This window comes from Peromyscus californicus, unplaced genomic scaffold (genome assembly GCF_007827085.1).
Source record: "Peromyscus californicus insignis strain IS unplaced genomic scaffold, ASM782708v3 Scaffold_4__1_contigs__length_199733344, whole genome shotgun sequence".
Classification (NCBI taxonomy): Eukaryota; Metazoa; Chordata; class Mammalia; order Rodentia; family Cricetidae; genus Peromyscus; species Peromyscus californicus.
The window spans coordinates 28,056,332-28,128,420 of NW_026294562.1; the positions used below are offsets into that span (position 1 = coordinate 28,056,332).

At 40.0% G+C, this 72,089-nt stretch overlaps 1 pseudogene; it reads left to right on the top strand.

Moving 5' to 3' along the window:
• The first annotated feature begins 19,224 nt into the window (after positions 1-19,224).
• On the top strand, positions 19,225-33,888 carry LOC128095317 (60S ribosomal protein L7-like; annotated as a pseudogene).
• Positions 33,889-72,089: the final 38,201 nt, after the last annotated feature.

A 72,089-nucleotide genomic window follows, 5' to 3' on the forward strand; every position in this document is an offset into this window, starting at 1 on the left:
GACTGCTGCCCTAGAGCATGGGGATTCAGTTAAAGAATTTTCCCAAAGCCCAAGAATCTATTTAGAAGTTTACATTTTCACCAACAGAGATCAAAATGGGGATTTAGAGGAAGAAAATCAAGGAATATTGTGATTACAGATCTCATCCTTTCCTAAATTCTCCTCATTTTGTGTTTACGATTCTTGAGGGAAACAGAATAGAATTGAGCAACCATCAAGGAGCCCAGTTGAATTCATAGTTACCTACAAAAATCCACAAAGCCTTGGGATGAGGGGTTGAAGTATCAGGATTAAAAAGATTGCTTATGTAAGGAAGAATAGAAAAGACACCCCATGTCAAGAGGGGGTTCTGGAAACACAGTCAGTGAAGTAAGTGATTTCAAAGGACTCCAGGAAGTATTGACTTGAAACCTATTTTGCAAAGACCCTTTGAAAATGATAACACTTACAAGGAAATAGCTTCAAACAGAGGAGGAAGTCTTGAGAAATGTGTCTAGTGATCCTCAGCCCAGGTCACATGTGGTAGGGACTTGCAATTTACAGGTTGGGAACTCAGTCCTCAGGCCCTGGCATGGACAGAGTGTGGACTCATGGTTGTGGAAAATTTGTGCTCCTACATTTCCTGAAGGTTAGAATTAAACTTATTAGAAGTTAAAATTAGAAGCCAGAGATTCCAAGTCTGAGCACTAAATATCAAGTGATTTTTTTTGCATATGTTTATTCCTATTCCAAGCAAGTCAGTTTCAAAGCCATGTCTATGAAAACTCATCCATCTCCCTCTTTGTCCTGCTGTTCTGAGCTCTTAATGTTGTACTAAGTTGGCTCTGAGGACAGTCACTGGAATGGGTAAAGCTTGTGTGCCAAGAGAGCAGAACCTGTAGTCGGTACTGAACGCTGACAGTCAAGCTGTGGAAGAAGACACAGAAACAACCCGATCTTCTAGGAGACAAAACAGAACAGGCTGACTCTGGGAGTCTGGAGAAAGAGTGCTTTATCATATTAAGAAAGGCTTCTGAGGAGCAGCTTGTACATGACTTTAAAAGGTAAATATAAGCTGGGTGTGGTGGCATATGCTTTTAATCTCAGCTCTCAGGAGGCAGAAGCAGGCAGATCTCTCTGAGTTCAAGGCCAGCCTAGTCTACAAAATAAGTTACAGGATAACCAGGGTTGTAACACAGAGAAAATCCTGTCTTGAAAAACCAAAATAAATAAATAAGTAAGTAGGTAAATAAATAAATAAATAAATGAAAAGAAAAGAAAAAAAAGAAGAAAACGGGGTGGCAGGGGGAGAGATAAGCATAAAATTTTAAACCATTTATCTGAGGCTGGATAACTTAAACATTTTTAAGCTTCTGGAACCTTGGAAGCTCAAGAGTATAGTGCTAGCAGATGTTTGGCATCTGGAGAAACGTGGTGGAGAGCATCACACAGTGAGTGAACAACGTGCTTGCTTTGTCCACTCTTCAAGTCCCGACAGTCCTTAACAGTGTAACCTCATGACTTCATGTAAAGCAAATTAGCTCCCAAAGGCCCCACCTTCATGCATCACTAACCATGAATTTTCAGGTTATATGTTCAACACTTGGACTTTTAGGGAATATATCCCAGTCACAGTAAATAAAGGCTTACTATATATTTTGAAGCAATAAAAAAGAAAATTAAACAAGTTGATAATTCCTACATTAAAAGACCATCAGTATTTATATTTATGCATGTTTTCAGAAACTTTAATGAACATATACATGTAAGTACAGCTTTTATGGGATTAGAATTAAAATATCTGCCTAGTTTTTTTAACCTACCATTGTCCCCTTTTTCTATTGTGAGAACATTTAAATTTTTTCTTTATTCTTGAAAATTTCATTCATGTATACAATGAAATATCATCATGTTTACCTATATCTTCCTCCTCCAGCTCTCATTATATTCTTCTCAACACATCCTTCCAAATTCATGCTTTCTTCTCTTTCCCACTCAGTTCAACTAGTGCTGCCAATGTGAGCACAGGTGTGGAGCCATCCACTGGAGTGGGAGGAACCTACCAGTGACCACACTTCAAAAAGAGTCATCTGTGAGAACATTTTTATGCTGTTAAATATTTTAAAAAATCCTGCCACTTTACAAACAAGTCACTTCACACACACACACACACACACACACACACACACACACACACACACACAAAATCTATATGTTTTTCATAATTTTTAAAAGATGTTCACTTGGGCTATATATTTAGATTGTTAATAACTGTGGACAATTGTACACAACTGCATTATTCATACTGTGTTCATCCCTGAAGGGACCTTTATGAGAAATTCTTAAAATTGGAGCATCAAGATAAAGATGTAAATATTCATATACTTGTACGTATTTTGCTATCCTTGTTAAGTTTTTTCTATAACAATTGTCTCCGTCATCCTCCTGTATACACAGCAGGAGTGAGTATGAGCTCCTCATCTGCACAGCACTTCAGTTCCCAATGAGAGACAGACAAGCCTGGCTGAGTCTGACATATGGGAGGAATAATGAGGAACCCACTCAGACAAAAGCGAAGATGACATGGTAGATGTGGAACATAATGAATTTGGAAAAATGGCAGAACATTGTAATGGAAAGTTTAATATTCACTCTGCTGTAGCTAGAGTTTTCCTGCCTGGCCCACAGTCAGGATAAATCTCTGTCACCTGCCAGTCCCACAGCCACTTAGACCCAACCAAGTAAACACAGAGACTTATATTGCTTACAAACTGTATGGCCATGGCAGGCTTCTTGCTAACTGTTCTTATATCTTAAATGAATCCATTTCTATAAATCTATACCTTGCCACGTGGCTCGTGGCTTACCGGCATCTTCACATGCTGCTTGTCATGGCGGTGGCTGGCAGTGTCTCCCCCAGCCTTCCGCTTCCCAGAATTCTCCTCTCTCCTTGTCCCGCCTATACTTCCTGCCTGGCCACTGACCAATCAGTGTTTTATTTATACAGAACGATATCCACAGCACTCTGCAACTAGAGGTTTTAGGGCAGAGGAAGAGAAAGTTCGCTTCTGTTATTAGAGCCATAGTTGGAAGCCAATGAGGATAAGCCATGAAGCTGGGAAGCTGGAGCCTCAAAGGTCAATGAGGAAGATGTGATGGTTCAGAGAGAAGTATTGGCCATGGGGATGGGCAGTGGCATCATGAATAGAGTGAACAAGGTCAGTATGAGAAGCCTCAGGAGACAAAACTGACAGGATTGGCCATTTCCTGTCTGAATGCTGGCTGGGCCTTTTGGCTTGATGACACATTTCCCAGACTGGATGATTTGATTAGAGGCAAATTTCGTGTGGTAGGAGGTGGGAAAAGTAGAGAAGTGAGGACTGTAGATTGTGACCGTAGAACGTTAGAAGTGAGGGAATGTATAGTGGGTTCTGTGGAATTAGACTTGAGCCCGAATCTGTGTAGAGTCACTTACTAAATGACCAGGGGTTTACCTTCTCAGAGCCTGAGTTTTCTCATCTCTGAAATGGAATCAATTTCACTCAATTTACAGAATTCATTGTAAAGACTGGAGCTAGTGTGTGCTAAGTGCTGCTACAACATGGGGCACACTAAGAGTCTGCCGAGTCCATTCCTTGTTTTTCCCCAGACAGCCAACCCCTGTGCTGAAAGTCAACCCTTGTGCTTTACTGCTGAGAACAGAGAGCAACAAATCTTATCTACAAAATCTGGGTTTGATTGTAGTCACACATGATTAGAGTTTCATGCTAACATATAAATCTTTCTGGAAGTTCTTTGTATGTCCCATTTTTGAAGCCAGCAGCTACCCCCAAATTAATGCTCTTTATGACTATTTTTGATAGAATGAAAATGAAACTCAAAAGGACTTCAGACAGCATCGCTAGAAAATGTAAGAGCCATGAATAAGGCTTTTGCAGAAGCTACAGCAACATTCCATTAAGTCTCTTTGTTGAGGCTGCAAAGACATTCTCTTGGAGTCATAGAAAAAAAAAGCAAATGCATTTCCCGATGAGCTATACAAGATCTTATTTTTAGAGGAATCATGTCATGTCACAAACCTCTGTTTCCTATGTTCCTTCTGTGGAAAGAATCTTTCAGAACTATTTGTAATGTTAGAAGGAAGAGAGGGTGACAGGAAGGGACAAAGTGGAAGCGTTACACATTTCCCTTTCTCTCTGACTCAGATTCTCTGAAACATTATCTGGAAACACAATGCTTGGGGCAAGGCATCATCTAGACACTTTCTTATCTCTCGACTGTGTTTTAAACATGTCCTGGTAGAGAATGACACCCATCTCCAGAGGATAATACCGATTTTCCTCAAAACACCATTTGTTTTTTTTTTTTTCGAGACAGGGTTTCTCTGTGTAGCTTTGCGCCTTTCCTGGAACTCGAAACACCATTTGTAATGATAAAGCTTCAGAGTAAAAGTGACCATGCAAAACCCTTCAAACAGAGGCAGGATACGACACTGAGTGTGACTAAGAGATTTGGTGTCACTCTGCCAACATAAGATAGATGCACAAATAAATAAATTAAATACCCTGGTTATTACTCCCATCTTACAAATGAGGCTTGGAGTCCTGCTATCATTCTGGCTTCAATTCATAGCCTTAAAGTCAAATAGCTCCATGGCCCTTGTGAGGACAATGCTGAATCTGAGACCCTTCCCTATAAAACAGGATCTTACATCCATTTAGTTACCTTTGAACAACAACGACATGCCATGCACTGTTCTAGACACACCGGATACATACTACGATGAAGTCAACTCAGGAGAGGCTTCTTTTGTTGTTCAAGTAGGAAAAAATATCGTAAACACTTGTGGGCAAGTAAAAGAAAAATTGAGTAGAGCAAGAAAAAGAGCTGAGTTTTCTAAATAATTTAATAATATTTACAGATAATTGGGATAATGATACAATTGTACTTGACTATATCAATCAAATAGCTACTAGGCTCTTTGCATTTATTACCCTCTAAAGTTACCAATTTGCTGAGTGTGGTGGCACATGTCTATAATCCTAGGATTTCAGTGGCTGAGACAGGACAGTTGCTGCAGGTTCAAGACTAGCCAGGGTAACATAGTGAGACCCTGTCTCAGAAAACCCAAGTACAATAATATAAAAGCATAAATAAACATGCAAATAAATTATATACCCTGCTTATTATTCACATTTTACATATGAGTAGCCTTGGGCTTCCAGTGTTGCCACAACATTCTACCAGGTGTGCCCAGTCTGTGTCCTGTGAGCAACAGGTAGCAGGTGGTATCTATGAATGCAGCCCAACACAGTTTACTTAAACAATTAGAGTTTGGGAGATATTTTTGGAACTGGATTATGTAGTTCTCAGCTATGAGCACTGAAGACCGTAACAGTATTTCTCATGGTCAAAAGCTTAGATTCTTAACTTTGAGTGCATATAAAGGATCACTGAAGGTGTTTATTAAAATGCAGATTTTGATTCTCTAGGTCTGGGTCAGGACTTAAGCATCTGCATTTTAAATGTGCTCCTAGGTGATTCTGGAGCCACACAGGAAATGTCAGAGTCTCAAGTAAACCACATGGATGGTGCTGGCCACTTTGATGAAAAATTCCACTTCCTTCCACCACACATGTGTCCTCCCATGCTTTTAGTTAGGTCACAGACTAAACCAAGGTGAAGAGAAAGCCCAAAGACCAGCAGAGGAAGCAAAACAGCCAATTCTTCTGTTCTCTTACAAGAAAAATCTAGGAGAGGCTGGAAAAATGGCTCGGCGGTTAAGAGTACTGGCTGCTCTGAAGAGTATTCAGATTCAGTTCCCAGCCCTCAAACATGGCAGCTCACCCCACCTGTAATTCCAGTTCCAGGGAGTCTGATGCCCTCCTCTTGCCCCTATGATGCATCAGACATGCATGAGGTGGTGCACATACTCAGATACGAGGCAAGGTGTTAATGCACATCAAGGTAAATAAGTATTTTTTAAAAAAGAATCCAGAAGTAAGTGGACAAAGTCAAATTTGTAGCACAAACCATATGCTTATCATCTGTTCATCTGAACCTGCAAGACTCCTCATTGACCATTGACTGGTCCTCAACGTGTCTGCATCAGACAGGTTTTTCTACTTCCGATATCACCTCTTCATGGCCTCTGCCTCTCTAGTACAACATTTCAGTCAGTTCCACATCAAAAACCTGACAGGAAAAAGACTGTTAACGGTATTATATTCCAATCTGAGAACTTGTTCTTTGCACAATCTAGGCATCAATTGTTTGCACAGGCAAGGCAGAGCATGCCAATTTGAGAATAGACACAGTTGAATTTAATCCCTGGCTCTCCTACAGTACATTCTGAATCTCTACCTTTGTCAGAGTCAGGGTTTCTATTGCTGTGTTAAAACACCATAACCAAAGGCAACTTGAGAAAGAAAGGGTTTATTTACCCCTACAAAGGCTCAGGTCCTACCTCATTACCAGAGGAAGTCACAGCAGGAACTCAAGGCAGGAATTGAAGCAGAGGTGTAGCTAGAGTTTTCCTGCCTGGCCCACAGTCAGGATAAATCTCTCTCACCCGCCAGTCCCACAGCCACTCAGACCTGACCAAGTAAACACAGAGACTTATATTGTTTACAAACTGTATGGCCGTGGCATACTTCTTGCTAACCGTTCTTACAGCTTAAATTAATCCATTTCTATAAATCTATACCTTGCCACATGGCTCGTGGCTTACTGGCATCTTCACATGCTGTTTGTCATCATGGCGGCTGACAGTGTCTCTCTGACTCAGCCTTCCACTTCCCAGCTCTATTCTCCTCCTTGTCCCGCCTATACTTCCTGCCTGGCCACAGGCCAATCAGTGATTTATTTATTGACCAATCAGCAACACATTTGACATATAGACCATCCCACAGCACTTCCCCTTTTCTTTTCTTAAAAAGGAAGGTTTTAGCCTTTACACATCTCCAAAGTCAGCTTGGTATATTTGGGAATTTGGGTGTAGCTTCTCTTACTACTTCCTGCTGGAGGGGGGCGCTGTATCTTATGGGGATACAAAGAAAATTTTAGGATTATGGAGTAGTCCATGAGGGTGTATCGTCTGAGCCAGTTGCCTTGAAACGGTTCTGGATGTTGGATCATCTGGGCCATGGTGTCATTGGAGACCTTTCAGGGGGTCTTGGCTGGTCAAACCTGATGTATCTTAATCTGGAACAAATCCATAGCCTCTGGCTTTCTGTGGAAACAAAAGCAGAGCCTCCTTTCCAAAGCAGCATATCCTTACATCCAAATTTTGAAATCAAGGTACCTTTAAAATATACATTTTGGCATAACTCAACAGTTTTTGTAATCAAATGTTTTTCTTCAGTTACGAATATCAAAGAGAACATAATCCAGATTCTCTGTGTGGTAGCCATCTTTACGTGGCTTATTTTTTTATATTAGCTTGAGCCTATTGCTTTAAACTGCAGCATTCTAAGCCTGAAACGGCACTGTGGCTGCTGGCTCCGCCCACTTCAGCTTCCCAACATGGCGGTGATACGTTTTCCGCCAGCTCTGGGAGCCATCAACTCTCAGAAATAGTGGGTCTATGCTTCTATCAAAGCAGCGTGTAGCCCAGAAACCTCTTTTTTTTTTTTTTTTTTTTTTTTTTTTTTTTTTTTTTTTTTACTAGCAAAGGCTAAATCCACCACACAGCTTAATGTGCCACTTGCAGAGGCCTCATTCCCGCCATACTGCAGGTCGAGCATGCACACACACTAGGAACCCGCCAGTAGCTCAAACCGGCAGGCTGCCGCTAACTTGAAAGAGACAACTAGGAACTGTTTTTAGCTCCATTTTAGAATCTTTTTTCTCAGGTTTTAGGTGGAAACTCCTGCCACCACGTTGGACGCCACAGAGGCCAAGGGGAATATGACTTACTGGCATGCCCCTTATAGCTTGCACAGCCTGCTTTCATACACAACTCAGTGTCACTTGCCCAGGGATGACACTCCTGACCCCATGGTCTGGGCTTTCCCACATCAATTATTAATTAAGACAATGTCCCATAAACTTGCCTAAGGCAATCTGGATGGAGGCATTTTCTCGGTTGAGGTTTCTCTTCCCGAGTAACTCTAGGTTAAGTTGACAATAAAAAAAAAATCATAATAACAAGCAGTACTGTATTGTGGTACAACAAAAACTTGGCCATTGGGAAGATTAAAACCAGCAGTGTTCTTAATTCCTCAGTGTTTCTCTTGTAAAGTGGAGAGAATGATGTGGAAATAAAGCGAAGTATTCCCTGGAGATACAACAAGTGCTAGTCTCATTGTTATCAGTCATGCTCCCATTGCAGGCTTTGTTGGGATTTGTGGAGATGTACGTGTAAAAGCACAGAACAGTACCCGGACGTAGGTAGGCATCCTTGTTTTCTTCCCTGGGAATCAACTCTGAGGTTCCCCAGTAATGGTTTTCAGTGGAAAATCAAGGGAAAGAGAAGGATAAGGAAGAGATGAGGAGGAGGCGGGGGGACAGACAGAGTAGGAACATGGAGAAGAAAAGAGGCAGAGGAAGAATTTAAGGATCTAGATTGATCCATAAAAATGAATCCAGCCTACGACATAATTGAGGAATAAAAGGAATTAAAAAGTCACAGAGGAAAAAAATCTTTTCTGGGCAGCAGGAAATACCAGAAAGACCAGAAGAATGTTCTCTTAGAAGTCTGGGAGCATTTGCAGGAAGTCCTCTGTTTCCCGGCCAGCGTCACACCTGCACTGATGGGACTGGCAGAAAGCAGGCAGTTTTGAGATCCACATCCCATCTTGGCGGAAATACCTACCAGTGGACTTGGTTTATGCTATTTTGAAATGTCAGGAACTTAACTCTTAGGTCTTCAAGTAGCATAGTATCAGATGTATTTTACAATTTTCTTTTGCTTTTGTCTTGGGAAATTTTGAAAACAACGAAAGTGAAACCTACTTTTTCACTAAGGACTCCAAGCAAACTGTCACTTTAAAATGATCTTTAAGATAGTAATTGGGCGAAAGTTCAGCAACTGTTTTTCTGATATTAATTCAAAGCTTTGTTTTGTCATATTAAATCCAATTCCCGGTTTATAATGTGCCACGGAATATAACTAAATAAGTGAACATGGGCTCTAAATTCTTAATGTGCTGAAGTCCTAAGACATGAATAAGAAGAATAAGATAAGAAATCACGCGTTTCTTAAGGCAAAGGAAGTAGAGTCACAGCACAAGGGAAAAAGGTTTCCAGAGAAATTCACAGAGCATGTTCAGTCTTAAGAATTAGGTAGGGCTGGTTGGTGGTGGCGCACACCTTTAATCCCAGCACTCAGGGAGGCAGAGGCAGGTGGGTCTCTGTGAGGTCAGGGCAAACCTGGTCTACAGAGTGAATCCCAGGACAGCCAGGGCTACACAGAGAAACCCTATCCCGGAAAAAAAAAAATCAAGTAGGATGTAGAAGTGAAGCATCACTGTCAAAATCGACTGGATAAGCAGCTTGAGAATTAGGAGCTGGTGGACACTAGCTGAACCAGCTTCTTGACACGAAATGATTTTGAAGATAAAGAAGCCCCATTAGCAATGGCTGGTAGATTGATTCCACTGAGTCAGGCACTTCCTTCAAAACTGTCTTCTGGGATGTTGCACTCTTGAGACGGAGAATGAGTGAATCTTTGTCTGTAGATGAGATTTGCTCAAAACTCGTGTCCTGGCTGATAACACTGTAGTGATGTAAAGTTACTCATGTCTCCAAAGGAGCCAGCTGATCATTTCTCTGTGGTTTATATCAGACTATTCCTTGTAACTCAAGTCAGTGACTATTCATCAAGACATGTGACTTCCCAGTGGCTTGTATCTCTCTGGCTCGTGTCCTGTAACACCCTGCTATGACCTTTTCCCTCAGATATAACTCCCTGTACTAAAGGTTGAGTCGCTACATGCCTGATTTCTCATTTTTCCTTGCTTCTACTCCAGCCTATGCACAATCCTTGGCAAACAGTAGACATCCCAGCTGGGCCCCATCTTTCCTTTTCTGGACAAAAGCAGTTCATATATTTTGTGATTTAATGACACATTTGAATTTATTTCTAAAGACATACTTAATGCGATTTAAATAGATTTTTTCATGAATTCTTTTGGATGCATTACTATTTTATTTTATTTTTTTTTACTTTCCATTGTAACTTAAAGCCATGTTTTATTTCTACTATATTCTATTCTGGTGGCTAAATGTAACATTTTCAAAGCATATACTTCATCTTAGAAAGGCAAGTAAACAAACAACTGTTCTGTCTTAAATAACCTTGGTACATAGTCCAAGAATGTGTTAACTTTTTTTAACTCCGGTTTTTAGTATCAATGCCCAATATTTTAGTTCATTTTTGTGAGTATACTCAGTTATGAAGAAAGTTTCCTCTTGCTACAAAGGAAGACACTATGTAAGACTGTGTCCATTTCTGATCTATTTTGTTCCATTTACCCTGTAGTTTATGTGCAACAGAATTCCCCGAATTGAAAAAAGTATTACATTTCAAAATTCTTATACATATAAAAAGTGTGTGTGTGTGTGTGTGTGTGTGTGTGTGTGTGTGTGTGTGTGTGTATGCGCACGCGATGGTTCTTGTGGTGGTCAAAGGAAACTTGTGGGAGTCAGCTCTCTGCTTCCATCATGTGGGTCCTAAGGATCAAACTCAGATCATCAAGCTCAGCAGCAAGTGCCTTTATCCACTAAACTATCTTACCTGCCAAGAATTTACCAATTTTTAGTATACTTTTACAGGTGTATTCAATCGTTTAATCACAAGGACAGATATAACAGAAAATATTTACCACTCTACACAGCTCCTTCCCCTCCTTTACAGTCAATGTCCACCCCATTGTGTTCCCAGAAAAATGAATCAATTTCTTGTCACTGATGATAAAGCTTCTCATTGTTTGAGGTTCATAAACATGCTTTGTTTGTTATGTCTAAGACTTTTCATATTTTATAGTATTGTTGAGATACATCCATTTTTTTGCTTTCTATATTTTCAAAAGTCTCATCTTAAGTTGAAGATGGTCTGTGTTTCTTATGTAAGATTTTGTTTATGATTTTTGTATTTGTATTTCTAAGTACGGCTGATCTTTACCTTCTCTGCTTGTTATATGAACAAGCAGCCACTCAACCCAGATAAAATATCAATGACTGACCAAAGGAGCAATTCCATCAAAGTCCATCCAAGTGATTCATGAGTCTATTGGATTTACTTACAGGTGCATGATAAAGGACTACTTAGAGTCACACAAGTGACCCTGAAACAGCTGTATCACAGAAAAGTCCCACACGAGGGTGTGTAATAGTGATGTTTCCAAAGCCATACAGGTGGAGTCTCCCCTTCAGTTAGCCTTCTCCCTCCTTACACTCCAGCATCATTCAAAACCACATGTACTTAGGACAGAGTCTTCACAGCTGGGAGTGGGATGGGCCACAAAAGGGACTGAGTGGTTAGAATTCCAGGTGAAGATTTGATGGCTCTCTGTAGCTCCTCCTTCTATGAAGTAATGTCAGAAGATCCGATCTTGTGCAAGTTTCTCATTAGTCACTGTTCCCACTGAGACAGAAGACAGCCAAGTTGTGCCTGGTAGACAGTGTTCTTCAACAGTGCTGTCTTTTTCATAGGTCAAAAGCTGTTTCTGGAAAAATTTCTCAATGACTTGCAAGTTCTAAGGAACACTTTTCCTTCTCCCAGAATTCCCCCTACACCCGACCCCCAATCAGTAGAAGAAGACTGAAGCTAGTCCATCAGAATATTTAATCATTAACTACATTTCTGTAAGGTCAGATCCCATCCATATAGACTTAGCTTAACTAAAGTGTTTGACTTGTGTTCAATAAATGTAGGATGAATTGTTGTAATACATAAAACCAGTAGTTAAATGACTGGAATTAGAACTTGGAGTGATTTGAGTTTATCCTAAATTTCTAGTTATTCAAAAATAGTGTAGGAGCTAGCAGAAAGTGGGGATCTGAGATAATACCTGGAAAGGCTAATGGAATGTTTTTTGAGCTTTCAAATGGTCATTTTGTTTTCATGTTATTGGTAGATAGAAACAGGGTTAGGAATGTAGAGTAGGTAAGTCGTCCATACAGACTAGGTTAAGTAAAGCCAGCATATATATGAAGAATGAAAGAAAAATATTGTAAGTTTTTTGTTTGTTTCCTAGAATGATAATCCATTTTTGCAAAGGCTCCATTAAGTGGCCTTTTAGTGGGGTAAACGTGGTCAGGATAACCAAAATTGTTTGTGGTAATTTTTTCATCTATGGGATTATGTCTAAGAAGTTGTATTAAATTAGCTTATAAAGTTAGGTATCTGATAGTAGTTAAAATGTAAATTTGGAGAATCAGTGATTTTACTGATGGGTGAATGATGACAACCATTGTCCATCCTGAATGCGCAAGAGATGAGTGTACTAGGTTGTTTCATAGTTGTGATCTTAGTTAGTATAGTTCACTTACTAAGGATTTCTTGATTATGTCCAGATTTTGATATTGTAAACAAAGCTGCTATAAAGGTTGGCTTACAGTTTTTATGAAGTTTTCTTAAATGAGTTTTCAACTCATTTGAGTAAATACCAGGGAATAAATTTTTTTCTATCCTAGGTTAAGAGTCTGTTTAGTTTTGTAAAAAATTGTCAAACTTCACAAAGGAAGCATATGGTTTTGCGTTCTCCCCAGTTTCTGTCTATTAGTGTTTATAATTTCAGTCATTCTCATCAGTGAGCATGGTGTCTCAGTCAGTGCTCAGTGGGATCTGCACTGGCTATTAAGATAAGACGCTGATCATTTTTCCATGTGCTTTTAATCTGTCTGTCTTCTTGGGTGGGCACTGATTCAGCTCTCTCCTGAGTTTTAGAGTTGTTTGTTTTCTTTTTGTTGAGTTCCAAGGACTCTTTGTATGTTTAAAGAAAACAACAGTTCTCAATTAGACGTGCTTTTTGTAATATTTCCCTTAGTCTGTGCTTGGTCTTCACAGCTTCTAAAGAGTCCTTTGCAAAGTTGTTTCTAATTTAAAGACTATCTCAGCAGTTCTCAACCTGTGGGTCTCGACCCCTTTGAGGGTCGCATATCAGATATTTACATAACAATTCACAAGGTAGTAAAATTGCAGTTATGAAGCAGCAATGAAATAATTTTATGCTTGGAGAGGGTTAGCACAACATGAGGAGCTGTATTAAAGGGTGGCAGCATTAAGAAGGTTGAGAACCACTGTCCTAGATTATTGGATATTTCTTTCATTAATCATATCTCTGGTCTTGTTTCTCAAATGCTATCACTACCCCCAGGCCATTCAAATTTTCTTCTTTGTTGTCTTTGAAGGATTTTATGATCTTACCTTTTACTTTTAAGTCTATGTTTCATTTTAGGTGAACTTTTAGATAGAATGTTTGTGTTTAGATTTCTGATTTGCATGTAAGTGTCTAGCTCTTCTGACACCTTGTGTCCCATTTTGTTTTAAGTTTAGCTGTGTTGTTTAAAAGATATTTGTTCCTTTTCTTTCCTGTCATCCCTCTTATTTCACAGAGGGAGGTTTTAGTGTGTGTGTTCCATTATGGTGTTAGAAGTAGAAACCCCCTATTAAGTATTTGTTGAAATGAGCAAGTCACATGATCGGAAAAGTACACAGAAAGGTGGGTCTGTGAGGAGGAAGGAGGTGAGCTAGTCAATTCATTGTTAGTTTTCTTCTAGTCTGACTACTAAGATGTCATTAGTGAATGTTCTGTTTTGCACAAAACCGCAAACATGCCATGGTATTACTTAACTTTAGCCAGAGGCATGGTTTTCTTGAATCGTGTTCAGTTCCAACATCTGTGGTGAATTCAGATCCTGTCTGTGGCTGGACTATGGTAGGGTGCAAGGGCAGTTTGGGGTCAGGAAGTGGCAAAAATTTGCTCAAAAGAAAGAAGAGACCACCCCCACCCAAAAAAAGCAGACATGTTCTCGACAGAGAATTATCACAGTTAAAAGTTAATTTTCAAACAGTAAGGCTTCTTGTGTCTACTAAGTGTAGTGTCATTATTACAGTTCAACTTTAAATCAAGTTTGGAAGCTTATTCTTGGTTTTTCTATATGCCATCTTTGTGACTAAACACAACCTCTCTGTGTTTCCAGGTTTTTGTTTGTTTTCTCATCAAGCAAGATCATTTTACTAATTTCTTTCTCTTGCATTTCACAGTGTTAGATAGAATATTCAATTAACAGCATAGTCTCAAGTTGGCAACAGGACACTCAAACCTAGTTTATTTTTATACATCCAGGCAGTAACATTTTTATGGAACATTGACTAGGTGCCAGTCCCTATTGTAGGAACTGGCTTACAAAGGCAAATAGGACATTATTCTTACTGCTAAGTTGTTCACAGAAAGAACAATAGACAGGAAAAGAAAGGCAATATGATATGGTAGCTGCCTAACTAGAATCCTGTTCCTGGTACTCTGGAGGGAAGGGACTATGGGGTGAAATTCTTTGGAGCTTCTGTAGCCTTCTCAATGGTTAGAGGTGGGGAATTCTAAACTGAGGACACTGTTCATGTGCTTTAATTTGGAGACATGTTCGAGTGCTGATGTGATCTACAGTCACCGTAGCTTTTTGCTCCTACCATCTGTGTTTGGTGAGAGCTTCCAACCTCAGCGGTTTCTGCATCAAAACCACCTTTGAATTCCAAGCTATTGTCTAATCTTTTAATCTTAACTAATTTGAACAAACTAGAAAAGTGTTTCCTGGCAAGGCGAATGACTTCTTCAAACAGAAGAATGGAGTACATGACTGAACACCTCCTCTCCTTTAAAAAGACATCCTATTCCGGACTGCACCCTTTGTTTTGATAAGAGAGTAGAGCTTAATCGAATTGATTATGCTTCTGTTGAATGAAAGATAACTGGATTAACTGTGACAGGTGAAATAAGAATAAAAACTTGTCTAGATGGGATCTGAGCCATTTATTAATTTTTATTTCTCAAAGTTTATTTTAATTCTTCATAGAGTACCTACATTAGACATTAGTTTAATCTTTGAAAACTTGTGCTTTGGATATTGCTTAGAGACTAAGATTCTAGGTGGCAACATGTGATGACGAATTCCAGGCAAGCTAAATTCTACTTTATAAGTAGCAGAGACTAAACTGCAACCAACAACCAAGATAAAACAAAAGAGTACATCTTTTGATCTTGTCTCGAGTATAAAACTATGATTTACGGATTCTTATTAACCTAGAAGAGAAAGTGGCCTGACTGAATAACCTCACATCATTATCTTGCATGCTGGCAAACCAGAGCTGCTGCCATTTAGGACACGTGTCAGCCAACTAACTCTTTAGTCTAAGACCAGGAGTCTACAGAATGGAGACCAAGCTGCTTCATGGCTTGAGGCATTCTAATAGATGTTTGCACAAACACCATTGTGCAAAGCATAGGATAGGGCAGTGTTTCTAAAAATGTGCCAAGAAAGGTGAAACGGTTTAAATTTGTATTTGCACACACATTTTAGTACATAGGTGAGGATATATGGGCAGGTTATCAAACCTCTTGTTTCACAAATGAGGCTAAATGCGTTAAAGTGAAAATAAACTAGTGAGTCAGCTTCAAGAGAGACCATTGAGAAAGTGATGGTATGTATGGGAACTGCAGTGGAAGCATCACATTGTCCTTTGGGGCTCAGGTTGATGCAAGAGTACTTGGTTTGAAATCCTAGCCTTGCTGATGACTAAATATATAACAAACTACTTATAGCTTCAAATCTTCAGTTTCCTCCACTACAAAATGGAGAAAAAATGCTTTGTTCACAGGTTCTTGTGAGGATGAAATAGGCAAATGAAGAAGCCCTTTATACTGCCCCATCTTATAGCAAAAGCTCATTGCACATAATTGTTGGCATTATGATTATTAATATAATTACTTCTAAAATGTAAACCTGCTGAGTTAATATTAAAGGACTCAACTTTTTCCTAGGCTCTGCCATCAAAGAGATGAATGAAACATGATACTTCCTTCAAGATGCTTGAGGTCTTGGGGCAAAAGGAAAGATGTTAAATGGATGAAAATTTGTATGAAATGTGAACAAGCTAGAACTGCATAGAAATCTTCCCTCTCTGATAGCTATATTTCACATGCCAGAATGTTCTGTGTGGGCTTTTAGCGGAGAAAAGATATCAGAGTGTTTCCCAGTCTTGACTCCTAGGATCTATAAGACCAGCCTTCTGAGTAAGACATACCATTTATGCAATGGTGGTACTATGGCCATGGGGGTAACTAACTGCTCTCTTACTAGATTTGACTTCTGCATAGTCAGCAACTGCTCTTAACTGATGACCATCTCCCTAGCCCTGGAAAATAGTTTTAAAATATTATTTATTTAAGTTTATGTATTATCAAGTTTAATAACTGGCTCACAAATTTCCTGAATACTTTACAATTGGTTTTTAGAATCCAAAATGATATGGTTACAGTACATAATTATAGAAAGCATACTTGTGCCCAGGGTATTGCTGGTACAGAGACGAGGGTTCTCTAGATTGTGACTATGTGATATATTTATCTTGCTAGTGAATAAGAAAGGCTCCATAGAGTGTGAGGATGTAAACAGTAAAAAAAGTAACAAATGGAGCTTTGAAGAATAAATAGGAGTCAGGCTGATTCATTTTTATGAATACTTATTGAGAACCTAGAGGCATGGGATTAGAGATAGAGACATATATCTGAAAAAGACTCAACCCTTGTCTTTAGAGTTTATAACTAAAGGAGGAAGTTCATTCATTCAATCAATCAATCCATCATCATATCTTGCTCTATATGATGGTTAGTGTTAATTATCAGTTTGACAGAATTTAGAAGGACTTAGGAGATGAGCCTATGGGGGATTAGTTTGATTACATAAACTAAGGTGGGAAGACTCATCCACTATGGTTGGCACCATTCCCTGCCTGGGATACTGAACTGTACCAGAGGGAAAAGGGAAATGAGCAGCAGCATTCATTCATCACTCTGTGTTTCCCGGTTGTGGATGAGATGTGACCAGCTGCTTTTGCACGTTGATTTCACCATGATGGACTCAACCTTGAACTATAAACTGGAATACAAACCCTTTCTCCTTTAAATTGCTTTTTGTTATAGCATTTTGTCACAGCAACAGAACAGCAACTAAGTTATTTTCCTACCATAAGCTTCATGCCATGGATTTGATAATATTTATAAAGCAAAGCACTAAGTACTACAATAGAAGTATGTAAAAATATTTTTAAAGAATTAGGAAGCTTTCATAGAACCTTTGGGACTTAACATTTCTCATATACATATCACACTCTGCCTGTAAAGTAACTTTTTCCTTGCCTCTGAAAAGGGGAAGTTTCTTACCTTTTCACTCTTCATTTGACTTGACTCTTCTAAATCCAAACCACTCAATAATACGCATTTCAAATTTGATCTTCCAAGTTCTCTCAATGGCCTCTTGGCCACTGTTTTATGTGCTCCCCCAGGGCCCCTGCAGCAAGTGTGTGATTGCAAAATTCTCTCACAAATGTTAAAATGACAACCCATGTACATCAGTGTAAGGTGGGCCAAGCATGCTGTAACAAAGGCTGAGAGGCAAGTCTTTTTTTTTTTAAGAGAAAAAACCTATTTTATTCAAATTAAATATGCACAACATGAAATTTACCATCTTAATAATTTTAGCATTATCTTTCCATGACATTTAGTATATTTTCATTTCTTCACAAACATCATCACCATCTATTTCCAAAGTACTTTTGTCTTCCCAAACTTTCAGTAACTCCCTGACAGTGACTATGCCTACCTCCAGTCCCCGGAAACTACCGTCCTATTTTCTGCCTATATACTCTTCCCCCCCCCCCATTTTTCTTTATTAAGAAATTTTCTACTCACTCCACATACTATCCACAGATTCCCCCTCCTCCCTCCTCCCACCCCCAGCCCTCTTTTCCCAAGTCACCCCACATCCCTACATCATCCAAATCGAGGTCTCCCACGGGGAGTCAGCAGAGCCCAGCACACTGAGCCTAAGCAGGTCCAAGCCCCTTCCCACTGCACCAAGGCTGTGCAAGGTGTCACACCACAGGCACCGGATTCTGGAAGCCTGACCATAGACCAGGGACAGATCCTGATCCCCTTGTCTGGGTGCCCCCCAAACAGTTCGAGCCAAACAACCATCTTCCATATCCAGAGGGCCTAGTCCAGTCCCATGGGGGCTCCACAGTCAACAGTCCACAGTTCATGGGCTTCCACTAGTGTGGCCGGTCATCTCTGCATGTCCTCCCATCGTGATCTTGACATCCCTCGCCTGCAGTATCTCTCCTCTCTCTCATCATTTGGATTCCCAGAGCTCAGCCTGGTGCCTGGCCATGGATCTCTGTATCTGCCTCCATCTGTCACTGGACAAAGGCTCTATGATGACAGCTAGGTTATTTGCTAGACTGGTCACCAGAGTAGACTGGTCCAGGCACCCTCTGGACCACTGCCAGCAGACCAAGGTGGGGTCAACTTTGTGGATTCCTGAGAGCCTCCCCAGCACCCTGCCTCTTCCTATTCCCATGATGTCCTCATCTATCATGGTATCTTCCTCCCTGCCCTCTCACTCTGTCCCTGTTCCAGCTTGACCCTCTGATTTCCCTATGTTCTCACCCCCCCACTCCTCGCCCTCTGCCACCCCCCACACCCAGTCCGCTCATGTAGATCTCAACCACTTCTCCTTCCCAGGGTCATCCATGTGTCTCTCCTAGGGTATTTCCCTGTTAGCTAGCCTGAGAGGCAAGTCTTGAGAGTTGCAGGGACTTTGTGAAAAAGGAGACTTGTGGATTTTTTTTTTGCAAGTTCACCGACTTTGATTTTAATAAATATTAACATTTGATAAAAGTTGAGTAAAAGGTTGAGATATATTTTACAAAAGTATCTGAATCCAAAGTAAGTTATGTGATATTGAGTAAAGATGTACCTTAGTCTTTTATGGACCTGTGTTTGAATTCTCCTTCTGCTGTTTCTTGGCTGTTCATTTTTTAACCCTGTTGAGACTTTATTCCCTTGCCTGGAAGTAGAGGATAATATACCCTCCTCATGTAAGGGGCATAAGACCTGTCAGCTCGTGAGACGATGGACTAGTATTTCTAATTTTTCCATTCTCTGTTCCCAGCACTGTTAGCTTGCAATATGGCTTTTTTTTTTTTTTTAAATGAACGATAGACTTAGTTGTGACTATGAAGTCATGGAGAAATGTTACCACTTCCCGCCACAGTGGAAGGCACATAGACGATTTCTTCATTCAAAGGACCAAAATAACAACTTGCATTTGAAAATGATGAGGAAAGTAAATGAAACTGACATTAAAAGAAGAAGTGAAATTAAGTGCCTGGTGTACTTGTTAACGTGGTCTAATTCCTTCTGGTGGCCGCTCACTTTAGACCCGTCTACACCGTTTCCTAAAGCCTCAGTGTGTTTCAGTTTCCCACTCACTGGGGTTCTTTGCTGCTTCAAATTTCAGAACTCCCATGTCACAGGACAATTTGAATTTGCTGTGGTTAAGAACTGGAGGTTGGTGCAGGTGTGTGTTTTAGGACACAGTACTCTCCTCTCTGTTGATAATTTCTAGTACTAATTTACACATCAGAAACAGAGTAACAACAAAGTAGCCACTGTAAAGAAGGAGGCCTGTTGCATATTCATCCTTAGCATCCTCCTGGGCATTAGGGCTGGTGATTTAGGGCTAGGTAAAGTAACTTCTCCAAAATGTCTATGCCTAGTACCCAGCACCTGTGCGTATGTCATTTTCCATGGCAAAAGGGCTATGTAGATCTGATTAAATGAATCACTTAAAGAGAGAAGAGTGAAATTGACAGGCAGGCCCAGTACAACCACCAGGTCTTTAAAGGAGAAGATCCTGATGTGGCGGCACACGCTTGTCAAACCAGCACTCAGAAGGCTGAGGCAGAAGGATCATGAGTTCAAGGCTAACCTGGTCTATACAGTCGTGTTTTAAAGTATAAATTTTTTAAAGGACTGGGGATGTAGCTCAGCAGTAGAGTCCTTTTTCTAGAATGAGACCCAGTACCACATATATGCATATAAGTGAGCGGGACCTGACAAGAAGAAGGAGGGGCAACGATGGAAACAGAGGCACAGTGAAATGAGTCCTGGAGGAAGAAATAATAATCCGCGAAATACAGGCAGCCTCCAGAAACTGGAAAACGTCTGTGTACAAGCTGCTTCTTAAATCTGTTAGGAAGAATGAAACCTCACCTATGCTTTCATTTTAGCCTGGTCAGATCTTTTTTGGATTCCTAATATCTAGAACTGTAAGATAACAAACCTGTACTGTATTTAAGCTATGGAATCTATAATTTTCTATTAAGCCATAAAATGCTAATAAATACACTGGAACTTGCTCCTATTGATCAAATCAAATTGTTTGTAGTTATAGACACACTAGACCCTTGAGTTTGAGTACAACTCTGTTTCTGAGCCTCAGCATGGGCTATTTGTTTTAGTAGCATAGGTATCATTAAAATCCCAGTAAAGTTCCCAGAATACAATGGCTGAACATATCCATCTATCACCAATAGATGAATATAACACCCATTTATACCCCTCCACACCTCCACACATTCTAATAATTAAACCCTACAGTTCTTAGAGCCAATTTTGCTGATTATTTCACACTCATTGATTTCTTGTATTGAACATTTATAAGCCATTGTGCATGGGTTAATATTTGATAATTCAATTTATATGAGAAAAATAAGACACTGTATCCATGTTTTAGTTTTCTCCTACATATCTTTTTTACATAGCTAGACAAGTAATTAAACTTAAAAATAATCTTCTTGTCTTAATCTCTCTAACCAGCATGCTGAAATATTAATTGTTGGTCTAGACTTCCTTGCTGTGTATCAGAGCCTGGTGAATTGCTATAGCTTCAGGTATAATCCGATCTCAATGCTAAATATTATAGCTTCTAAGTACTGGATTCCAATATAACTCTTAATAAGCCATGATCTCTGGCTAATGGTAGACTCCATGCTCTACATGGTCCTGAAATTACTTTATACCAAGGGAAGTCAGCTTGAATTTGTATATCACTTGTGTGCAGTCTGTACCACCCAAAGCTAATTGTTTTCTGTTGCCTGAATTGACTGTACTTACTGACTTGCTACCTCTCTACAGCGTATTGGGAATCTCATGTTTAGCATTGACTGCAACATTTCACTAACTCCTTTTATTCCTACAAATAGCACTTTCCTGATTTGGAAAGATGCTCTCTATGTACTTGCTCAGCTGGTGTTACTTTATATCCACTCCTCCCCCCTCCTCTTCTCCCCTTCCTCTTCCTATCTCTCACTGTCATGTTTCATGTTCATTATTCGGTCATATCTCACTAAACACTTCCTCCAACTTAGCACATATAGGTGTGAGGTATGACACTGATATTCTACTACTGACAGATGAATCTTCGTATTAGTGTCACTTTCCAACAAAGTAAAAATAAATGTAATAGACCCAGCAGGAGTACCCTCTCTCTTGAAACTATAGCAAAATTATCACAGGAAGTACTTCCTCTGTGTGACTTTCAAAGCTTCTGTGCTCAACTTTGGCTGTCCCCACTGGGATCTTGCTGTTTCTATAAAGGGAAGTGACCACCTCTTATGATGGATGGGTCAGGACTTACCAGCACTGTGTCTTCACTTTCAAAAAGTACCTCTCCCTCTCTCCATGTCCCCCCGTGTGTGTGTGTGTGTGTGTGTGTGTGTGTGTGTGTGTGTGTGTGTGTGTGTGTGATTGTCTTCTGTGGTGCAGCACTAATAAGTTACCCATGCTCCAGGAAATATCCTCCCACCCACACTGTGTCAGCAACTCTAACTAAACACTAAACTCAATGGGTTGCATACCTTCAATTGTGTATTACATTACCCTGAGAGGTAAAAGAAAACTTATAATGCCACCAAAAATAGATAAAAAAGGAAAGGAGACATGAAAGAAGGAGGGGGTTTGTGGAAAGAGGGGACTTCATCAAGAGAGGGAGGGGGATGAGAGAAGAGATGGGGTGAAATGTCTAAAATTCATTATATACATGTATAAATCTCCAGGAATAAAAAAAAGAGACAAAAATAGAAAGACATGAATGATTGCAAACCAATTTTATTGTACATTGATTTTGTTAATTTTCTGTTTGTGAAAGCTATTCGTGAAAATTGAAAACATGAGTCTGGTCTGAGCACAGTTTTGATAAAGAAAAGAACCTTCCTTTATGGGTTAATAAAATTATAGACAAGGGAGCCAGATTTCATTAAAATCAAGCAAGACGGTATTGAAACTTCCACATCTGTGCCTTGAGGCTGCTGTGGTGTTTGCTGACTGCTGCACTGGAGAGCTGACAGCTTAGAATCTAAGCTTTTCAAAAACCGAGGGCAAAACCATGCAGCTCTTCTAGAGACAATGTTTCCAAGGATTAAGAAAATTCCAGCACTTAAATACTCCTGCATTAATAATGACATATGTGGGATGATAGAGGAAAGGCACTGAATAACCGTCCCGTCTTCTGAATCCTATTCTAACCTGCCTTTAACCCCTGCCATGCGGTGAAAGTTCCTATCAATTCCAGCCAGTCTCCTATCTACAATCCTCTCTGAAGGCCATCCTCACACTTTACAGAGGATTCTCAGAATCTGGACCTTGCCTGCTTTTCCAGATTCAGGTCTCACTACCCTAGCCTCACATGCTAGATGGCCTAGCTTGCCAACTTCTTGGGGGCATCTACAAGTTCTACTGCTTTTCACATCTCAATCCCATATATTCCTATTGTTATTTTGTTCACAGGAAAGCCTCACCTATTTGCTTGGCAAGTGGCAATTTCTAGTTGTTCAAGAATCTGTATTGTATGTGACATGGAAAAACTGATATTCAATAAATGCAACACACTCACACACACAGAGAGAACAGGCATTAACTACATAGTCTAAAATGACAATTCTCCAAAGTAGTGCTGAGCAAAACAAGCAAGACAGGAAAGAGCTCATGTTCTATGACTCACTTGGTAAAAACTTCCAAAGCAGGCAAAATCAACATATGGTGTGTCTTAGCTGGTCTTCTATTGCTGTGAAGAGACGTACGTCATGACCACGGCAGGCAACTCTCATAAAAGGAAACATTTAATTGGGGCTTGCTTACAGTTTCAGAGATTTAGTCCATTATCATCATGGCAAGAAGCATGGTGAAACTAAGACAAGCATGGTACTAAGAGAGGTAGTTGAGAACTCTACATCTGGATCTACAGGCAGCAAGAAGAGAGAGACACCTTTTAAAGTGTCTCTTTTAAAAGAGGCATCACCTTTTAAAACTTAGAGCCCACCCCTAATGAAACATTTCCTCCAATAAGACCATACCTACTCCAACAAGACCATGCCTCCTAATCCTTTCAAATAGTGCCACTCCCTAAGCATTCAAATATATGAGCCTATGGGGTGGTTCTTATTCAAACCACCATACCACAAGCACGGACAACAGCACCCAAGAAGTGGGCAGTGGCTAGGGGATATGGAATGTCAGCAGTGCTGCGTATGTTGGTCAGAACACTCATTATATGGGTACTTTACTCTTAGATGTTTGTAATCTTTATTATGATTCTTTACACTTTTATGAACATGGTGTTTTGAAGAAAAGGAGAAAGAAAAACCAAGATTTATCATCTTCACTAAATATGGGGAAATATTTGGTTTTGACTCTGTATTGTACAAGTTTTCTTTTACTTGTATTTGTCACATTGATTGGAATTTATAGAACTACATGTGTTGTTGTTGGCCATTTTCTGTCTGTCCTTCTAAGTCTCCACTGCTTCCTCCTCTGCTGTAATCCGTGTCCTAGGAAGCTTGCTTGGATTGTCTACAGGATGGTGGCAAACTTCCCAAGAAGTTAGAAAATCAACTGAAGCCACATTTTCCTTTATGCCTGACCTTGGAAGTCAAGAAGCCTTCTTGATGTCACATTCTCAGAGTCTGAGTCTCTAAGGCTGGCCCATATTCAGGGGAATTTGTCTGTTCCTTCAGCATTTAGCTTAGTACCCGGTCCATAATAGACACTAGATAAGTCATTATAGCCCACTGAATAGTAAGTGTCTAAATTTAAGCTCCCTAAAAGGCCATTTGGCACAGGATCATTAATGATGCATCACTGGGATTATAAAGTACAGGTCTTGTAACGGATGCTGTTACCTTTAATGAGTAGGAAAAGCCACACTTCATGACTGCACTTGAGCTATACATGGCCAGTGATAGTCATTAGCAGTACCAGGAAGTCATATAACTCTTGAGAATGTTCCCTCAGATCTGTAAGGAAATGTTCTTCTCTACTGAATTTCCACTTCTTAGGGGAGCACAAAACTGCAATTTAACATTGATTTACGAATGTGTAATACCCATGACAAAGGTGTGAGCATGTCTTGGTGGTTAAGACCAAATGAGGAAATTGATGTGATTAATAAATAAAATTTGGAAATGTGTCAGTTCATAGAAAAGTATGAGAGTTCACTAGCAAGTTTTATAAATCTGTATTGTCTAATAAAGTTATTTAACAGTTTCTATATTAGAACTGTGTGAAAATAGTAATTTTCTTTTTGAAACAGTATTTCATGTTCCAATCTGGCCTTAAACAACCCTGTGCACGGTCTGGTGAGATGGCCCAGTAAAGTTACCTGTAGCTAAGCCTGAAAACCTGAGTTTGTTCCTCTGGATCCACACAGTTGGAGAAAATCAACTCCCTTATAGTCTCCTTTGAGGTATACACACACACACACACACACACACTTAAAAAAAAGCCTCATGTTTTGGAGGGTGATCTTTAACTTCTGATCATCCAGCCTCTATCTCCTTAGTGCTGGGATTGTAGGTGTGTGCCACCATGCCCAGTTTGTGAAGGACTAGGGATCAACTCAGGGCTCTCTGCATGCTAGGCAAACACTCTACTGACCAAGCTATATTATCAACTCCCACACAAAGACTATTTTGAAAGAATTGCACCAGTTTTTATATTTAAAATATGCTTTCAACTTCAACCTCCACATTTGCTTGCTTGTGTAAGCCTAACATAGTCAAGAACCTGCCCAGAAATCTAATCAGCAGCATCTAATTGTAGAATGCTATTGTTAAAGCAACTTAATGCCTCAGACAAAAAGTATAACTTTCTTTATCCCCTGTCATATCCTAATTAAACTGCGAGTCTTGGAATAAGAATGTGGCAGACTGTGATGACATACACCAGCAACCCCAGCATTTACAAAACAGTAAGATTGGGAGTTCAAGGCCAGCCTGGGCTACGTAAAACCCTGTCTCACTGCCTTATATAATAAAAGTATGCTCCGTATTTTTCTGTACATGTTGTAACAAACCCTTACAAACTTAGGCTTAAAACAACCTAGTGCATTAATTATTTCACAGGTCTGTGGTGTGGCATAGTTTCACCTGAAAGCAAAGCACTGGCAAGATGCCTGCATTCCTCTCAGAGGTTCTAGGGAAAGATCCATTTTCCTGTCTATATGGGTGGTAGGCAGTGGAGTTCCTTGTGTTTTAGACTGGGGTCCACCTTTGTTTTTCTGGTTGTCGGTTAGTTTCCCAGCCTACAGAAGCTTCTAGAGATCAACTCCAGTCCTTGGTTTATGCTTCTCTTTTGTCTTGAACTTCAACTCCAGCTCTGGTAAACTGAAATGTTTCCCCTTTGAATCTTCCTTCCTTTCGTCTTCCCTGACGCATTGCTTCTCCACAGTGTTCCGTTCCTAAGATGTGTGGCTGCTTGTAAGACTAGTGGTGATGAGGGGGTCATCAGGAGAGAAATGATCAAGTCAGTGTGGCTGTGAGTGCTGTCACAGTGGGTGCATATGTCTAGTCTTTTGTTTGGTTTGATTTTTTGAGACAGGGTTTCTCCGCGTAGTCCTGGTTGACCTGGAACTCACTCTGTAGACCAGGCTGGCCTCGAACTCAAGAAATTCGCCTGCCTCTGCCTCCTGAGTGCTGGGATTAAAGGTGTGCACAACCACTGCCTGGCAAACATTTAGTCTTAATTTTCCATGTGACAAATCACATTCTAAGGTCATCCAAGCTTGGAAGCTCCTGGAATAGCACCTCCCCCTCTTTCCTTTGATTTGGCTCTTCACTTTTCTTGATAGTACTCTTCTTTGTAGATCGCCTTTATCTTGATACTAGGTATTTCTTCCTGTTCCTAAGGGCTGCTCTTTCCACACCAAAGCTCACCTCAGGTTATTTCAGTAATTTCAGCTGACTCATTTTCCTTTTCCTCCACCCCAGACATTTGGCTTCCTTTGTCTTCCATGCCCCATTGTTCTTTATTCTGCACCAGTATATTTAAACTTGAAAGTAGATTCCTTTGGGAATCGTTAAAAAGTATTTTCTTACAGAAATAGCTTTATTTTCAAGTCCGGAAAATTTTAAATTGTGTATTTACATGAATGTATATAATTAACAATGTGATTATCATCTCATTAAAGAAGTCAATTCGAGTGATGTTGGGAGATGGGCCTTCTTCTCTAATTTGAAGACAAGAGCACTGTTTCTGACACAGTAAAAAGAATTTAATGAATGAATAAGATTTGTCAGACTCATTGAGATGTATTTGCTAGGTTGGTTACAAAAATAAAGTCTTTGAAATGCACACATCAAGTTGAAGTTCAGGTCCGGTGCTTAAATGACCACACTCTTTTTATTTGCTTTTTTTTGAATGCCTAGACTCAGATCCTGAGAGTTCCTTTCCAAATATCCATCCCTTCAAGGCTCAGATGTTACCTGGATATGGTCCATTATCATCCAAACTGCAGCTCATCTTCCTTTAAATGCCCTCTGTCTTGCTTCTGTGATTGCTACCAACACATTCTTGGATCCAACGCAGTGCCCAGAACTGCTGCGGTCAGTGAATTTACTATGAATGCAAATCCTTGTATAGCATGCATGTCTGTTTATTTTGTATGTTATGTTTCCAAATGCAGTGCTTTGATCTATGTTAATGGCAAAAGATGTTTCCAGAAGAATGCGATCTAGCTCTATGCTCAACCTGTTACTCAACTCTACCTGAGGCAACCATGCATATGATGCCACATGGAGTTGAAATGCTGTGTTGAATTAAGTAGTGTGTAAGTCTACCAGTGCCCTGTGGCTTTCTTATGACAGCAGTGTATGCTTCATAGGAATCTATTCCTTTGAAAACTGTAGTTTATTCTCTCAGTTTTGAATTTTGCATGTTCAACATAGATACATTAAGCAGACTTTTAGGTTCCAATTTGGACATTTAACAAGGTTTCCCTAATGTCTCTCTGTATAGCAGAAGTCAGTTCCTCGCAGCTAGTTGGATATTTTCCAACACGGCTTATAGGTTGCGTTTATAATGCTCATGTGGATGTTTTTGTATTCCACATGCAAATGCTGTAGTCATAAGCTATTTTCTTCTTCTTCCCTGGAGATTTAACCTAGCAACTCTAAAGTAAAATGACAGCCCAGGATAGAAGCATAGCAAAAGGATTGAGAGCACACATTCTGGACCTTACAGACTCAGGTTCAAATCCTGCCTTGGAAATTACCAACCACATGACCATGGGCAAATTACAGATCTCCAGCTGCTTCAACTTTCCCATGTCAAAGATGAAAATGAATGAGGACCTTTTGATTTATGTGATCTTATATTCTCTTAGTTAATTTTTGGTAGAGCAAAGGGTTGAGAATGGCCATCTGTTAAGTGTGAATCACACCCCAAACTCTGAACCCAGCAGAAATACACAGGACACCTGGCCAGATAGATTGTCCTTTGGAATTTTCTAGAGAAACATTGATACTTTCGATATTAATTCATACTTAAAATTTCATTTTTTCCTTAAAAATTCCTAATTCAAGGATGGAGAGTAGAGTGGCTGCCAAGAGTACTTCCTGCTCTTGCAGAGGATCTGGGTCCAACTCCCAGCACCACAGGGTAGCTCACAGCCTTTGGTAATTCCAATTCCAAGGACCGTCTTCAACCTCCACAAGCACCAGGCACACACATGATGCATACACAGGAATGCAGGCAAAACACTCATACAGACATAAATAAATAATAATAATGAAAAAAAGGGTTTCAAAGTTTGTATCTTCAGAGTTTAAAGACCTGACTTTGCTGAGACTGGCAGGAGATTAGCTGCAGTAGGAATAGATTCTTGATGAGAAAAGAAATCACCAGAAACAAATTCGAGGAAAGAAGAATAGACTGTGGTCCTGCTACTTGATTCAAGTGATTAGATATGGAAATGCAAGAGAGAACAGGAGTGGGGTACTCTAATACTGTAAGTATCTATTCCATGCCAATTTGTATTCGCCAGTGAAGGTCATAGGATGTAAGATAATTATCCTACAGAATCCTGTGTGTGCATACATGCTTACTTGTGTGTGTGTGTGTGTGTGTGTGTGTGTGTGTGTGTGTGTGTGTGTGTTTGTTGTACAAAAAACAAAACAACATGCACACAGACACATACACACACACACACACACACACACACACACACACACACACACACAACCTTCCAGGACAATGGTTTTCAACCTGTGAGTCAAGACCTCTTTTAGGGTTACATATCAGATATCCTGCGTATTAGATATTTAATTTACATTATGATTCATAATAGTAGCAAAATTACAGTTATGAAGTAGCAACAAAATAATTTTACGGTTGGGGTTGGGGTCACCACAACCTGAGGAACTGTATTAAAGGGTCACAGCATGAGGAAGGTTGAGAACCCCTGATGTAGGGGAACTAGAGCCAACACTGACTTAATCAGTAGCTCTACAATCAGTATTAAAATTTGTTATTATTTTCAGCTAATAAGAGCAAAAATCGGGGTTGGGGATTTAGCTCAATGGTAGAGCGCTTGCCTAGCAAGCACAAGGCCCTGGGTTCGGTCCTCAGCTCCAGAAAAAAAAAAAAGAGCAAAAATCATTAGGCATAGTTTTATGGTATCTCTTGGACAAAGCCAAGCAAACAAAGCTAAATAAAATAAAGTAAAACACAGACCATATCTATGTAGTCAGGTTGTGCAAGGGAAGCTGAACCTAATTAAATTAAATCCTTATTTTTGAAATATATTCCTTCACTGTTCTTTGAGCAGGTATATGTGAGTGATGAACTGAAAATCACTAATATCAAATTTCATAGAAGATGGCAGAATATCATGAAGGCTCTGGAGGAAATAAATGCAAATCATTCTGAGATTTCACTCCCACAAATGTACCTTGAGGAAAACAAAACTGCCTAGAAAAGATGGAGAAAGATTTCAAAATACTTCAGGAAAAAAAATGTAACACATTAGAGTATTCAGGTACCAGACAGTGCTTAGAGCTCCCATAGAAATTAAATTATGGAAAATTTCAAAAGTAAAATACAAGATAAATATGCTTAGGATAATTAAAGACAAAAGTTAAAAAGTATTAATTATTTGAGAAATACACAAGCCATTTGGAAAACAGTAAAATACCTATGCAGAATATTTTATAAATATCAGTACAAAATGAGAATTCAACAGGCACTATCAACAGTAAGTATCTAGAATATATAAAAATAAATTTAGAAATAAAAACCCTCCAACAAGATGATCCAGAATATCAAATTATATTGTATGAAAAAATTAAATAATAATAAATTTACTCTATTATCTAAAAAGGACTACTTTGTTACCACTTTTGTATAACAATTTGGCTCCTATACCACACAGCTTTTTGAGCATTTTTTATCCTTACAAAAATACATGTTAATGATATCTAGTTTATAACGTAGTTGCCTTTGAAGTGTTCTGTCATGCTTCCATATGTTTTTTCAAATAGTTTCCATTTTAACATACAAATAAATGTATTTTTAAATTGTTTAATTTTATTTTTTCAAGACTTCTACTTGTAGGATTTTAACATTTGAGATTGTTTCCTTTGGGAATATAACTCAAATGTGGTTGGGAATATGACTAAAATCTGGTCCCCTGGAATCAGGGCAGTTGGCTTTTGGGTGAAAAAAGGGGGTTGAAGTATTTGGCCAATGGGATTGACCCTGCATGGTCAGCTTTAGCAAAGTTACAGAGAAAATTCCCATTTTCTAGAATTTCCATCCTTGGGTAGTAACTCTCACTCACTTTGCTTATCTTTATTTCACTGTGTTTTTTTTTTTTTTTTTTAAATCAGGCCAGGTATGAGGCACTGGGCATGAATGAGATAAAGGAGAGATGGTCCTTTTCTCAAGTCAAATCTCATCTCTTCCTGTATTTTTTTCCCCCACAGTAGCATGGGAAACAGAAAGTAAGGTTTCTTGAGTTGACTCTCTGAGACCAGATGGAGACAGGAGAAAAACAGTCTCTAAAAGGGGGCTACTGATGTGCACAGGCTCTCCTCAGGGAGGGCAGAACTTTTTCATCACACTGGAGCCAATGGTTGTCCCTGGTTATATTACACTCCACTAGGATCAAGCCAGGAGAGCATTATGCAGCTTCTTGACAGTTGAGACAAAGAACAGATGAAAACCTCGGGGAAGAAACTGATCTCTTCAGAAAACAGGAAAAAGACCCAAATAAGGAAAAGTCTACAAAACAAAACAAAATGCAGGCCAAGCGTAAGCATCCCAGGCTGCTACTGCGTAGGCTGAGATCTCCTTGGGCCTGCAGCCAAGCACGTCTGCACGTACAGTTCCTGAGGTGTGTCTTGCTTATCTCTCTGTACTTTCATAAACTTGGCTCCTGACTTATTTAGTCATGGGTTTTAATATAGTAGATTGAGAAGGCGCTTTCAACAGCATGACTTAGGGGCATTAAGCATCACTTTCCAAATGCTGATTGAACTAGGAATTATTGACGTATAGGAGAGAGAGAGATAGGACATTTTGGGGTGCAACTATTCTCACAGCATAGACATTGAAAAAAGTCTTCAGACCAACCTGTCATCCAAGACCCAACTTAAAAACCTGTCTGGATAAATCAAATCTTGTTTTCTTCTGAAATGATACTTTCACTATCATAAATGGGACTCTATGAAACTAAAAAGCTTCTATGCAGCAAAGACACCATGAGGCAGCATACTGAATGTAAAAAAAAATCTTTACTAGTTATACATATGACATGGGTTAATATCTAGAGTATACAAATAATAAAAACACCAACCATAAGAAAACAACCCAATTAAATACGAAACATAGAACTAAACAGAGATCTCAAAAGATGTAATACAGACTGAGAAACATTTCTTAAAATGCTTGATACCCTTAACCATCAGGGTGATATAAATTTGAACTACTTTGAGATTTCATCTTACTGCAGCCAGAATTGCTCAAATTTAAAAAAAAAAAAAAAACCAATGATGATAGGCACTGGTGTGGATGTTGGAAAATGGAACACTCACTGTTGGTTGGAGTGTAAACTGGTATAGCCACTGTGGAAATCAGTGCAGAGGTTCCTCAAAAAGCTAGAAATAGATGCACTACATGATCCAACTATACTGTTCTTGGGCATATACCCAAAGGACTCTATATTCCACTATAGAGAAACCTCCTCATCCATGTACATTGCTCCCCTATTCACAATAACCAGGAAATGGAAACAGTGGATAGATGTCCATCAACTAGTGAATGAATAATGAAAGTGTGATATATTTAATGGAATATTGCTCAACTGCTAAGAAAAATGAAATTAAGAAACTTGCAGGTAAATGTGTAGAGCTATAAGTACTCATCCAGATGGAGGTAACTAAGATCCAGAAAGACAAACATCATATAGTTTCTCTTATTTGTGAATACCATAGAGGGTATTCATTTGGAATACCCATAGAGGTCAGTAAATTAATAAGGGGCTTTGATGTGGGGGTGGGGTAAATGTGTAGAGCTATAAGTACTCATCCAGATGGAGGTAACTAAGATCCAGAAAGATAAACGTCATATAGTTTCTCTTATTTGTGAATACCATAGAGGGTATTCATTTGGAATACCCATAGAGGTCAGTAAATTAATAAGGGGCTATGATGTGGGGGTGGGGTGAATACCATAGAGGGTATTCATTTAAAATACCCATAGAGGTCAGTAAATTAATAAGGGGCTTTTGAAGTGGGGTGTAGTGGTAAATTTCTCCGGTCCTGCCCAGCCCTGCTTAATGTTATCTACAAACTGTATGGCAGGCTTCTTGCTAGCTAGCTCTTTCATCTTAAATTGACCCATTTCTACTAATCTATGTTTTGCCATGTGACCGTGGTGTTACCAGTCTGCTGGCATCTTGCTTCTCCTTTGTTGGAAACTGGCGTATCTCTCCAGACTCCACCTTTCTCTTTCCTGTCTCTCTCTCCTTGGATTTCCTGCCTGCCTCTAAGCTGTCTTGCCATAGGCCAAAGCAGCTTATTCACCAATGGGAACAACATATATTCATGGCATACAGAAAGACATCCCCCAGGAGTGGGGGAGCATTCAAAGGAGGAAAAATAGAATGCAGTGGTCTAAAGGGCTAAAAGGAATGATGCAACAGGAAGAGTTGAAGTGGAGTTGAATCACTATAGAAGAGAGGACAGAAAGAGTGGAAGGGTCAGAACTGGTGGATGACTACAGGGAAACAGTGTCTTCCACACAACAGGACAGCTGCACATCTGCGCACACAGCATATGGTGATTGAGTACCCAAGACCTGTGCAAGCTCAAGCCAGACGAAATCCCAGCACTGAGAGGAGAAGCTGGCATGAAGTACCCCCACCCCCAGTAGAGAAGCTGGTGGCACCTGATAGCTCCTAGGAGAGAAAGAGTCCATTTTAAGAGAGTTGCCCCTGGTTAAGCTGACTACACTCCAGAGGAAGTTCATACCATTTATGGTATTTTAATAACTCAAAGATTTTGGGGTTTCCTTGGGATTATTTTTGTTTGCTAGACCGTGTCTCTTCAACAACGTCTCCCACGAGGCTCTAGCATCAAGGCCACTGAGAATGACATTCTATGCAAAAGTCACTTTTATCAGTAGAATTCCTGAGGGACCTGGAGAATTCAGCGTAGTCACTAGGCCTGCTCCCTAAGAGAGAAACTTCTGGAATAAAGAGTAGAAGACACATTCCAGCCCCCCACTCCGGCCTCCCGCCCCCGACTGGAACCATAGAGGCTATGCTGGGGAAGAAAGCAAAGGTTCCTGCTGTGCCAGAAACCCTTAAGAAAAAGCAAAGGAATTTCACGGAGTTGATGTTGAAGCCCCTTTGGAAGAAGTTTGCCCTGAAGACACTGTGAAAGGCAAGGAGGAAGCTTATCTATGAAAAGGCAAAGCACTATCAAAAGGAATACAGGCAGATGTGCGGACCGAGATTCGGACAGCTAGGATGGCAAGAAAAGCTGGAAACATCTACATGCCTGCAGAACCGAGTTGGTGTTTGTCATCAGAATCCGAGGTATCAGTGGTGAAAGCCCAAAGGTCCACAAGGTGTTGCAGCTTCTCCATCTTCGTCAGCTTTTCAATGGGACCTTTGTTAAGCTCAACAAGGCTTCAGTCAACATGCTAAGGATTGTGGAACCATACTTGCATGGGGGAACCCCAACCTGAAGTCAGTAAATGAGCTCATCTACAAACGTGGCTATGGCAAAATCAGTAAGAAGAGAATTGCCTTGACAGACAATTCATTGATTGCTCGATGTCTTGGTAAAACAGCATTGTCTGCATGAAGGATCTAATTCATGAGATCTATAGAGTCGGAAAACGCTTCAAAGAAGCGAAAAACTTCCTGCAGTCTTTCAAATTATCTTCTCTATGAGTGGAACGGAGAGAAAGACAACTCATTTTGTGGGAGGTGGAGATGCTGGCAACAGGGAAGACCAAATAAACAGGATTATTAGACGGATGAACTAAGGTGTTGTCCATGGCATTTTTGTAATCTGGTCAGTTAATAAACAGTCACAACCTGGCAAATTGAAAAGAAAAAGAAAACACATAGGGTCCCTAAAGGAAATGGTGAATTCCCTTTCTATGATCTCACAAAACACATGTGAATCAATCAATCAATCAATCAATCAATCAATCACCACATAGTTGGTGAAATTGGATTGGTAGAGAGAAATGGTGACAGGATTTATTTTCTACTCATTTCAAAAACGTAGAAGCCCTATGTCAGCACAGGGTCAGAGCCATAAAGAACTATAAGGAGTCTTTAGACATCTTCATGAGAGTGCATGGTTAATACACTCTATGAAACATGGCTTAGAGTTGAGTTTTCAAAGGCCTACTAGAGGCTGGGGAACTGTCATGTGATAACTGATTGATCTGTTGGAAATATGCTGATCATGTTTAAAAGAAGGTGCCATGAGTTGCCCCATCTCAGACAACAGTTCATCATTGATACTGTGCCAGGGGTGCATATACCTTATTGTGGCCAAAGAGTTAGGCTAGAGCCGTTGTGTGGTCCATGATAGTTTTACAGAGTACTGTTGAACATCCAGGTGGGTAGTCGGTTATGGCGATGAACCAAACTGAAAGGAGTCATTAAACCCTCATTCACTTACTGTAGAGTGCAAGCAACCAAGCCTTTGTTCACCTGCTATAACTGTACAAACAAGTGTACTAGTGTTTCATTTCCCCTATAGAACAGCACTAGTGAGAATCAGATATAGTGTAGATGGGAAAAGTAACCCAACCACTGAAGGTCCCCAAACTCAGAATCCCTACTTCTTTAAGGGCATAGAGGCAGAGTCTAAATGGGTTGAGGGAAGGAGTCTGGAAGTGAGAGAGTCCTGGGTCAAAGAGGAGGAAAGGGCAAGTGCCAAGACCACAAATAAGGCAGTCTCTGCAGGAAGTCCCTCAGCTAAGAACCCAGTAAGAAAGAACAGAGGGTAACATGTGAGCGTGCCAGGCCTGAAGATGGAGAGCATTGCCTGAGGCCTGAACTACAGCTTCTTCATAAACTATGGCACTCACTGTACACCAAGTTCAGTGGTGGAGGCAATTTCCCCCACAAGGTCCACTGATCAAAGCCCTTTAATTGTCTGTAGTTTTACTTGAAAGATCACATATAGGATTTCTGCCTGGAGCCAGACTTGTCAAATATTACACAGTGTTGATCAGAACTTGAAGACATTAGTCTCAGTAGGCAGTATAGATGTGGTACAAACAGGTCAAGAGTTGATACTCCTTGATGTAGATAAGAGGCATGTGACTTTATGTGTGAATAAGAACACTGTCCAGGACCTCCTGATTAAAAAAAAAAAAGAAATTCACATTCATTCACAGCTTCAAGTAAAAACCATTTCTTAAGACACGGGACCCATTCTTGGATGAGAGTGTGTCCATTTGCTCTGAAGCATGGTCTTTGGTTTTTCCCTGACATTATACCTATTACTGAAGATTAAGTAAACACTGATATGGAAAAGCTATCAACCACTCATTTGAAACCCTGGTCAAAACTGGAGATTTGCAAAAATCATAGTCTTTTCTTGTTACAGTTCTTGGTCTTAAAGACAATGATTTTGTGATTAACTCATGTTCCAAACTTGCCAAGGTTATACCTTTGTTTAGGTGTTCCTAAGAGCAAACCCAGAGACAGAGTTTGGGTGTATATAGGCAATCAATGATGAGTATACATTGTGATAAACGTTTCAATAAATTATTTTGTTAGATAAACATCATAGAGCATAATTATATGACCTAGAAGGTATGAGCCAGTCATTCTACTTTGCCTTTTGATGAAATTAAAAGGCTTGGTAAATGTTAGATACATGAGATTGATGTAAGTAGAGTATAGCATATTATTTTATAGTAAACATGTTTTTATGAATGCACTCTAAAAGTAACAGCTTTTAACTTGGATATAACCCTCTGTCTAATTAGACTTAAGGCCCACTCAGTGGGAGGTAATCATGCCTGGTAATGTAGGCCTAGCCAACTGCCCATACTAAGAAGGTATAGGCCCTAGAAGAGAACCTACTACTTACATTTCCTATGGTGATATTTTATTTGTACTGAAATGTGATTTTATTTGTGTGTTAATAAATAAAGTTGCCTGGGGGTCAGAGCTAATAGTAAGCCATTGCAGAAGCTGGGCGGTGGTGGTGCACACCTTTAATCCCAGCTCTTGGGAAGCAGAGCTAGGCGGATCTCTGTGTGTTCAAGGATACAGCCAGCATGGAGACACACACCTTTTATCTCAATACCAACCATAGAAGATCTGGAGGTCTGTACAGACAGGCACTGATGAGGCAGTCATGTGGTTGGGTTTACAACCAATGAGAAGGCATAACAGAAAGTCTATATAAAGACAAACACACAAGAAGTAGTTCTCTTGGCTGAAGAGGATAGCTGCAGAGTGAAGGGTAAGGCTCTTAGCTCTGACCTCTTGGGCTTTCATCTTTGCATTGGTTCTGTGTTTCTTATTGAATAAGACAGTTACTTCTACAATTTCCCTAAACTAATGTAATTTCTAAATACTTATCCTTAAACCCACAGATGATGTAGCTCTCACCCCTTATCAATGAAGCTTCTTTATGTGATAGATGGAGGCTTTTACAGAGATATACGACTGGAACAATTCAGACTGTGGGGTTCCCAATCACAACTGATTCATCTACAATCCAACCACTATACCTAAAAGGACCAGAGGGCTGTAGAAAGATTGTAAGGGCCAGGAGACCAAGTTGCCTGCTGTTATTTCATGTCCCCTAGATATGACAGGGAAAATTCACCCTTGAAACCTCACCAATGTCATTGCCTGATTAAGACTGGCACACGATCTGACATGCCAACATGGATGGGGAGATTTCCGCACTGTCTTACCCCTAAATGATGCACTATGGAGTCAATGGCTGCTGAGGGAGGAAGAATCAATTTCTTCTGGGGAACTCCTACATAAGTCTTCCAGTCCCAAGTGGCCAGTCTTGGACACATGAGCAACCTTAAATGGATTTGGCAGGGTGTGTGTGTGTGTGTGTGTGTGTGTGTGTGTGTGTGTGTGTGTGTGTGACTTTGGGAGGTAGGGGGACACAGGAGGAATTGAACCATGGAAAGGAGCAAAAGTAATACAGATGCAGTGCTTATGTACAATGTTCTCAAAAAATTACAAATATAGGACACACAGAAACCAATATTAATAGTTATAATTAAATAAGCATTATGTGATCTACATCAAAGCTATGGCACGTTGTATGAGTGACAGCACATTAGGTTTGCTTACACTAGCTTCAGCACGAGCATGCGAGTGATGCTTACACTACTATGGCATAGTGACTATTGACAGCACTAGGTAATGGGAATCTTTTAGCTCCATTAGGACCCTCTGAGAAAACACATATAACACATTTCAGTGTTGTTCACAGGGAAAGGGAATCTCTTTTCTTCTGAGTAACTGATGATAATTGTTGTGACCATACTTCCCGACACGTGGCTGACTAGAAAGCTAATGATTTTGCCTAGGTGGAGAGCTGACTGAAGTCATTGTCCTAAATGGGAACTACCTGCAAGAATCCCTCGTGAGGAGCAATGTACAACTGTATCTGCTGACTGTGGTTGGCCTTGGATATTAAAAAACAAAATCAGTCACCCTACAACTGAGGAAGCTGAGCCCCAATTATGAATTCTCATAAAAACCTGGTAGTGCTTCAACAGTTACTGGTACTACACAGTAACTGAAATTCAGATGCCAGTTTGTTGCCTATCATAGATCCATCCACAAGAAGGGGGGGGGGTGATTTGCAATTGTCAAGACTTCCACAAAGAAACACACCTCAAGGTATTTTAGGATTGAATTGAAATCAGCTAGACCCACTAGGAACTTGACAGGATCAAAGCTCTACTTTCCACCTGCCCACTGGCATCACTATGAATGAAAGTTACTTCCGGTCTTTCCATTGGAATCACTTCCATATGAATGGAGGCTGCAATCACCGCAGCTATGGCAACCTGCACTAGACCTGCACAAAAAACAAAAGACAGGAAAGTGGGAAGGAAGCCAGACGGGAAGAAGAGAAGGGGGTGAATGGGTGTATGAAGGGGATAGAAGCGGGTAATGGGAGGCATGAACATATCAGTATATATTGTATACATGTATGAATCTAAAAAACAATATAGTTAACCAAAAAAAAAAAAAATCAAAGGGAAAAATACAGGAGAGATGCAGCAAGATTACATGAACAAGACCAAAGAGGAAAGGCGGGTTCCGAGACGTCTGTTCAAATCCAGTGCTGCACCGCAAGTGAGAGTCCACTCCCCGGGTTACAGCACAGAACAAACAGGGTCCCAGAGACAGATGCTTGCTGAAGGATCCACCTTTAAATACAGGCTCCCCCAAATGCGGATGTTAAATCTTAACTTTTCTTTTACAGGTTTAGAGACAAAAAGAGCAGCTTCCTCTCCAGCAGGCAGTAGCATCTGTGGTGATATTGTGTTCCCCAATATATTGTGCACCCTAATAAACTTATCTGGGGTCGGAGAACAGAACAGCCATTAGATATAGAGGCCAGAAAATGGTGGCACACACACCTTTAATCCTGGCAAGCATCCAGTTTGATTAGTGTGGAAATGAGAGAAATCCCTTTCAAGAAAGACGACAGTGCTCTGTGAGGTAGGTGTGCCCGTTGTTCCGGTTGTTAGAAAGAATGAGTCTTGCGGCACGTTGTGCACAGATAGGGAACTGTTTTATATCATGCAAACAGAATGTTTCTGAAATACAGGTGGAGTGACAAGCTACTGCAGCTCCGAGAGAGAAAAAATGAGGAGACATGGGAAGGGCCACCCACCACTCCCATCCTCTGCAGATGGGAGAGTCTGTGCAGAGCCTTGGCATGAAGGAACAGGAAATAAAGAATTTCTACTTACCTTTAGGTCTCTTTGAAACCCACTGTGTTACAAATGATGTCATAACTTCCCAGGTGCTGTAGAAGACTCCTGAGGTTTCAATTAATAATTGAGGGATGAGTACATGAGAGCTACATGTCCTCAGAATCCTCCAACTGATGGCTTACAGTCTCTCCTCTATGCATGTTCCATATCTGAAAGACCATCAAGCTTGTTTGAGCCAAAACCAGAATTACATAAGAGGGAAAAGTGCAGAGGAATCTGGACTTAATGACAGTCTTCTGTCAACCTGGTTCTTTCTCCATGGATAATTCACAACATTTCCACCCCATGGGAGGAAAATCAGGAGCATCAACGTACAGAAAGCAAACCAACAGGCCTTATTGTTGGGATCATTTTCTGTGTGTGCTTTCTAGAGGAAGCGAATGCTAGCATGCAGATCTGTGTAAGTGGGAAATGTATCACAAACTGCACTGGACTGTCCTTTAGAGTCTGAGTTCCTCCTTAGAGAAGAAGCACATCTATGGTTTGTATTCAGTTGGAAAATCATTTTGTTCCATTCTTCATAATTAGGGTAAAAGGTCACATATTCTGGATTAAGTCTCAATGTGCTTAGTGCAGAGGAAGTCAGTACTTAGAAACTGTAGTTCTGTTTTTTATGGCCCAGTTTTCCTGGAATTGAATTATAGAATCTTCTTTAAACTGAAAACTAACTGTGTTCATGGGTAAATTCAAGTTTAGGCAGACTGAGTAGAGATGCATTCTGAGAAACACACCCACAGCCTCTGTTGGCGCTCCTCTGTCTCCTAACATTCTTTAAGCACTGCTGTCCTTTTCTTTAATAACATTAGACCACAGTGGTACTGAGAAACAATGCATCCAAAGATATAGCGAATCTTTGTAACAGCCAAGTCCTGTCTTTTTGAGGCCCAACTTGGCCTCTATCTCCATGATGCTCCTTCTGCAGGGAATATCTTTCCTCTTTTCATCCTGAATCTCAGGAACACAGACTCATTCTTTAGGACTCGGTCCAGGTGTCATCTCCTGAGGGAACCACTGCTACAACACCTATTGCGCAACACTGATACATACTCCTTTGTTCAGTGATAAATGGGCCTTTTCTTTTGACTATCTCTCAGGGTGTAATTCTTAGACTGGTGATGTCAGAATACCTGGAGGACTGGGAAGGTTTTATTTAAAAGCATTTTCCTTAAAGCTAACTAAAACATTCTCGGAATTGAAAGGGGGGTGAATCCTAGTGCTATTTTTAGTAAACTCCTTAAGTGATCTATAGAAAACTGAAAATTGAAGAACAAAGGAATACCAGGTGTGGGGCTCATGTCTGCAATCCATCATGTGGGGAGAGGGTTGAAGCAGGAAGATCACTATGAATTTATGTCCATTCTTTGCTACAGACAGACAGATGCATATGCACACACATGTGCATGCACACACACACACACACACACACACACACACACACACACACACAGAGAGAGAGAGAGAGAGAGAGAGAGAGAGAGAGAGAGAGAGAGAGAGAGAGCTCTGTCTCAAACAAAGCAAAGTCAACGGTTATAGAGAATAGACTAGGCGGTCATTCATGGATGTGTTCCTACTTTCTAGCACATGACTGGACATTCAGTTGGTGATTGACAAGTGTCAATCTGATTCAGTCTTTCCTTCATTTTTCTCATTCATTCATTTAATCTATAAGAATTTATTAAGCACTTATTGTGCCAATGCTTATATTTGGAATGTCTCCCCAAGATCCTCATGCAGAAAACGATTGTTCCCCCAGCTTGGTGCTATAGGGAGGCAGGGAAAATTTTAAGAGGAAGGGTCGATAGGTAGTCTCTGGGTCTTGAGGGGGATTCCCTCAAAAGAGACAGTGGACTCCAGTCTCTTTCAGTCACTTTTGCCTCTTGGCTGTGAGGTGAGTGAGGAGTGAGTTTGCTTTTCCTCCATACCTACCTGGTGTTCTGTCCTGCAAAAGAGCAATCAGTCATTGGCTTAAAGTTTGAGAACTGTGAGCTAAAATAGACCCATTCCCCTTGTACATTGATTATTGCAGATAATTGCTATAGTAATGGAAGCTGAGTCACATAACATGCACCACTTATTTTTCTGGAAACTATAAAATGGTGAGCAAGTATAATATACTCATTTTATTGTCATGATGTTTTGAAAAATCTCACAGTTTCTATTGTTAGTTGCATGAGAATAGCAAGCTCTTTGCTGTAGATGAAGTTTCTGTTCCACCTGGAATGATGTGGGAAAATGCTCTTATGCACTGTAAAGATTTGTCACTCATATTGGTTTAATAAAATGCTGATTGGCCAGTAGCCAGGCAGGAAGTGTAGGTGGGGCAACCAGACTAGGAGAATTCTGGGAAGAGGAAAGGCAAAGATAGAGTTGCCAGCCAGATGTATAGGAATGTTGGACTGAGAAAATGTACCAAGCCATGTGGCTAAACATAGACAGGAATTATGGGCTAATTTAAGCATAAGAGCTAGTTAGTTATAAGCTTGAGCTATAGGCCAAACAGTGTGTAGTTAATACAAGCCTCTGGATGTTTATTTGGGACTTAACAGCTACAGGACCAGGCAAGACAGAAACTTCTATCTACAATTTGCTACAGCGCTGAAACTTACATCATTTCTACATGTTTGTTCTTGATTTATAGAAACCCAGTTCTTTCCCCCACCTTTCAAATTCTGCCACCATTTCCAAGCCCAGCTCACCCATTTCACCTCTGAAGACATTTTCTTTAACCCCTGAGTCCTACATACTCTTTCCCATTCTTATTCATTGAGAACTTCCGTTCATAGTTGTTTCAGAGATTGCTTCAGTCATTACTTTTGGCGGGGGATTGTTCTGTTTTCTGCAGAGGGGAGGTTCCATATTATTTTGTGCTTGTGTCATGCATACATGGTATGTCTCTAACGCTGTAATATGAAACCTAGAAAAAACTCTATATTTGAATTGCTCTCGTGCTTTCATATTTTATTAAAACAGAATATCTTCAGAGAGGAAAAGAGAAGACTAATGGATTATTTTGGCACGGAACATGTAAAGTTTATCTTTTTTTTTTTTAACCAAAAGAGTCTCCATTAAGCTCCCAAGCTCTTCTTTCCCTTGCAATAAAGTGTTTTCCCTGATTATGGAGGCAAACACAAATGAATCAGTACTGTTAAAAACAACATACTTTAAGAAGGTTGTGTCTCGAAATGTTTTAGACAAATATTTATCACATGAATCAACAAACACAAGCTGAATGATTCCAATGCAAACACATGTGTGCAATTGTAAGCAAGTTTTGTTTTTTTAATGGCTTTTCGGTAATGAGTAGTTACTGAAGCCCTGCTCTGAGCCAGAGTCATCTGGGAAAGTCCCATGTCCAGTCACACTCTGCAGCCATTAAGCTGCAAGGTGTACAATTGCCAAGGAGGAACTTGTATGATTTTTTAAAAAAGATTCCCCAGGTTATTAGAATGTTCAACAAAGTTTAGCACTGTTTTAGTACATTGTTAAGTCATGATTGAAGGATAATTACTAACAGTTGGTTGATATTTTTATGAGGATAGATGATGCTTTGATTTCCAAAAGAAAAAGATCAGGTATCTTAATGAACCTGTCTTATATAAACATGCTTTTGAATTGAGCTACTGTAATATGTGTTAGTCAAAGTCCAGAACAATGAATGGTTTATACTAATTTGACTCAATGGGTCACAAAAAATAAAGAGGACATGAAGTTGGTAGGCAGCTGTGGGGAGGCTCTGAGAGGCATTGGAAAGGTGGAATGGGGACAGATATTATTAAAATATGCTCTATACATATATGAAATTATCTGTGAAAAATTAAAATATATTTTAAAAAACTGACTGGTTTAAAACCTCATGGGGATATAAATTTGGCTGTGACATAATATCTGACATTGTTTTTGTAGTTGCCAGCAACTAATATTCCAGAATTCATCTTACCATGCTATGCTCCATCCACAGACAGAAGAATCTCACAGGGACATTAAAGTCAACCTGCAAGCAAGTAAAACCCAAAAACATAAGAAATCAACTCAGAGAAGAAAACTTGGGAGTCTACTGTAGTTTTCAGTATTTAACAGCAGAATATAAGATGATATATTATGTTCTACACTATTATAGTCACATGACCAAAACAAATTATGTGAGGGGAAGATCTGATCCCCTAGAACCACACACGGTGTTTTATATACACTGTCATAATTAGCCTTATCAGGAATTCTATAAAGTGTCCACTATTGTCTCCATTTGCCAGATAAACAATTTCAAATTACAAAAGATTAATATTCTACTTAATCTGGAGGCTATTAGTTCAGGAATCCGAGCATGACTTTAGATCCAATAGATTCCAAGATTCATATTTTTCCTTTGCAAAGCCATAAGACCTTGTCCTTTCCTCTTTTTCTCTGCTCCTGTGTCTTTTCCTGTGGGAAAATGTGTTGTGTGCTCTGTAGCAACAGGCTGTGTCTTTAAAAGAACACAGGCTTATTAAGTCTGACTTGAACAAACTGGAACTGAGTGTCCACATAGTGTCATGGGATAGAAACAGCATACTGAAGAGATTTGATCCTATTCTTGAGGAAACTCCAAACACTTTATAAAAAGTGTCTACTAGCTTGAATGGTTTCCAGACTGGCGCACAGAAGAGTCTCTGACATCATCATCCTTCAAGACCTAAAGTAGTTTAGCTTTACAATGTTCTTCCAGAGACCACAAACACTTAGGGGAGAAAAATTCAGTCTGCCGTACACGATGCTGCTTTGGGGACCATGCTGTCTCTTTACCATTTTTAGAACTTCCACAAGACATAGCCAAGGGTGGATGGCAAGATCCTGGTGCTGTTGGAAAGTGCATCCATGACTCACTATCATGTCTCAGCAGTCTCCCAGCTGCTCCACCCACATTTGTGATTTGCATCATTAGCTGTTCTCACCAAGAGGTCTGAAGAGTTATAGGCTCAATTCTGCTTTCCCTGAGTTGCATCACACCACTGGCTATGGAAAATACAGTATCTATTTTAGTGAGACAAGTCTTTTCCGCTGCCCCACCTCCTATCAGCAAGTAGCTTGTAGCCTGCTGGAGGCAGAGTAGAGACTTTTTGTTGGTTGTGAATATATTCACAATGAAATTGCCAGAACAGCTCTGTCACAGCCCTGTTATCTCTGCTACAGATGCCTTTATTTATGCTCTGCTCTGTGTTTTAAACTCACACATGTTCTTCCTATCAACTGAGTGTTCTACGGCAGACTCCAGTGTTCCAGTGAAATGTGAAATGGAGATGTCTAGTCCCTCTACAGCAGCCCTATTACCCCATTTGTCATTTCTCCTGATTTGTTCCCCATTTGTGTAAGTCTTAGCCACACTGCATTCACTCCTTCTCCGGTTAGACTCTCCAGCATCCCTGCTTCCTTTCCCTCCCTGAGTATTTAAGCTGTACGTACCAGACCTTGTAGCCATCCGACCATCTGCCTTCTCTGTTTTGGCACACAGTGTTATCACTATGATTGCTCACAGCCAGTTTAAGTTGGTATTCACTTCACAGTCTCTCTCTCTCTCTCTCTCTCTCTCTCTCTCTCTCTCTCTCTCTCTCCCCCCCCACTCCCTCCTTCCCTCCTTCTGTCTCTCTCTTTTTCCCACACATTAAGTCTACTGACTGGCAATGACTATGGAGTCTTTCACACTAATTTGGCTCCTTTCCTTAATATAGCTTGCTTAAAGGGTTTCACTGTTACGTTCATCATTATCTCTTTCTCTGTACATTACGAACAAGTTTTAGCCTTCATCTTTTCTTTAAAAAAAAAAATCTTAACTGTCCTCCAGACTTTTCCTGCCAAACTCTTATCATACTTTACCCATTCCAACCTTATTTTTCTTCTATAATCAACCTATTTCTCCAGTATATACCATTCTAAAACTTAAAAAAAAAAAATTCTTCTGATTTTGTATCTCCTCATATATAAGGTATTTGTTTCATATCTGACATGGTCCCAGAAATATTTAACTTTAACTCTAATGACAATATGAATTATTATTTCTAATTTTATATTTAAGACATTTTGAGCAGTCAGATTACCTTCCCAACATCATCAGGAATATTGTTGGCACAGCTGGGAGTTGGGCCAGGGAAGAATAGCTCAGAAGACACCAGGTATTCCTTCAGCATTTTATCTGCTTCTTTATCTTTTCAGTAAGATTTTCAAAAAGTAGATAGAATGTTCACATTCATTTCTTATGATGAAAACTCTTCTGGGATCTCTGAAATCATGGTTGAAAGCCGGCAATGACTGGTCAGTCCAACAGACATGCATGACTCTGTTCAGAATTATATCAGCCACAATCTTTAGTTCATGACTGGGATGCTTGAAACTGATTGTTAGTTTGACAGGATCTGGAATTAGCTAGGAGGCAGTCCTCTGGGCATGCCTGTGAGGGATTATCTGGATTAGGTTAATTGACATGGAAGATTTCCTTCTGCTGTTGCCAGCTCTATTCAAGGGGCTGACATTCTGAACCGAATAAAGAGAAGAAAGAGAGCTGAGCACAAGCTCTTTGCTTCCTGTGATATGATGTGAGCAACTGCCTCAAGCTCCTGGGACTATGACTTCCTTATGAGAAAGAATGCATGATTCTCTTCAATTGTGATCTGAAAAAAAAAAAATCCTTCTTGCCTTAAGTTGCTTTTGAAAGGTATTTTTTTGTCACAGCAATAAGATAAGTAACTAATAAAATGACATATTCAACATTGGTCCACTTAAGGTCTCTTTTTTCTGCTATTGGGTTTAGGATAATTATTAAACTACCCATTAAATAAATGATAAAGCCTCAAATCAGCCTGTTTCTGACTAGACTGAATCTTTCCATTCCAGCCCCTGTCTGCTGCCACCCAAGTAAATCAGTGCAGTAAATATGTTCCTCTTTTCTTTGTTTTAAATTTGGACTCTTTTTGGGGGGGCATTATAAAACTATCAGGATACCCACAATTAATTTACTGTTATAGTGTGAATATTCACACATATTCTTGTGTCAGTTGCTTTCATTAACTTTTGCTTCTCTGAAACAGCCTGTTGTAAGGAGTATAACAAAGTACATCAGCTCTTCCACTCTTGGGTGTAGCTGAAGTTTTCCTGTGTCCCACCTGGCCGGTGGTCAAGACAAATCTCTCTCACCTGCCAGTCCTGCAGCCGCTCAGACCCAAATAAACACACACAGGCAAAAATCATTTTTAAATTATGGCCATGACAGGCTTCTTGTTATCTAGTTCTTATATCTTACGTTAACTCATTTCTATTAATCTATAAGTTGCCACATGGCCATGGCTTACCAGTCTGCTGGCAAGTTGTTCCTTTGGTGGCATCTGGCATCTGCTTTTTCCTCTCCTTTCTCTTTCTGTCTATCTTGGATTTTCTGCCTGCCTCTAAGCAGCCTTGCCATAGGCCAAATGGCTTTATTCATCAACCAATCAGTGCAACATATTTTCACAGCATACAGAAAAACATTCCCCCATCACTTGGGTTTCTGAGCTCTGGAGTAGTAGATACACTATGGGCCTTACATTAATAATCTAGTGCTTGGTAATATCTGCTGGCATCTTTCTTTTTGAAAATCAATTCTCTTCTTTACTTTGTGCTCTAGTCTGGCCATTCCTTTGCATTCACTTTTTACTAGGTTTTCTAATTCATCTTTCCTTTCCTGTCATTGAACATGGATATTATTCAAGGTTCTTTTTAGTCCTCTCACATTCCTATTTCCTCTGTTTTTTGTTTTTTGTTTTGTTTTGTTTTGTTTTTCAATGCTGGGAATCAACCAAGACCTTGTGCTCTGACTGAGTCACACCTTTAGTGCTCAGTTTCTCTTTCATAGGTCACCCTCATGCAATCAAAGGAAATTAGATGTCCGTGTTATCTACATGAGGAGTGGGAATGTAAATTCCCACTGCAATCTTCAGTATATTTCCTGAATTAGAATAGTTTGTCAACCACCTCTGTGATTTTACCTAGGTTTTCTTCTAAAATGGAGAGGACTATAAGAATCGCTTTGTGCTGATGAAAGGGTTGAGAATATTAAAGTGTGGAATGCAATTTCTGGAAAAAGGAAGAATGGATAAATGGACACTATGTTACTCCTATTGTTTCATAGGTTAACCCCTCTCTTTTCCTTAACTTGGACATCAAAACTATAGGATATAATATAGGAATTCAACTACATACTTAAACCTTTGCCCTAGGGATTAGTCTCAGTGGATTGCTCATATGCCCCGATAGTGGTCCTGAATGGGAGATAAGAAAAGTGTCATTCTGCATCCAAGATATTCAAGCATGAATGTTAGGCCAGTGGAAGAATAAAACAGTGAATCTGGTCTTTCTTTAATTTCCATGTAATACTAAGCCAAATATTAACTATGGGCAAAAAGAACATCCATTGCCGTCTGTTACATCTAGATAAGACAGCTGGATTTCAAGTCCTTCAAATTACCAAAAGGTACAACCAGGGTTTTCATAAGAAGTCACAAGATCACTAAGTTTGGCAATGCCAACATTTTAGTAGGTGCCAGCCAGCGAGACATATAAGGGCCTTTTCCGCAATGAATTTGAAGTTATAAATGCACAGGAAACATTTAAACATTTATGACCAGAAACACACTTTCATGTGAGAAAAAAATCTCTGCCAATTTTTTCTCTCTTCCCTGACAGAGGCTGCTGGGAATATGTAATTCAGCTGGAATGCAATATTGTAGAAGCTCGAATTGATGATTGTCAAAAGGAATGAAAAAAGAAAACCAACAGTACTTCAGTGAGATGAAATAGAAATAAAAGTTGACAGAAACACACATCTAACACTTGGCCATGAGGAACCAATAAGGGCTGCATGCATGGATTTATGACTAAAAATATTTTTATCAATATTCTTTCCAACATCAAAAAATTGAAAATAATCCAAATATCCAAGAATAGCATATGGGAATAAATAACTTATATACAGGTATATAACTGAATAGTAATTGCAATCAAATTTCAACAACATAAAACCATGCCCAATAAAGCAGTTATTGTCCTTATAGAGCATTACAATGTAATCTTAAGAAATAAGGAAGTCATGACTGACTGTGGTGGTACATACATGGATTCCTAGCATGTGGAAAGTTAAGGCAGGGGGATAGGGCATTTGAGGCCAACCTGGGCTTCTTAGCAAGTTCCTACCAAGAGAAAGAAAGAACAAAATCATCAATAAATATATAAATCTTTAGCATTTAGAACAATGGCAATCTCTAAGAGGTATGATTGCAGGTGAATTGATACTTTCCAATGTTCTCACTTCTCTGTATTTAAAGCTTTTCATTTTGTTTATATCAACCATTCTATAATGGTATAATAGTAATAATTACAAATTTTAAAATTTAAACACAATAAACACTTGGTTGGTCAGTGAGCTTCTACAAACAAAACCAATAGAAGGGAAGGGAAGTTATCTTAAGTGAGTGAGCACAATAACACGGACAACACGAACTCAGAGGCAAGTGTACGAGTAACTTAGGTAGAGGATACAGTGACTTCCAGTTGAAGGTGGTGTACTGGAATCTGCCTTCTCTGCCCTCCCTCCAGTTTGCAGCCTCTTCTCTTGGCAGGGGTTTTTCAGGGAAGGAGAAAACAGTTTGTAATGTTACCCCTTCTTTTCAATTTTAAGATCACAACCCAAAGACACCACATCTGTGGTTTCACTACTACTTGAAAGCAGCTGGTAACACAGCAATGGTGTCGTGAACAGAGACAGGACTGGGATAAGCTCAGGCTCCTAAGAGGAACCAGAGAGAAGGAATCAGAATGTGTTCGTTAGTCCTTTACAATATCTTCCTGGTGTGTGTACAAACAGTTACTGACCAAGGTATTGTGTGTTGTAGCAGAGGTGCAGGAGACTCACCTAGAGCATTACTCAAGAAGCCAAGAAAAGTTAATCAAGATTCACACTCAAAGTCTGCCCGTGTTCGTTCCATGGTACACATTAAGCTTTCAGATCAACAGGCATGGACAAGCATAAGAAAGCCGGGCACAAGTTCACCAAATACAGCTTTATCTTCACTCTCTGCAAATGCACTGTTTGTGTCGCTGCCAGAGAACGAGGAGACTGACCTATCTAAAACCTTTTCATCGCCACAAGCTTGTCTGAAAGGACAGCGCATGAAAAGACATTTGTTTAAACAAGTCTTTGTGGAGGAGAATTCTTATTAGAAACTTGGAATTGGAGTTAAGCTTAAAGTTGGGTTTACTAGTGGGGTCCTTTCCCTTGAGAATCTTGACTTTTTAGGGGTAAAATTTTCCATTTATTAAAAACTACTTAGATTAATATGCTCAAATAATGTTTACATAATTCCACACAGAGAAAAAAAAACGGAAAATTCACTAAATCATCTCAGTGTTTTCTTGGCACAGAGACAACAATCCAGATTTGTTTAAGATTTGCTAACTCAAAAGTAGTCAAATTTGGACAGTCCTGGCCTTTCAACTGTACTTGGGGTTACATCAGGAGGTTAAAGTTGAGGGACAAAATTTAGTGCCAGACTTCTGTGGATAATGGAGGAAGACGGATAAGAGAGGTGAAGACAGGGAGGCGAGACTGGAAGTTCTGTATGTAACAGCAGAGGTTTCCTGGTGTTATCTCTACACATTTTTGGGAAATATTTTCTATTCTGCTTCCACTCCCTGTACTGTTCACGGTCTGCCATTTTGTGTCAGTGAAGAAGATATTTAAAAAAAACAGTCTTAGTTATCAGAATCCCGTTCTTGAGTAGGTAGCCTCTCCTGCATCCTGCCTCAGTTGGGCCACAGTCTTTGATTGGCCTTCCCGTCTAACATTGGACTGTTGACTTTCACACAACCGCTTCCCCACCTGCCTTTTCGTTCCTGTGGTGTCTGTCCTTCCAACTCTTTGATCTTAATGTCTTCTTTGAGGTTGATAATTTCCTGAGCAGTTCTGCCATTCATGAATTTTGTTCATGTGTTTTGGCCAGAACTGAAGCATATCTCTTTAGGCATTGTACACGCACACACACACACACACACACACACACACACACACACACACACACACACAGCTTCACGGACCAGACATTTACCAGATCCAGGAACTGATTGTATGGTGGTTTCAGACCCACAGGAGTCATTTCCAGCCCCAAGTGGGTAGCTACTCAACCATTTCCCCGGCCACAAACCACACCCATAAGCAAACTTCTACATATTAGCTATTGTTCACAGAAAAAACTGGCCAGAAGACTGTGGTACAAATAATGCAAAACTGTGCCCACTCTGAAAAAGAGTATCTTGTGCTGTGCACTGCACTGAACACACAGCAGCTACCTCTCGCTCTTGCTCTCACTCTCTCTTTGCTTGAAAATTTGAAAATGGACCAAGTCCTGACCTCTACATTGTCCTTTTGTGAATTAAAAGGTTGGAGTGCCCATGAAAGCACCTTCTTGATACAAGGAAGTCTCACTGATGTCAGAGGAAGAGAAGCTTATCTTCCTGGGTGCTTAGACACCCATGTAGCTTAATTCTAGCATATATGACCTTGACTTCTGCAGTTTTTAGCCAGAGACAGTAGCATATAGTAATTCAAGTTTTGAGTAACATGCTGAGAGAATTGCTAAGATCTTGTTAAGAGTCTGGCTCATTTCCTAATCTGAGGGGCTCACAGACCCAGTAGAAAATTCAGTGAAGTCGAAGACTGTCTTGACCCCAGTTCTTTCCTTGGTACTCTGCATGGTGTTTGATATGGAAATATTTTCTGAGAAAAAAATGAATAAATCTGACTTGCTTCATATCATTGTTGAACTTGTGTGACCTGATGACAGGTCTTCCATGTAAATGGTCGTGAAGTGAGAGACACACCAGGAATAAAAAGCATTTAACTTCTATTGTGAAATTGCTCAGGGAAAATTTTTAAGCTTTCCAATTGTAACATGACACCGAAGAAAGACTACATTTAGGATTTCTATGTTTAGATGGTATTAGTGAATTTGTCATAATTCATTCAAGATTTCCCCCTCCCCAATGTCCCCCTGTGTTAGACACTGTGCCAGGTAATGGGGAAGCCTCAGTGAGACCACTGGCATGGAAGCCCCCAAAAGTGAGCAAGTCTTGCCTTTCATCTTAGCCTAAATTTATAATTAAAAAAAAATCATGTCCATGAGGCTCCTGTGTTGGGGTTGGAGAGTAGAAAGAGGAAATCCTTGCCAAATACTGTTTAGAGACCATGAATAGTAGATGCACATGGTTACTAATGAGTTAATTTTTCGGAAACACAGAAGCATGTTAGAGTAAGTCTGTGGAAGCTACTGCATAGTGCCTTTCTCTTTTAAGAGGAAGACTATAAATTCCAATTTTCTTCATTTTGTCAGCGTTATCTAATTTTTCATTATGCCAAATGAATTAATGTTATGAATAGTCATTACTTCAGAGCCGAGCCATAACGTAAAGTGAAATAAGCCAGTTCCCTGCATCACTTTTTACCGGATTGCTTCATTGTTGCTCTGCCTTTCTCAGTATGTGGAGCGGTATACTTGTCTTTAAACAAGCAGCATCCTACCCAGCTGAAGGCATCTCCTCCCTAAAGGCCGATTGTTCTTGACTTTGTCTTTGTTCTTTGGTTTGGGATCAGCCCTTTTTTGTGTTTCTCAGAAGTCCTTCAGTTCCTCCCCCACTTCTTAATTGGAGAAAATTTTTTTCATATGATATATTCTGATCATGATTTTCCTGTCCCCCAACTCCACTCAGATCCTCCCCACCAACCCTTACCCAAATCCATATCCTTTCTTTCTATTTCTTTAAAAAGACAAACATGAAAAAACAAGAAACACGTACATACAAAAACAAAGTTATACAAGCAAAAGACCAATAACATTAAAAATGCCTAAATAAAGCGATTATGGGACAAAAATCCTATAGATCTATTATTGAGTTAATTTTGTATTGGCCAACTACTCCTGGCCATGAGACCTACCCTGAAATGTGGTTAATATACCCAGTGAGACTTCATTGAGAAAAATGACTTTTCCTTTGCAAGTAGATATCAATTGCAGATAGCTTCTTGGTTAGGGTTGGGAGTCTGTGTCTACTTACTCTCTTACCCTTGGGCCTTATTTTGGACTTGTATAGGACTTTTGCATGCCCCCACAGTATCTATGAGGTCACATGTGCTGTGGGATGGTCTGTATGTCAAATGTGTTGCTGATTGGTCAATAAATAAATCACTGATTGGTCAGTGGCCAGGCAGGAAGTATAGGCAGGACAAGGAGGAGAAAAATCTGGGAAGTGGAAGGCTGAATCAGAGAGACACTGCCAGCCGCCATGATGAGAAACAGCATGTGAAGATGCCGGTAAGCCATGAACCATGTGGCAAGGTATAGATTAATAGAAATGGATTAATTTAAGCTGTAAGAACAGTCAGCAAGAAGCCTGCCACGGCCATACAGTTTATAACCAATATAAGTTTCTGTGTTTACTTGGTCGGGTCTGAGAGGCTGTGGGACTGGCGGGTGAGAGAGATTTGTCCTGACTGTGGGCCAGGCAGGAAAACTCTAGCTACACACATGTGCATCACTACTGTTGTGTCTGGAAGACTCTGTTACCTTGGAGTCATCCATCACCTTTAGCTCTTACTATCTGCCTGCCCCCTCTTCTGCATAGATCCCCTGTGTCCTGAAAGGAGCAGTTTGATGAAGACATCCCATTTATAATTGAGTGCTCCAAAGTCTCTCACTTTCTTAACATTGTCCAATTGTTCAGGAATCCCTCCAACCTTTACAGCAATATATAAAGACAGGAGAAGTTATTCCTGGCCATCTTTAATTCTTTCTCCTACTACAAACAAACCAAAGCAGCCTGTACTATTTTTAGAAACATACAACATGCTGTGAAGAGAAGTATGATGGTAACCCAAATGTCATCTTCTAAGGACTTTCAATTCAGGACCTGACAGATGGGAAATTTACACGATGACAAGGTCTTTGGGAGTAACCAATACAAAAGCAGAATGTCTAAATACTATTTCCAAGAGAAGAGAAAACAACAAAGTAATTTATATCCAGTAATTTACACCAAGTGAGGTCACTTTGGGTGTTCACAAACCAGATGTCATTTTAATAAAAAGCCAAGCACTTACTTAGAAGTCCACGTGTGATCACTTTGAAATGTGACAACCAGCTTCTTTTTGAACACATGAAAGCCGACTAAACTTTCCTGAGTGTCAGCATTACATGGAATTCTGCAGTAGCCAGAACCAAGCTGTGAAGATGCTTTCCCCAGAATCTGCCATAGCTGTGCCACTGCGGAAAAGCTCAAATGCTGTTAAAGCCTATCGAGCTGTGAACTTAACAGTCCAAGCCTGAACCCCTGTAGCACAGGCCCTATCCCCAGAACTTTCTCAGAATACTCTTAGATCCAACATCTGGAGATGTCACATCCAGAATGGCAAATGACATCCAGGACCAGACCTCAGACTGATGGCCTGTGATGTGTTGCCTAAGCTATTCAAAAGAAAGGTATTCCTGAAAACAAAAATTTCAATAGATGTGTATGTATTGTGCAAAATATGGAGAGAAGATACAAAGAGTGTGGAAGAAAAGGAGAAACAAAGTTATTTTAGAGGAGCACTTTACCTCTCACAATTTCCACCCTGAAGAAAAGATTAGATAATTCACAGATTGTATTCTTTGGGATGTTTTTTAAAATAAATGATATTAAACATATACATTACAGTGCAACCCATATTGGTGAAATTATTAAGGCCACTCCACATAGTTAAAAGGAGATTTATTTAATGGCGTAACTTACAAATTAAGGGATAGGTAGGTCGCGGGGTCTGGGGAAGGGGTATCGCAGTCCAGCGGTGTTCTCTGGAGCTCTGCTTGGCCCACCTCCACCGTCCAGGGTCCTGGAACTGAGTGAGAGCGCCACCCATCCAGATCTCAGGTCTCCAGGCGCCTCCCTTGGTCCCGCCTTGTAGGCGTGACAGTTGCCAAAGTCTCAATGGGGGTTGGAACTTCCAGATCAAAGCTGGAATGGCTACCCACTACAAACCCATGTATTTCTGATAAATAATGTGTAGACATCTATATTGATGTGGAAGAGGAAGGTGCCTCTTAAAGAGAGTCCTGGGTCCTGTTTGTATTTCAGTCCTCAGCACCTGGGACAGTGCTTGAAGTGCAGGTGGTCCATAAATCCCTCAAAAGTCAACTAGCAGATACAGTTTCATAGGTCAACCAGTACCCCAAAGTACTCATTAGTACAACCAGTACTTCCTTGGGTACTCAGGATTCAGGAAAGGGATGTGTCAGTGTAGACACCAGATACCTGATCTGAGCCTTCCTGTGGCCCTGCTGGAAAGTGTCATAAGCCACCATTCCACATTTTAACAACACAGTGAGAACTTCTGGCAAAGTAAAGACCATAACACTGATTTCCCAGGTTTTATACTGGCTAAGTTTGTGAAGTATGAAATAGTAAAATAAATGAACTCATGGAGAATCACAGAATTACAGTTTCCCTCACATTTCAGATCCCACCCCTTTACTAGGATGTTAAGGTTGGGTTTTCATCAAATTTAACAGACTTCCTCCACATTATATCAGGGAAAAGCAAGAGTACAGTGAGAGGACTCCTTAAAGTATTTTTATGGATATTTCCAGAAAATCATAATCATTAGCTAGGAAGAGATTCAAATTCCATGGGTGTATTCAGCCTACTCATTGCCCCAATCCTACTATACTGTGTTTTATATACACATGTGTGTATATTGTCACTCATAGGGACATATGTGGAATATGTGGACATAGAGGATGACATCAAAATGTCTTCTTCAATTGCTTCTCCACCTTATTTTGAAACAGAGTCTCTCACTAAACCTGGAGCTCTCTGTTTTGGCTCAGTTAACCAGCTGGTAAGCCCTTGATATACATCTCCAAACCTCAACCCTGGAGTGACAGATGTATGCTGCCAGGCTTGGCTTTTCCATGAGTGTTAGGAATATGAAGTCAGGACCTCACACTTGAAGAACAAGCACCTTACCTGCTGGGCAGTCTCCTCAACCCCGACCTATTTCTGAATGGATCAGAAGCATGACCCATCACATAAGACTTCATTTCACAAGCCTCAGAGTAACCTTTCCTAGTCACCATTTCCCAAGCAGTGTCTCCCAGATCTATCCTGACTTCTAGTGTTCCCTTCAGCTTCAGAATTCTGCAAAGTCTGACTCCAAGCAAGCTTTTGAGGAATAGAAACTCTGAAGCCATAATATTCCTAAACTAAATAATTCTCACAGAAGCAAAATAGCTACTCTCAAAAATATGACATTCTCCGAGGCACTGTATTTCTTAAGGTGAGGCAAGCCTTGAGAGGAAAAGAGCCTGTATGCTGCTCCCACTTCTCCACTCCACACTGTGCTTCAGAATTTGAGAATGAGAGAGGGGGCTTGAGAGGTGGTTCAGTGGTTAAGAGTGAATGCTTCTCTTTAGGAGGACTCAGTTCAGTTCCTAGCATACACCTCTGCTGGCTCACAGTGACCTGAACCCACCCTCTAAGGGATCTGATGCTCTCTTCTGCCCTCCATATGCACCTGCGCTCACATGCACATACCTGACACACACACACACACACACACACACACACACACACACACACACACACACACACCATTTAAAATCAATGTTTATAAAAAGAACAGTGAAAGAATTAATTTTCTCTTTTCCTTCAACAAAGTTCAAACAAAACTTTTCTGTTGCTTTCTGTTATGAATTTGCTGGCACCATATGCAAGTAATCTAAGCACAGTTGTGTGTCCATTAATAATCTTTTTCTGGATGTCACCAGAGAACTGAGTCCAAATTACCTTCATGTGCCATTTCCTGCCCTCTGGCCAAATGTTCTGACCACAGGTTTAGTTTAGAAAGGACTGCCTGTTGCTCTGCCTCTTCACAGCTGGGCGTTGCCCTAACAATAAAGAGTTCCCAGAGCCCCAGCCAGGTGTCACATGCTAGGCTGTTATTCTCTTTTCCAGGATATCATGGAAATAAAGCCCTTCTGTCATAGATAATCTTTGAAATAATATTTTTTTAAATTTAAGGAAACAGACAAAAGGGTACAATGTCATTTCATTAAATGATTCAATTTTTTTTTCTGCTCCCAAATAATAACTTTGTCTTGGAGTCTCAGGTGGTAACTTTGAACCTGAAAGCCCCTGGGTAGACAGTGATTGAAGATATTTAAGACTCTAGAGATCTTTCCTGAATATCTGTGCCTAGAGTATTGTCCTATTTCTTAGGGCTAAGATGTCTTACAAAAGTCTCTTGATAGCTCAATTAGACTCAGGTGTTTCAGCCTCAGTGGTGCCCTAACTCCAGGAATTCATAGTGATTCCAGGCTCAGCCTACAGGAAACAGCCCTGTTTTCTTTATTTTATCTTGATTTCCTGAAGAGTGACTTTTCTCTATCTTAAGGATTCCTCTCCACTGTTTTGTTCTTTGAATTTTCTTTGTAACACCAGTTGTCCTTGTATTTATGATAGCAGGCACCATTTACGTCATTACATTATCTGAGAAAATTTAGCACCTATGTCAAGAGCCTTGTCAGAGTTTCTGAAATTTGAGAAGGCTACATAAAAGTTATTGGAGCCAGCCATGGTGGCTTCTGGTTTTAAACCTAGCTCTCAGGAGTTCAAGGACACCCTGGTCTTCAGAGCAGGTTCTGGGCCCACTAGGGATATGACGAGATTCAGTCTCAAAAGAAAGAAAGAAAGAAAGAAAGAAAGAAAGAAAGAAAGAAAGAAAGAAAGAAAGAAAGAAAGAAAGAAAGAAAGAAAGAAGGAAGGAAGGAAGGAAGGAAGGAAGGAAGGAAGGAAAGAAAGAAAGAAAGAAAGAAAGAAAGAAAGAAAGAAAGAAAGAAAGAAAGAAAGAAAGAAAGAAAGAAAAACAAACCCAGTTATTAGACCTTCAGGAGATTAGCTAAACTCTCTTTATCTCAGCATTCAACGAGACTAATAATTCCATCACTGCAGAGGACTTTTTAGTCAGACTTTTCATCCTTGTGACAAACACCTGACTTCAGCAACTACGGGGAAGATTTCGTTTAGATCACTGTTTAGTTCAGAGGTTTCAGCTCTCACTAACTGGTTTTATTGCTTATAGGCCCACGGCCAGGCAGAAACAGAGTGGCAGGATGTGGCAGAGAAAAGCTGTCCACCTCAAGTCAGTCAGGGAGCCAAGAAGAGTTGCAGGAAAGGAACAGGAGCAAGAGATACCTTTTCTGAGCACGCCCACTTACTTCTTCACAATGAGGCTCCCCCTTCCACCATCTTATCATCTTCTGAGAGTCTGTTCAAAGGCTGGACAGACAGCTCAGGGGGAAAGCACTTACCATCAAACCTGAAAACTTGAGGTCAGTCCCTGAGACCCAGACAGGAGAAAAAGAGCTGATTCCTTCCAGCTGAGCCCTGACCTCTACCTGTATGCCGTGGGACACATGCACGCACACACAATATAAATAAACCTGACCTCCCTCCACCTGCATGCCATGGGACACATGCATGCACACACACAATAAATAAACCTGCCCTCCACCTGCATGCCATGGGACACATGCATGCACACACACAATATAAATAAACCTGACCTCCCTCCACCTGCATGCCATGGGACACATGCATGCACACACACAATAAATAAACCTGCCCTCCACCTGAATGCCATGGGACACATGCATGCACACACACAATAAATAAACCTGCCCTCCACCTGCATGCCATGGGACACATGCATGCACACACACAATAAATAAACCTGACTTCCACCTGCATGCCATGGGACACAGGCACATGTACACACAATAAACAAATGCACTAAAATTTTTTCAATAGTCAATGCAAATTTTGAATCTCCCCATAGATGAATCCACTGACTAAGGCAATGTTCTCATGATCTAATCAATCACTTTCCCTGAAGCTTCACTTTTTAATACTGCTTGAATTGAAAGTCATGTACTCAGAGAACCCAGCCGAAGAGAAGGCAGGAAGACTGTAAGAGCCAGAGGGGATGGATGACACCAGGAGAACAAGGTCCTCTGAATCAACTAAGCAAGGTCCATATGAGCTCACAGAGAATGAAGCACCAAGCACAGGGTCTACATAGTTCTGTACCCAGTCACCTACATATATATTATAGCTTTAAGTTAGCATTTTTATGGGACTCCTGAATGTGAGAACAAATGGGTCTCTGATTCTTGTGTCTGCTCTTGGGACTTTTTCCCTCTTGTTGGGTTGCCTTGTCCAACATCCATATGATGTTTATTTTTTATTTATCTTATTATATTTTACTTTGTCATGTTTGGTTATCTCTTAGATGTCTGTTCTTTTTTAGTAAGAGGCAGAAAGGGAGTGGATTTGGAGGGGAGGGGAGATAGGGGAAACTGGGAGGAGTAGGGGGAGGGTAAACTACAGTCAGGATATATTGTATGAGAAAAGAATCTATTTTCAATAAAAGGAAAAAATGGAAAAAAAAGAAAGCCATGTTCTCATACATGAACCCTTTAGGGAGACCCTTTGTCCTTCATCTCCTTGTCTTCACCATCAGGGTAAGAAATATTCTTTAGCTAATAGGCTAAGAAGTGGAGGATTAAGACAAAGGAACACAATTAATTTCTTTCTGCTTTCACTCATTCATTCAACTATCCAATCTGTCATTTAACAACGTGTTGGGAACCATCTGAGGATTACATTGATGAATGAAACCAAGATGTCTACCCTCATAGAGTTCCTAGTCAAGTGAAGTTCTCCATGTCAGTCATTTTCTGCCCCTGAAACAAAATCAACTAAGTGAGGAAAGGCTTATATGACTCATGGTTTCCGAAGTTTCATTCCATGGCTGCCTGGTGCATTTATACTCAGGCCTATCACAAGGCAGAAACATGGTGGTAGAGATGATATGCCAGAGAAAAGCTGCTCACCCATGGTGGCCAGGCAGCAAAAAGGGGAGGAAGGGGCCAAGGGCAAGATAGACTCCTTAGAAACACATGTCTAATAATCTACCACCAATTTCTTCCAACCAGGCTCCATCTTCTAATTGCCCACTCACTATGAAATAATCAATGGATTAAACTTTTGATAAAGTTTGTGCACTCATGACCCAATCACCTAGTGACACCAGCAAAAGACCAAGACTTCAACTTATGAACCTTTTAGCGAACATTTTATACTAAGTCCCAAGTGTATGATATGCATTGTGGTTGATATAAACATCATGGTAAGACTAAGGTCAATTGGAAAGGTGAAAAGTGAGAGTCATCTGCATTGGAGGGGGAGAGAAAGCCAATTTTTCTCTTTTTTACCATGACCATGGCAACTCTTACAAAGGAAAACATTTAACTGGGGGTGGCTAGCTTATAGTTTCAGAGGTTCAGTCCATTATCATCATGGTAGGGAATATAGTGGCATGCAGGCAGATGTGGTGCTGGAGTAGTAGCTGAAAGTCTTACATCTTGCAGGCATAGGAAGTCAGCTGAGACACTAGGCAGTAAGTATCCTGAGCATGGGAACTATCAAAGCCTGCCCCCACAGTGACATACTTCTTCCAATAAGGCCATATCCACTCCAACAAAATTGGAGTCGTTCAGAACGAACTACGAAAATAGTCTTCTCTCCTTCCTTTCTATCTCCTTACTTCCTCTTGATTTTCATTTCTATCCCCAGTCTCCTCCTCCCTCATCCAATGCATTAGGATTCTCTAAAGAAATAGCAACATACATATACAAAACCCCATATGAATATGACTTTATTTTATTATGAAGAGTTGGCTCACCTAACAAGGGAAGCTGAGAAGTCCTGTGATTTGCAATGAGGAAAATGGAGAGCTTCGGGTAGAGTTCAGCCTAAATGTCAAAGCTAGCCCCAGAAGCAAGATAGCCAATGATGTATGCCCTGATGTGAGGCAGGAAAAGGTGTGACATCACAGCTCAAACTGTCAGGAAGTTGAACTTGCTTCCTCTACTTTCTTTTTAACTTAAGCCCACACCTGATTGGATGCTGCCCAAACACACTGAAGGGCACAGTTTACCTCCTTAGTTTATTTATTCAAATGCTCATCTGTAAACAGCCCTCTTCACACATCCCCAGAAATAATGTTTAACCAAGCCTCTTGGTCCTGCTGAAGTTGGGACATGAACTTGAGCATCTCATCTCCCTGAACTTGGAGTCAGGTTACATCCATCTCTAATGCATTTGCATCATATCCTTCCTGGTTGTTTTAATATTTCCATGAATTTGAGGATATTTATTCAATTTAAGTTGACCATAATATCCCAGGAAGTTTTGCTTCCTTTCTATATGCCAGTCCCCCAGCCTTATATTGGGATTGTTTCTGAATTGATAAATGAATCGTGTTTCTATTACAAAAATCCCTTGAGAGCGCCAAATCACTAAAGACTAGACCACCAGGCTTTGTTGGAGTGGGTGTGGCTTTCTTGGAGGAAGTGGGAGTGGGCTTTGAGTTTTCAAAAGCCCATTCCAGGCCCAGTCTCCCCCTCTCCCTCTCTACCTGTCTGTTGCCTGTGGATCAGGATGTAAAGCTGTCAGCAACTGACCCAGCATCTGCAAGCTTGCCACCGTGCTTCCCACCATGATGATAATGGACTAAGTCTCTGAAAGTATACGCAAGCCCATAGTTGAATGCTTTTCTTTATAAGAGTTGCCTTGGTCATGTGTCTCCTCTTCACAGCACTAGAACTGTGACTAAAGACAAACTCTTATCCCTCTAGAAACACAAGCTCAAATAAACCTTTTCTGATATATATATATATATATATATATATATATATATATATATATAATCCCTTGAAAGGCTTGTTAGACCAAATGTTCTATAGCATGTATTAATGTTGATAGACGTAACCATCTGTCTTAGTCAGGGTTTTATTGATGTGAAGAGACACCATGACCATGGCAACTCTTACAAAGGAAAACATTTAATTGGGGGTGGCTAGCTTATAGTTTCAGAGGTTCAGTCCATTATCATCATGGTAGGGAATATAGTGGCATGCAGGCAGATGTGGTGCTGGATAGTAGCTGAAAGTCTTACATCTTGCAGGCATAGGAAGTCAGCTGAGACACTGGGCAGTAAGTATCCTGAGCATGGGAACTATCAAAGCCTGCCCCCACAGTGACATACTTCTTCCAATAAGGCCATATCCACTCCAACAAAACCACACCTCCTGATAGTGTCACTCCCTATGAGATTATGGGGGCCAGTTACATTCGAACTACCACATCATCCATGCTAGGCAGTCATTACAATCAATAATCTGGTCATATTCAAATATTTACGGAAAAATATAAAATAAATTCTGTGTCACAGAATTTGTTTTCTGGCTGTAGTCTCAGCCATGGTCTTCATTAAGAACAACCACTTAATGAAAATCCACTTTAGTTAACATCTTTTTTTCTGATTGTAATATTTCAAGGTGAGTCATTCATTGCTTAGTGTATTGTTTGGAATGTGGCTAGATTTCTTTTTTATAATTGAAAGTGCAGTTCCATGTATTGAAAAACATAAGACAGCAAATGCTTGGTGGGGTAAGATACACAGGAAGAAGGTTGGGAGAGAAGAGAAAGGAGAGAGGAAACTGTGGCCCAGAGGGCTCTTCCCATAATTTATGATCTTACACAACATCTACTAATGCAGATAAAGGCTGCTTAAGATAAAAAAGATGCTTTTACAACAAATTTTGTACTTTGGCTCAATAACGATGCATCAGATACTTGTGAGTGTGGCAAACCCTGTGTTCTTCTAACTTCAGCGCTGCTCAACAATAACACAAAAAGAAATACATTCTCACTCAGTCCAAGCTTTAATATTAATTTTGCATGAGAATGAAAATTCAGTTCAGCATGGCCATTCATTCCATAATGGTTAAAAACATTTTAGCTTAAATCTTATCTACCCCCACAATATTTTCTGACATTAAATAAAATGAATGTTGTCTTCGGTATAAATGGGACCTTAAAGTGTTTTATAAACTAGGCTAAAATGTAAGCATTCTGGCCTGAAATAATCACTGCAGTACTGCAGCTGTCTAGGCAGCTGGAATCTACAGCTGGTCCTCCACTTACTGCAATAAATGTGTTGGTTAAATACGTCAACCTTAAAATGCCACTGCCATGAAGAGCTTCTTATTGAAAGATGGAAATTTTAGTCTTGTTTAGCAGGCTTGCCTCTATTGAATAGACAAGTTGTGTGCTGGATTTCTATCTTGAAATTTGTGCACCTTTGATTACTTTTTGTGCATCTGAAGAATTCAGATGTATTTTAAGGGATTTGCTTTATGTGGGGCTGTTAGGATTGGGGACAGATTGTCTTATTTTTATGTCCATAGTGGCCACTACTTACACAGGTTAGGCTTAGCACGTTCTTACTTTATAAAAGTTTACCTGAAGAACCATGCTGTCTTACACTTTGAGTACTACCTTAAAGAGACTGCATGAAATATCCAACAATGTTTTACAAAATAGGCTCTGCGGTAGATGATTTTGACCAGTTGTGGGCTAACATGTTTTGATGACACTTAAAGTAGTCTAGCTAAAAGAAATGACTTGGTATTTTAAGTGCATTTTCAATCCATACTTGGCACATTGGGATGTGATTCCATTGCAGCCTGAGAAGCACCTGCATGGGGAAGTGGTTACTGAGAAGCAGGGAAGAAGAGGCGGTTTAAAGAATTGGTTCATAGGGGCTGGGCTGGGAACCTAACCCTTTTGGATATTTCAAGCTGGCAGTAGAGGCAAGATTTGAAGTCTTAGCCATGAGCCTACAATCTATAGATGCCCACAGCGTGCTAGAAAGGGCAGGGTTAACATGTTATGATTTTGAGGAAGAATTAATTTTCTAGGAAACCTCAGTGCTGTGGGATGGTCTGTATGTTAAGTGTGTTGCTGATTGGTCAATAAATAAATCACTGATTGGCCAGTGGCCAGGCAGGAAGTATAGGCGGGACAAGGAGGAGAATAAAACTGGGAAGTGGAAGGCTGAGAGAGAGACACTGCCAGCCGCCACGATGACAAACAGCATGTGAAGATGCTGGTAAGTCACGAGCCATGTGGCAAGGTATAGATTTATAGAAATGGATTAATTTAAGCTATAAGAACAGTTAGCAAGAAGCCTGCCACGACCATACAGTTTGTAAGCAATATAAGTCTCTGTGTTTTCTTGGTTGGGTCTGAGCAGCTGTGGGACTGGTGGGTGACAGAGATTTGTCCTGACAGTGGGCAAGACAGGAAAACTCTAGCTACACCTCAGTTTCAGATCTCAAGTCCTAGTGGGACGAAGTCAATCTATGTTACAAGAGCTACATCTTCCATTTAAAGTCACTTAAACTATGCATGTTAATCAGATCTGTCAAATAGTATCACTGACACATATAATCTGGAGTTGGACCAAACAGGTGGGCACTGGAGCCTAACCATGTTGACATGAAATTAACTGTCACAGTTGGTCATTAGAATCCAAATCTTAATCAGGAAGTTGCAGCTACCTCTTCGCCCTGACAGCAACAGGTAGAAGACAATCCTCAGAACCCAGAGACCCTACGGCTATGCTGTAGCCTATTCTAGCTGAAATCTGGCGCTGACCTCTGGGACCTGTTGCCGCTGGTGGATTCTTCATTCTGCTAGCTGTCTCATCGGTCCTTGGAAACTGCCCAAATGCCCAAGTCTTACAAATAGTTTCTTTCCTAAATCTTAACCCCAACCCCAACAGACACATCATTTGTAATTGCAGAATATAGCAAGTGTCCTGAGCAGAAAGTCAGACAAGTTTTCTATCCATCCTACTCAGGAGAAGTGGCCCTTAACATCTTTAATTGTTTTTTCAAGACATGGTTTCTCTATGTAGCCCTGGCTGTCCTGGAACTCACTCTGTAGACCAGGCTGGCCTCAAACTCACAGGGATATGCCTGCCTCTGCCTCCTGAGTGTTGGGATTAAGGATGTGTGCCACCCCAGTCCGGCCCCATCTTTATAAATTTTTTTTTCACCTAAGCCAGACCAGTTTTGTTGACTTCTTCTGCTTATTGTTAGTGGTCTGAACCAAGGACCATCACTCAGTTTAGTCTAAAATGTCCCGAGGGAAAGGATGCATGTGGAGTGGTAGCTCCTGTCTGCAGTGGTGGTGGCCCCTGTCGTCTCCAGTGGTGGTGGCCCCTGTCTGCAGTGGTGGTGGCCCCTTCTCTGGAATTCTTTTGGGGTCAATTACTATGCTTCTCCCATTCTGTGGGACTAGAAAACAGATGGGTTCTTCCCATTTGTGCATCTTCTGGTTGCTTTCAACTGGAAGTGCTGTTGACCTTTAAATTCTTCCGTCACGCCTCCGCCCTCTGGATTTTTAATTAAAGTATATTTAATTCTGGAACCCATCTGGAATTTATTTTCTTTTAAAATAACAGAGAAAATAAAATAACCAAAATACTCGAACTCCTCAATTAAGATTTCCCCCTTAATTGAAGTTGTGTGTCCTCTTTCCTTCCATAAAGTGATTTTCTTATCACTATTTTGTAATTTCATGATTTATGTTTCTATTTTCATTTTGATGTCAGGTTGAAGAAAGCAGCACAGAATTTTTTCAGGGGATAAATATTTTTTTCTTCTGTGGTTTTGCTTTAATGCTTGTTTTTATTACATTGTGGGACTAGTGAGCATGTATTTGTCTTAACTCTGCTATCATGAGTGTTTCATAAGTACTGAAAGAAGGTCCAGAATCTGTGAATGTGTACATCTTTCTGAATATGTGTGGACACATGATCTATCTTTTTAAATTCTTATGTTCTTTTTTTCCTCTCATTTTGTGATATTTTCTGTCTTGAGACAATAAATATGAATGAACATTTTAAAACATGAATATATTTTCTACTTCCTATCATTTTGATTTATGGATATCAATGCTATCTTCTTGGATTGTGCTATTTTTTGTACTATTTATTTACTTACTTTTTTTTTTTTTGAGACAGTGTTTCTCTGTGTAAGAGCCCTGGCTATCTTGGAACTTGCTCTGTAGACCAGGCTGGCCTTGAACTCACAGAGATCTGCCAGTCTCTGCTCCCCAAGTGCTGAGATTAAAGGCTTATGCCATCACTGCCAGGCTGGATTGTGCTACTATGAATTATTATCATAAGTACACTTGCTTTCCATTGTAGTGATAGGTATCCAAGATAGTCAACTTAAAGAGAGAAAAGGTTAAATTTGGCTCTAGTTCAAAAGTTTCAGATTGTGATTAATTGATGCTTTTAAGCGTGTAATGAGGCAGCACATTATGGCTGAAGTTTGTGTTTTAGAACAAGCAGCTTACTCCATGATGCTAGAAACCAAAGATAAAGGGGAAGGAGGAGGAAGAGGAGGGAGAGTCAGCAAAAATAAATATGGGAGCAATTTCCACAGATCACGCCTTTCTAGAATCAGGGTTTGAAAGCAACGATGAGAATCTACAACCTAGTGAAGGAGTCATGCTGGGTCTTTTCTGCCTTCTGTTCCCATGCCCTTTAGGGTAAATCCTTCAGGTCTGTGTTTGAGGCCTGAAGACATTTATGGTTTAACCAGTTTCAAGCTGTAGGAGAAAGCAGCCTTGGGGGTGGATTAATTATATATCTCAAGATTATGAGACATTGTAGAAAACTGGGACAGGCTTGTCTGGGAAGTTTTGGAAGCAAATTTCAGCTGCAACAGATGGGAAAAGTCCTTGTGTGTGTGTGTGAGTCACTAAGATAGAAACACACAGGAAATGGGCTCTTGGGGTTCCATTCGCCTTTCCAGGTGATGAGTGCAGTCTACTAATGTGATGCTTCTGAGTGACCAGGGATTTGGATTAACCCTAAGAATGTTCAGAACCCACATTTGGAAATGCCTCTTTGCTTACTGAATTGTACTTGCACTTTACCCCCCCCCAAAAAAAAAAATGCAGTCAGTGTATAAAAAGAACACTGGGCTAGACTCAGGAGACCATCTAAGACGGAATATCGGTAATGACCAGAGAGATGTCGCATAGTCAGGGATACCAATGAAAAAGCAATATGGAAATGTAGTCTCACTTTGTTTTACCTTGTTGACTGTTTCTTGTTATGTCTCAATTAGAAAAGATTCTCCAGATACTAGACTTTGTCCTTTGGTCTTCCTGGAACTTGTTTTAGAGGAAGAAGATAGTTAAAGTGGAAAATTTAAGGTCATGGGAGTCTGTCTTACTACACTCTGGTACAATCTGTAGGGATATGAAACTCAGTGTTCCTAGGGTAACCCTCAACCTGTGGAGCACAGGAGCTCGGGAAATGCAGATTCAAGGCCCTAGCCTCCCTATGTGTTGACAGAACAAGCCTGAGGCATGTTTTATCACCAACCAGCAACAGTTCTCCGGGTGTTACACCCAGTGCTGGCTTTTTCTCTCATCTTCCACTCACTTTTTCTTGCCTGTTCTTCCCGGAATCACTCCTAACCAAGCCACTTGTCCCACACTCTTCTCCAGGGAGTATTTTTTAGTACTGTTTGTCAACTTTCTCCATTATCTCTGCATGTCTCTCCCTTTCCACATTCCATTTCAACTCAATTTTAATTATCTCTTTAATCTCTCTTTGCTATTTATTATTTTTATTTTCTGTTTTCCAGACAGGGTTTCTCTGTGTCCTAGAACTCACTCTGTAGACCAGACTGGCCTGGTCAGAGATCTGTTTGCCCTCCCATGCTTTGCCTGGCTCTGGGATTAAAGTTGGGCACCACCATTCCCTGCTTGCTATTATCCAAGTTAGTCCATTTCCAAGCACTAACTGTACAGAAAGAAGTAGTTTTCATAGAAGAAAGACTTCAAGGAAAAAACTATGTTGATTCAGAAGGCTATCTGAGAATTCTCAGGAAAGAACTTGCTTCCCACACACTGCCCACCAATCCTTTGGCTTTGAGTGAAAAGTAAAAAGATAATTTGCAGTATACAATGGAAAAAGATCTGCTATCAAATCCCAGTTTTGTCTCTTCCTGGATTCACTGTCTAATTCTGGTTTCCTCACACATTAGTACAATCCAAAGGATGTTAGTTTTACTTTTTTTCAGAATCTAGTTTCTGTGGAGATATGTGGTTAACTATCTACTGTAACAATGGAATACTCTCAAAAAACATTCAAAGGAAGACACCATTTGTAGCCTAAGCCAACACTTCATAAAATAATTTTTAAATATTCTATTTTGAAAGAAATTCTATCTGTTTATTTCTCTGAAGTCCCCAGTGTTTCCTTCACTGAAAGCTATCAACATCAAATATTCTTTAAACATTTTTCTGAATTGGCCTTCTTCAATAATATTCTAATTATTGTTTTGTTAAAGTTTGTTCTTATTTTTCTTTCTTCAGGTAGGTCTCATTCCCCTCTATTCAAGGGTGAAACACTTAACACTCTCTGAACCTCAGCCATCTTCAGATATGTCTCTCAATTGCCCCATATCAAGTCCCCAACTCAAGGCCCACAGCAAAGCCCTAGGACCTCTCTTAGAAAACAGGAAGGGAAAATATCACATAACTAAATGCTGAGTTCCCAGGGACTAGAAGACAAGAAGATGGACTATCAATATTTATAACTTGATAGTTTTTTTGTTTTTTCGAGACAGGGTTTCTCTGTGTAGCTTTGCGCCTTTCCTGGATCTTGCTCTGTAGACCAGCCTGGCCTTGAACTCACAAAGATCCGCCTGGCTCTGCCTCCCGAGTGCTGGGATTAAAGGCGTGCGCCACCACCGCCCGGCCTAACTTGATAGTTTTATTTGTCGACTTGACCCAATCTAGAATCAGCTGGGAAGAGAGTCCCTTGGAAGGACTGTCTACAGACTGGCCTGTAAGCATGTCTGTAAGGGATTGTCTGGATTGTGTTACTTGATGTACAAAGACCAAGCCTAAAAGTGGGTGGCATCATTCCCTAGGTCCTGAATCATACAAGCATAGTTAGGAAGCTGAACACAAGGCATGTGCTCATTCGTTTCTGTCAGCTCTTGACTGTAGATCTGACTATCTACTTCAAATTCCTGCCTTCGCTTTCCCACAATGGTGGCTTACAACCTAGAATTGTAAGGTGAAAAAACGTTTTCTCCCCAAAATTGCTTTTTGTCAGGGAATTTTATCACAGCAAAAATTAAAACAACTGAGTATCATTTACCCTTGTCAAACAAAAAAATAGATAATATATTTAAGGTATAATATTAGCAACACTGTCCTATGAGAATATGATGAAAGATGCCAGAAATAATAAGAGCAGCCTATAAAACTGATTCATCATGACTTAACTCACTTTCTCTGGAAAAACCTCAGCTAGATAAACTAAGCTGGAAGTCAATTTAAAGCATCAGGCTTGCCTCGTGCCTATTAAGGAAGTACAATGTGTCTTCTCCATTTGCGTTGTTTATCCATTTGGGTTTTAAAAGCTGTAGTAATTAACATCAGACTTTTCTTTGAATAGAACATGAGACATTTATTTCATAAATTTAGAGTTTTCTTCTTATTTGACTTGTCTGGTTTTGTTTATCCATTATAACAACAAGAACACATAAGTGTATAATTCAGATTTTTTTATTATCTATCATAGCAATTGATCTGTATATTATTTTTATGACAATGATGTAACCAACAAAATACAGATTTTAAAAAGGGATAGAGTACCACAAATTACTTAAAGATTTTCTTTTTAAGTTTCTGATCCCCTGGAATGATTCATTGAGTTGCCTCTTGGACTTTAAATTCAATGGATCTTAGCTGCCCTGTTTCTTGTGCTATCAAAGAGAACCAAGCTTTACATGCCACAGATGTCAACATTACCTACAAAACTGGGGAAAGTGTTGTCTTAATCATCTGCAGTATTGGGACTCATAGCCTCATGGAGAAGGTATAACAGATATCATGTTGTGGGCAAGAGGGCTAGGCAGGCTTACACACTTCCAAATGATCAAACTAGAAGTAAAGAAATGCCATGATGACTTCGGGGCTCTGATTCATCCAGTCCTGAATGTAGAGCAGATATTGAGGAGAAGGGATATTCCATGGACTTTCCAGTAGCCCTAAATTATTTCGAATGGAACTAGTCTTTTAAATCTGTTTGTTTGTTACTTTGTTTATCATGAATTATCCCTTTGGGCATAGTGAACTTAGAACATACTACCTGCCGTGACAAATTGTTTTGTTTTTTTTTTTTTTGTCCCAAGGGACTAACAATTATTGTATCTTTCAAAGGATATTCATTGGACCTCTTGGAAAAGGCTTTGAGTGATTCTTCTGTGTGGTTAGTTTTAGCTGAATCATCTGCAGTTTTTCCTTGGGTTTCTTGATGCACAGTATCCGCTGTGACTGGTCCCTTCAAGTTCTGACAAGCAGATGTACTACTCTTGGATTGTATATGAGGATTTATTTAGGCAAATAGGTTTTCTTCAATTAGCTATTCTTTTCGTGGTCAAGATGAACCTAGGTTGTATTACTCTCAGGTTTTATCTTTGCCAGCTGAAATTTGTATTGGGGCTAGAGAACTGGCTCGGCAGTTATATGTTTGGTATTAACAGCATTAGCTATTCAGTTATATTAACACAGAGACAAAAAGTCTACTCCTCCTTGGAAAAATCAGGAACGTTTTATATAAAAGATCAGGTTTGGTTTCTGGCACTGTCATGGGGCTCACACGTGCTGTAACTCTGGTTTCAGGGGACCCAGTGGCCTCTTCTTGCCTCCACAAGTATTAGGTGTGCATGTGGTACACATACATACATACAGACAAAATATTCATACACATAAAATAAAACAAATTAAAAAGGCTTCACAAAAAGATATGTACTTTATAGACTACTTTTTGTAATCCTTAAAAAATAGCATGATAGCTTATGTATGAAATAAGACCTATTTATGACCAGGTATGGTCACTGTGGCCACTATGTGTATTTGGTTGACTTTTGTAAAGTGCTTGTGGTAGAATCTGGTATGTGTTTGGTATTAACAGCATTAACTACTCAGTTATATTAACACAGAGACAAAAAGTCTACTCCTCCTTGTGGTAGAATCTGGTATGTGTTTGGTATTAACAGCATTAACTATTCAGTTATATTAACACAGAGACAAAATGTCTACTCCTCCTTGGAAAAATCAGGAATGTTTTATATAAAAGATCACATCTACATCGAGTGCTGAAGGATGTGTGGGAGTTTTCCGAGAGGAAAGATGGGGAGTGGCAGGGATTTCTGAACACAGAGAGCCCTGTGGACAATGACACAGAACTTCAGCTGTCTGCTATTTTCACAAAATTGGAGCCGGGCTTATTCCACTCTAAAAGCCACCCCACGTGCTTTGAAACAAATCTATTGTTTCTTACCTTGCTCATCAATGTAACAACAGCGTTTCCACATACAGTTTACCCACAGTCTGCATGTTTTACACAGGGATAATAGCATGATCAGCAGAGCCGCGAGTTCCTCCAATTCCCATTGTTGGTTCTCTCCTCCGAATCATCTTTGGAGAAGGTTAAACAAATATTTGCATGTGTGATCACTACAGGACCTTTTGTTTGCTCTTCTCCCTATGAAGTTCCCTTTACAGTAGTCATTAAACTCTACCCTTCCCTCCTCAGTCCTCTACACCCACTGCTATAACTTCCTCTGATGAACATCATTTCAGTCCCCACCCAGACCAAAACTTATTTTACAGTTCTGCAGCCACAGCACCATTGAGACCTGGGTGTGCCTTGCCCATCCCTCACTCCAGCTGTGCCTCATTTGGTTAGATCATTTTGATCATTTCCATCCTCTTCACCGCTACACTTGCCTAGGCCTTTGGTGAGCGGCTGTAGGAAACATTATTCTTTTCGTCCTTATATGTGAATTGGGAAACATGCCACGGTCATTCAGCTCACAGCCATCTCAAGGCATGCAAGAGGATCTGGCTGAAGTAGTTTTAGAGAAACAGAGTTTAAAGACTGATCAAAATGTTCCTAAAACTTGATTATTTGCTGAGGGTTAATGCCTCTTCATCATTTAAGATTTTTTGAGCTGCATTTCCTATTATTTCAACAGATTAGTGCATCCAAACTGAACTGGTTGGCTATACCAACCTTTATTTCCTGATTGAGTCCTGGACAAGTTCCCCTTGGAGGCTATCTTGTGGGTTATTTCATCTTTAAATTTTGAAACAGGCATGGCATTGCAAAGTTAAAAATTTGGCAATCCCAAGTAAACTGCATTATTTAGTCTAAAATCTGATTCCTGGCTCCATCTCAGTGTTTAGAGAATCTCACTGATGTAAGAGATCCCAGAACTTTTAGCACAGTCAACTTGGTAACCCCTTTGTCCCCAGGCTGGTAATTCTCCTCCTTTGCCCACAAAATTCTCTGCAAAGATGACATTTACATATGATAGCTGATTTGTAAGAACTGTAGATAATTGTCAATGGTATAATGTAGTTTTATGGTATAGTAACAGGAAATAATGATAAATATTTACATAATAACTACCATATGCTGGTCACTGGTTTAGGAATATATAACTTGTTTAACTCATATTTAACTTTCATAATAATCCTGTTGGGTAGATATTATTATTATCTATATTTTACATATCAGGAAACTGATCCACAGAAGCTAAGAAACTTGGGCAAAATCAGACATACAGAAAATGTTAAAACTCTGGCAGCTAATCTCGGACTTTATGCTAAACAAATACACTAATATGACAGGGATTTCTTATACTAAATATATAATGGCAATTTCCTTAGAGGGACCATAATCATAGAGTCCATAAATCCAAGCTTTTGTGGTCTCTTTGATGGTTTTGTGGTGATCTGTCCACCCAATTCTGTTCCTCGGCCCTCAGGAATAGCCAACTCCTATTTACAAGGTTGCTAGCAAACAGTGAGATTGCCACTTCTGGAGAAGAGGAAGCTAGATAGCTTATTTGTAGCTTCAAACCTCTGGACCTTGGTTTCAAAAGCTCTAAGCTATGATCAACAAATAAATTTGTTTGAAAAATCACACATGTGATTTTTATATAGGAATGCTACATACTTATTACAAATGACTGATATGAAAAAACTGATATATCAAGTATTAATAAATACATGGATTAATCAGAATTCTTATATACTGCCAATAGGAATAAAGTCTGGCATAGCTACTTTGAACAGTTACTAGGCATTGTCTACAAATATGTTCTTATTTGCTCATTGGGAAAATCCATTGGTTGGTGTATA